We start from the raw sequence: 72,089 nt of genomic DNA on the forward strand, positions 1-72,089 counted from the left end.
TCAAGTCAGGACCTCCAGACAGTGGTCCATGTGTGATCTTTTGAACTTATTTTCTCCTCAGAGAGTCCCCAGAAGGTCTAAGAGCTACATGATGGCCTCATAGACTCTTTCTGATGTTAAAAAGTCAAGTTAGGACCTCCAGACTGTGGTCCATGTGGGAACTTTTGAACTTATTTTCTGCTCAGAGGGTCCCCAGAAGGTCTAAAAGCTACATGATGTCCTCATATACTCTTTCTGATGTTAAAAAGACAAGTCAGGACCTCCAGACAGTGGTCCATTTGGGACCTTTTGAACTTTTTTTCTCCTCAGAGGGTCCCCAGAAGGTCTAAAAGGTACACAATGTCCTCATAGACTCTTTATGATGTTAAAAAGTCAAGTCAGGTCCTCCAGAGAGTGGTCCATGTGGGACCCATTGAACTTTTTTTCAGCTCATAGGGTCCCCAGAAGGTCTAAAACCTACATGATGTCCTCATAGACTCTTTTTGATTTTAAAAAGTCAAGTCAGGTCCTCCAGACAGTGGTCCATGTGGCACCCATTGAACTTTTTTTCTGCTCAGAGGGTCCCCAGAAGGTCTAAAAGCTAAATGATGTCCTCACAGACTCTTTCTGATGTTAAAAAGTTGTCAGGTCTTCCAGACAGTAGTCCATATAGGACCTTTTGATCTTTTTTTCTCCTCAGAGGGTCCCCAGAAGGTCTAAAAGCTACAAGATGTCCTCATAGACTCTTTCTGATGTTAAAAAGTCGTCAAGTCCGCCAGACAAAGGTCCATGTGGGACCTTTTGTACTTTTTTTCTCCTCAGAGGGTCCCCAGAAGGTCTAAAAGCTAGATGATGTCCTCATAGACTCTTTCTGATGTTAAAAGGTCAAGTCAGGACCTCCAGACAGTAGTCCATGTGGGACCCTTTGAACTTTTATCTGCTCAGAGGGTTCACAGAAGGTCTAGAAGCTACATGATGTCCTCATAGACTCTTACTGATGTTAAAAAGTCGTAAGGTCCTCCAGACAGTTAGTCCATATGGGACCTTTTGATCTTTTTTTCTGCTCAGAGGGTCCCCAGAAGGTCTAAAAGCTACATGATGTCCTCATAGACTCTTTCTGATGTTAAAAAGTCAAGTAAGGTCCTCCAGACAGTAGTCCGTGTGGGACCCATTTAACATTTTTTTCTGCTCAGAGGGTCCCCAGAAGGTCTAAAAGCTACATGATGTCCTCATAGACTCTTTCTGATGTTAAAAAGTCAAGTATGGTCCTCCAGACAGTAGTCCATATGGGACCCTTTGAACTTTCTATCTGCTCAGAGGGTCCCCAGAAGGTCTAAAAGCTACATGATGTCCTCATAGACTCTTTCTGATGTTAAAAAGTCAAGTCAGGTCCTCGAGACAGTGGTGCATGTGGGACCCGTTGAACTTTTTTTCTGCTCAGAGGGTCCCCAAACGGTCTAAAAGCTACATGATGTCCTCGTAGACTTTTTCTGATGTTAAAAAGTCAAGTCAGGTCCTCCAGACAGTGGTCCATGTGGGACCTTTTGAACTTTTTTTCTCCTCAGAGGGTCCCCAGCAGTGTTGTATAAAGTACTAGAAAGCAATACTTGAGTAAAAGTACAAGTATCGTACTAGAAAAAGACTTTGGTAGAAGTGAAAGTTACCTTTTAGAATATTACTTAAGTAAAAGTCTTAAAGTATCTGATATATACTGTACTTAAGTATCAAAAGTAATTTTTTGATATTTAATGTACTTAAGTATTTGAAGTAAAAGTAAATTTTTTTTTTTGATATATATATATAAAAAAAGCAAGCGGTTAGAACTTTGATTGTGACATTTATTCTGGCTTTCTTACAGTAAAGCATATTCAGGGTTCCCATATCTTCTTAATCTCACTCATCAAATCAAAATCAGTCTTTTCCAGGACTTTTCAGGCACAATCTCTTAAGTTCAAAGAACAAACAGCATATTTTTAGAGCTGACAAAGAAAAAAACAAACATGAACTTGTATGAACTTCAGGTGATGAAAAATAAATAACTTATTTCTTTCAACAACAAAAAAAACCTGCTGGTAGGGAGAACATTTTGGTCATGTGGTATTGGCATTTGTAGGGCTCCATCACACGCACGCACGCATGCTCGCTCGCTCGCTCACTCACTCACACACACACACACACACACACACACACACAACCTATGTCCAGCAGCTACTAATACGCCAGTCATTAGTTGAAACTGAAAAGGTGTCTGTTCATCTTCAAAAGAAGCTGGTTTTCAAAGTTGCCAGAATTCAGTCTTACTTTTCTTGGACTGAAGACAAGTCCTGCGATGCTAAATAGCCTTTCACAGGCCGCTGAATTAGAATTATAAACACTCAGACTGCCACCCTTACTAGGCAATAACACTATTAACTGGTACAACCTGCCGTTGTTTGTGTATTGTAGCCTATACTGTACTTGTGTTATCGTTTAGCTCCCACTGCATGTACCTTAAGTTAGCTGCTTTACTAAGAAAGAAAAAAGCACTGTGACTTTGATCAACAATGCAAGCCTACATTCACAATTTATAACATTAGCCCAACATTATGCAATAACCACTGAGTTTTGAGTTCATTAACATAAAAGGAAATCTCAAGTTTGACTAAACATATTATGCTTTTGAAGACGTGAATAGCCTTTAACACTTTCTAACCTCCCACTGATTAACGTAGCAGTTTTCAAAAAATATTTCTCAATCTAACATTAGCCTACCTGAGGAAATATTCGGCCCGGCAGTTAACGTTATGATATACCAGTTACGTGTGTTTCAGTATTATGGACATATCTTTGAGAGTTCTCTGTTGAATTAAATTCAGGGGAAAATCAGTGGTGTAACGTTGACGTTAGTTAAACATGTGCGCCATATCAGCTAATTAGCAACGTTAACAAGCAGACGTTAGCCTGGCCATCACGTTAGCCAGATATCTCTGATACGGCTTATGATAACTAATGTTGAATCACATTGACATTGTGTCTTTACTGAATAACTATTAATTTAACCTACCTCGATGTGCTTCTTCAGATGGACGGGGAGTTTTTGAATGCCAAAATTTCAGTTTTCTTCGGTAGGCATAAGAGGCACTTCATCCGGTAGGAAGAATCTTTCGTTCCAATGTACAAAAACATTTCTTGCAAATACGGCCACGGGTGTATAACGTTATCTTCACCACTATCGTCGGGGTGGTCGTCTACGATAAGAACGGCAGGTCCTTCAGGTGCTTCCATGGCGGTATACACAGTTGTGCTTCCTCCTCTTTTGGAAATGGCAACAAACAAGCATTTCACGCTGAAAAACAGCGTGCGTAGCGTGCGTGATGCAATCTAGCTCAGTGATTCGCCAAACCTCCCTTATTGCAGTCGCACACATTTCTTCTGATTTTATTTTGTAGTAACGAGTAACGAAGATGCATTGTGGAAATATATCGGAGTAAAAGTATACATTTTATCTAGGAAATGTAGTGGAGTAAAAGTGAAAGTTGACATAAATTTAAATAGCGAAGTAAAGTACAGATACGTGAAATTTCTACTTAAGTACAGTAACGAAGTATTTGTACTCCGTTACATTACAACACTGGTCCCCAGACAGTCTAAAAGGTATATGATGTCCTCAAAGACTCTTTCTGATGTTAAAAAGTCAAGTCAGGACCTCCACACAGTGGTCCATGTGGGACCTTTTAAACTTTTTTTCTCCTCAGAGGGTCCCCAGATGGTCTAAAAGGTACATTATGTCCTCAAAGACTCTTTCTGATGTTAAAAAGTCAAGTCAGGACCTCCAGACAGTGGTCCATGTGGGTTTTATCTGCTCAGAGGGGCCACAAAAGGTCTAAAAGCTACATGCTGTCCTCATAGACTCTTACTGATGTTAAAAAGTCGTCAAGTCCTCCAGACAGTAGTCCATATGGGACCTTTTGATCTTATTTTCTCCTCAGAGGGTCCCCAGAAGGTCTAAAAGCTACATGATGTCCTCATAGACTCTTTCTGATGTTAAAAAGTCAAGTAAGGTCCTCCAGACAGTTATCCATATGGGACCCTTTGAACTTTTTCTGCTCAGAGGGTCCACAGAAGGTCTAAAAGCAACATGATGTCCTCATGGAATCTTTCTGATGTTAAAAAGTCAAGTCAGGTCCTCCAGACAGTGGTCCATGTGGGACCCATTAAACTTTTGTTCTCCTCAGAGGAGCCCCAGAAGGTCTAAAAGCTAGATGATGTCCCCATAGACTCTTTCTGATGTTAAAAAGTCAAGTCAGGTCCTCCAGACAGTGGTGCATGTGGGACCTGTTGAACTTTTTTTCTGCTCAGAGGGTCCCCAGACGGTCTAAAAGCTACATGATATCCTCATAGACTCTTTCTGATGTTAAAAAGTCAAGTCAGGTCCTCCAGACAGTGGTGCATGTGGGGCCCGTTGAACTTTTTTTCTGCTCAGAGGGTCCCCAGACGGTCTAAAAGCTAGATGATGTCCTCATAGACTCCTTCTGATGTTAAAAAGTCAAGTCAGGACCTCCAGACAGTGGTCCATGTGGGACCTTTTGTACTTTTTTTCTCCTCAGAGGGTCCCCAGAAGGTCTAGAACCTAGTGTCTCTCCTCGACGGCTCTCCCCTGGAGATACCGATCAGGAGAGATCTACTCTCTCAGGCGAGTGGATCGATCCTTCACCCCCGCCCAGAACTATGGAGGCTGTGGGCTTGGCCTCTGAGGGGGCCCAGCTCATAGATTCTGGTCTCTCGACTGAGGTCGTTGAGACCATCCTCCAATCCAGAGCTCCCGCCACGAGGAAGTTATGCCGCGAGGTGGAAACTTTTCACCTCTTGGTGTGGAGAGCGCCAGCAGGACCCAGTTAACTGCCCGGTTGGTACAGCGCTGGATTTCCTGCAGGACCATCTATCCACAGGGTTATCCCACTCCACACTGAAGGTGTACGTGGCGGCCTTAGCTGCTTACCACGCCCCTTCGAGGGGAGGTTCTCTCGGGAGACACCCACTTATATCTCGCTTCCTCCGTGGCGCCTTGAGGCTGAGGCCTGCAGTTCGCACGAGGGTACCAGCTTGGGATCTGGCCATCGTCTTAGAAGGTCTCTCCCTAGCTCCTTTCGAGCCCATCGAGGAAGTTTCGGAAAAGTTTCTTACGCTAAAGACTATCCTTCTTCTCGCTATCTCATCTCTAAAAAGAATTGGAGATATTCAAGCACTTTCGGTGGCTCCCTCGTGCCTGGAATTTGCTCCTGGTATGGTTAAGGCCTTTCTCTGTTCGAGACCAGGTTATGTTCCTATGGTGCCAACTACTTTTGTTAGACCTATAGTTCTGCACACTTTCTGTCCTCCGCCTTTTCTGACGTCAGACCAGAAGAGACTTAATTTGCTGTGCCCCGTTAGGGCTTTAGATGCTTATGTCCACAGAGCTGCCCTGTGGAGGAGATCGGAACAACTGTTTGTCTGTTTTGGGTCACCTAAGAAAGGGTGTCCGGCATCTAAGCAAAGGATGAGCAAGTGGGTGGTTGAGGCCATCTCGCTTGCTTACGGTTTGGCCCATCAGCCTTCACCTTTGGCTGTAAGGGCTCATTCCACCAGGAGTATAGCTGCCTCTACAGCTCTTCTTTCAGGAGCTTCTCTTCAGGGCGTTTGTGATGCGGCAGGCTGGTCCTCACCGCACACTTTCGTTAGATTTTATTCCCTTGATCTTAGCTCCACTCCCGGGGCTCAGGTTCTCTCGTCGGTTTTGGTCTCCTAATGACACACGACGGGGATTTGGTCGTATGGCGATGTGGGTATTGCGTTCCCACTGCGATTACACGCAGCGGTAGTCCCTGAAGGGGAACGTCCCGGGTTACGTATGTAACCCTAGTTCCCCGAAGGGACGGACGCTGCGTGTCCTGCCATTCTCCCGGCATCCCCTTGGGTCGCTTGCTTCAGTAACTTTAAGCTGGCGTATTGTGTGCTCAGGGGATATTTATAGCTTCCTGGTCGATGACGTCACTCGCTATGACGCTCCATCTCTCCATTGACTGATTTCATTCATGCTTCAGACGCGTTATGCTGAGGGCGTTCCCACTGCGATTACACGCAGCGTCCGTCCCTTCGGGGAACTAGGGTTACATACGTAACCCGGGACGTTCATAACATCAATCTTTGATTCAGGTGTTTGTGCAACCGTGCCCTGAAGATTTAACAAAAGTCTGGGTAGGCCTAAGTTTAAAAAAAAAGTAAGTAGGAATTAGGAAAGTATGTGAGAAGTGAGATCAAAATTACCTTGCTTGCTTCTTTCTGCTATTTCCCCTCAGTGCGAGAAAAAAATGCATCGCTTTATCAGATGGCGGCTCAATTTGGCAATTATTGGCTGGCGGCGGCTGAAATTCTAAATGGCGCAAATGGCGGCGCCTGGCGGCGGCTTCGGGATCTAGGCCAACCCCCCTTCTTTTCTTGGTTGGCAAAGCCGATTAATATTAATACGAGGTTTACCACCATTCCAAAGAAAGTGTTTCATCATATTATTGTAACTTATTTGTAATGGCTGTGGTATGCACATAGGTAACATCCCAGTATAATAATTGATAAGAGGAGCTATGACCATCTTCACTGTGTTTACTTTCCCCCATAATGTTAAAATTTAACTTACTCTAATTATCTAAGTTAGTCTTAATTTTGTTGAGCATTTTTCCCATATTGTCAGCCACAATATCATCAATATTTGAGTTCAATTCAATTCCAAGATATTTTGTTCCTTTATCCAACCACCTAAAATTGAAACCAGTTAATAAACTATGAGTGCAAGCTTGTGAGACTGGCATCGCCTCAGACTTATGCCAATTAATTTTGTACCCAGAGAACAACGAATAGTTATCTATAAATTCAAGTAAGAGTTAGTGGGGTCTTGACTTACCAAAATGTCATCTGCGTACAAAAACAATTTGTCGAAATTCTGTCGAAAGCTTTCTGGGCATCCAGAGATATAGCTAACACATGATTTACATTGTTTCTATTCATCCATAAGAGATGCAATAATCTTCTCATGTTATCTGACGCAGATCTGTTCTTGATAAAGCCTGCCTGGTCTTTATGATGCATGTAAAAGCCGACACAATGTCGACACAACTGACGACGAAGACTTAACAGAGCAGCCATCAAGTGTTAAACGGTATTCTAGGTTATTATGTGTGGAAGTTTTTTGTCCAATAATTAGAATCTCTGTTTTTTCAGAATTTAGTAGTAGGAAATTACTAGTCATCCAATTTTTGATATCAACTATGCAACCCAATAATTTTGTGAATTGGTGAGTTTCGTTAAGGTTTGGAAGAAATATAGAGCTGAGTATCATCAGCATAACAGTGAAATCTAATTCCATGTTTCCTAATGATATCTCCTAAAGGTAGCATGTACAGAGTGAACAGCAGCGGTCCTAGTACTGAGCCTTGTGGTACGCCATACTGAACTTGTGATCGATAAGACATCTCTTCATTTACTGCTACAAACTGATAGCGGTCAGATAAATATGATTTAAACCATGCTAATGCAATTCCACTAATGCCAACATAGTTTTCTAGTCTATTTAAGAGAATTTTGTGGTCAATGGTGTCAAATGCAGCACTAAGATCAAGTAACACTAATAGAGAGATACAACCACGATCGGATGATAAGAGCAAATCATTTGTGACTCTAATGAGAGCTGTCTCAGTGCTATGGTGCGGTCTAAATCCTGACTGGAAATCCTCGCAGATACCATTTCTTTCAAGAAAGGAACACAGTTGTGAGGATACTGCCTTTTCTAGTATCTTTGACAGAAAAGGTAGATTTGAGATCGGCCTGTAATTGACTAATTCTGTAGGATCAAGTTGCGTTTTTTTAAACAAGCGGTTTAATCATAGCCAGCTTAAAGGTTTTTGGTACGTATCCTAGAGACAAAGACGAATTAATGATATTAAGAAGAGGATCTATGACTTCTGGAAGCATCTCTTTCAGTAGTATAGTCGTTATAGGGTCTAACATACATGTTGTCGATTTAGATGAATTAACGAGTTTGCAAAATTCTTCCTCTCCTATGGCAACAAATGAATCAAATTTTACCTCAGGGAGACTATAATGCACTCCCTGATGTGATGCTGTAGTAGACAGTTGCATAGTTATAATTTTGTCCTTAATATTATCAATCTTATAAGTGAAGAAGTTCATAAAGTCATTACTGCTGTGTTTCTTGGAAACTTCTGGGCTTGAAGCTTTCTTTTTCGTTAGTGTAGCCCCTTTTTTTGTACAACTTACTACCTGCTGCATCCATCCTGTCCGAGTTTTGTCCGTGTTCTATCCGCCATCCAGCCTGGCTCAGGTCGGTCTTTATTTGTTCTCTATTAATCTTTGCTCTACACTCTGTCCAGCCCGCCTGCTGCAGACGATCGCCCAGAGCATTCATCTCTACTATCTGTAGTACGCTCATTCTCTCGAGGGGATCAGAGAACAGCGCCCGCCGGTTCCTGTTCACAGACTGTTTGCTGCTGTCTACTTTAAGGAGAGACTCTATTATTTTCGTTATTGGAGCGCCAGCATCTACGGCTACCTTTCTGTTGTTTATCTTGAAGGATTTTTCTGTTGGACTGAATTTATCTCTCGCTATTAAAGAGACTGTTATCTGCAAATCGCTTTTGGGTCTTACCTTTCCACATTACAGAATAATCTGGCCAAACATGGACCCAGCGAACACGAGCCCGATTCATACAGCCGTTGAACTGCAAGGAGCCATGCTTGGCAAACATGATGAGGAGATTACCGCTGCACGTCACGCGGTTCAGACACTGACTGCCCAACTCACTGATCTGTCTCTACAGGTGCAGCAGCTCAGATGGGATCCTCCGGTTCCTCCAAGGTCATCAGAAGCCCCAGAGCCCAGAGTAAATAACCCCCCATGTTATGCCGGTGAGCCCACTCAGTGTCGTTCGTTTCTCACGCAGTGTGAGGTTGTTTTCTCCCTTCAGCCGACTACTTACTCGAGGGAGCGAGCCCGGGTGGCTTACGTCATCTCCCTCTTGACCGGACGCGCTCGTGAGTGGGTAATTTACCACTTGTTTTGATTTATTCAAGGAAGAGATGATACGTGTGTTCGACCGTTCTGCTCATGGTGAGGAGGCGTCTCGCATCCTTTCATCTCTCCGCCAGGGAAGACGGACTGTTGTGGATTATTCTATTGAGTTCCGCACCCTGTCAGCCACCTGTGGATGGAATGAGCCAGCTCTTGTCGCACGTTTCTTAGAGGGGCTGAGTGCAAACGTCAAGGATGAGGTAATCGCCCGCGAACTCCCTACCCGTCTTAACCCTCTCATCGAGTTAGCCATCCGTGTAGAGAAGCGGTTTGATCTCCGCCGTCGCACCAGAGGATCGGATTCCTTCACTCAACCGGCTGTTTCGACTATCTCCGCTCATCTTTCCACCAACCCAGAGCCAGAACCTATGCAGCTTGGTGGTCTCCGCATTTCTGCCATGGAAAGGGAACGCCATGTCATCAATCGTCTTTGCATGTATTGCGGGGCGGCCAACCATTATGTTTCTACATGTCCGGTAAAAGCCAGCGCTTGCCAGTAGAGGAGGGATTACTGGCGAGCGCTACCTCTCTGATCTCTCCATCGAAGTCATGCACCATCATTCCTGTAATCCTGCACTGGTCTGACTCCTCCGTTTCTTGTAACGCTTTGATAGACTCTGGTGCTGAGGGGAACTTCCTTGACGAGACTTGGGCACTTAAACAAGGTATTCCTCTGAAGAGACGCGAGGAGGCCCTCTTTTTGCCCTAGATGGTAGTTCCCTTCCTGAGGTTCATCTGCAGTCCATTCCCTTATCTCTCACTGTGTCAGGCAACCATCACGAGTCTCTTTCTTTTTTAATTTTTCACTCCCCTTATTCCCCAGTTGTACTAGGACACCCCTGGCTAGTTAAACACAACCCTCACATTGACTTGTCCAATAATAATATCCTCTCATGGAACCTGTCTTGTCATGTCGAATGTCTATTGTCTGCTAATCCTCCTGTTTCCCCCGTCTCTGTGTTTCAGGAGGAGCCGGGTGATTTGACTGGGGTTCCGGAGGAGTATCACGATTTGCGGGCGGTCTTCAGTCGTTCCAGGGCCACTTCTCTCCCTCCTCACCGTCCCTATGATTGCAGTATTGATCTTCTTCCCGATACCAAGCCACCCCGCGGCAGGCTTTTTTCCTTGTCTGCTCCCGAGCGCGGCGCGCTAGAGAAATACCTTTCTGAGTCGCTTCGCGCTGGTACCATAGTTGCTTCCTCCTCCCCAGCCGGCGCAGGTTTTTTCTTTGTTAAAAAGAAAGACGGCTCTTTGCGCCCCTGTATTGACTATAGGGGTCTCAATGACATCACCGTTAAGAATCGCTATCCCTTGCCGCTGATGTCATCCGCCTTTGAGTTGTTGCAGGGGGCAAAGGTCTTCACTAAATTGGATCTGCGTAATGCATACCACCTTATTCGCATTAAACAGGGAGACGAATGGAAGACTGCGTTTAATACCCCGTTAGGTCACTTCGAATATCGGGTTCTTCCGTTCGGGCTGGTAAACGCTCCCGCTGTCTTCCAAGCCTTAATTAATGACGTCCTAAGAGATATGCTTATGTCTTCGTCTTTGTGTATCTTGACGACATTTTGATCTTCTCCCCCTCTCTCCAGGTTCACGTACAACACGTACGCCGAGTCCTTCAGCGCCTTTTAGAGAATCGTCTTTTTGTGAAGGCGGAGAAATGTACCTTTCACGCTCGATCAGTCACCTTTCTCGGCTCCGTTATTTCGGCAGAGGGCATTGGTATGGATCCCACTAAGGTGCAGGCGGTCACCGATTGGCCAGTTCCTGATTCTCGTGTGGCGCTTCAGCGTTTTCTTGGCTTTGCGAATTTATATCGCCGTTTCATACGTAACTTTAGTCAAGTAGCTGCGCCCCTTACTGCTCTCACTTCTGTCAAGTCGCGTTTTAAATGGTCAGAGTCTGCTCAAGAGGCTTTCGATCATTTAAAGTCACTATTTACATCCGCCCCCATTCTTGTGACACCAGAGATTACTAGACAATTTGTGGTCGAGGTCGATGCGTCTGAGGTAGGCGTCGGAGCCATTCTTTCCCAGCGCGTTGCTGCGGACGGCAAGATTCACCCTTGTGCTTTCTTTTCACACCGTCTCTCGCCCGCGGAACGCAACTATGATGTCGGTAATCGGGAACTACTCGCCATCCGTTTGGCTTTGGGAGAGTGGCGACAGTGGTTAGAGGGGTCCACCGTTCCATTTGTTGTCTGGACTGACCATAGAAACCTAGAATACATCCGCTCCGCTAAGCGTCTAAACGCCCGACAGGCGTGCTGGGCTTTGTTTTTTGGTCGTTTCGATTTCACGATTTCCTAACGGCCAGGTTCTAAGAACATAAAACCCGACTCTCTCTCTCGCCTCTTCGATTCCACAGACGTCCCCTCGACTCCCGAGGTGATCGTTTCGCCAAGTCGAGTTATTGGTGATGCTATCTGGGGAATCGAGAGACTAGTTAAGCGCGCTCTGTCCCGCTCCGTCGCTCCGCGTAACGTTCCTAAGAATCTTCTTTTTGTGCCTGTTGCTACTCGTATGGCAGTACTTCAGTGGGCTCACTCCTCTAAATTGACTGTCCACCCCGGCGTTAGGGGCACACTCTCTACCGTTCGTCAACGATTTTGGTGGACCACTCTCGAACGAGATGCTCGACGCTTCATTGCCTCGTGCACCGTTTGCGCACAGACTAAGTCTAGTAATTCTCCACCAGCTGGTCTCCTTAGACCTCTTCCTATTCCGTCTCGTCCGTGGTCTCATGTCGCTCTTGACTTTATTACTGGTCTTCCCTCGTCGGCCAATAATACCGTCATCCTGACCGTCGTGGATCGATTTTCTAAAGCCGCACACTTCATTCCTCTCGCTAAACTTCCCTCTGCCAAAGAAACAGCCCAGATAATGGTCACTCACGTGTTCAAGATTCACGGTCTCCCTTCAGACGTCGTTTCAGATAGGGGTCCTCAATTCACCTCTCAGTTCTGGAGGGAGTTTTGTCGTTTAATCGGTGCGTCCGTCAGCCTCTCTTCTGGTTTTCACCCCCAGACTAACGGTCAGGCTGAACGCACCAACCAGATCGTCGGTCGTCTTCTGCGTAGCTTAGTCTTCCGCAACCCCTCAACTTGGGCCGAGCAACTGCCCTGGGCCGAGTATGCCCATAATTCTCTGCCGACGTCCGCTACTGGCCTTTCTCCGTTCCACTGCTGCTTAGGGTATCAGCCTCCTCTGTTCTCCTCTCAGGACGCTGATTCTAATTTGCCGTCTGTAAAGGCTTTCATCCAACGTTGTAAGCGCACCTGGAGAAGGGTTAGATCAGCCCTCTGTCGTTCGAGGGTTCGCACTCAGAGAGCCGCAAACAAGCGTCGTGTCAGGAGCCCTAGATATATTTGTGGCCAGAGAGTGTGGCTTTCCACCTTCAATTTGCCTCTCCAGGCCACTTCCCGCAAGCTGGCTCCTCGTTTCATCGGACCTTATCAAATTTCTAAGGTCATCAGTCCTGTCGCCGTCAGATTGAAACTTCCCCCTAATCTTCGTCGTGTTCACCCCGTTTTTCATGTCTCTTGCATCAAACCAGTCGTGCGCGCCCCTCCTCGCACCCCCCCTCCTCTCCCGCTTCGTGTCGAAGGAGCCCCTATTTACACCGTTCGCAAGCTCCTTGATATGCGTCGTCGGGGTCGTGGACACCAATTCCTAGTGGACTGGGAGGGGTATGGCCCTGAGGAGAGAAGCTGGATTCCTTCCCGGGACGTCCTGGACCGCTCGCTCATTGATGATTTCCTCCGTGCCCGCCAGGCCCCTCCCTTGGGAGCGCCAGGGGGCGCTCGTTGAGGGGGGGGTACTGTCATGAGTCTGGTAGTCTCCTGTCTCCCTCTTCTGGTCACACACACCCATTACCTCACGCACCTTCAGTACTCTCAGCTGTTTCTAGTTATACCCTCATTACACTCACTCCTTCACACCTGTTCTCTCTTCTCCCTGATTGTTTGTGCTATTTCCTGCTCTCCCTTTTCCCTGTTTCTTTGCCAGATTATTACATTCTCTACACATGCAAGAGACAACTTACTACCTGCTGCATCCATCCTGTCCGAGTCTTGTCCGTGTTCTATCCGCCATCCAGCCTGGCTCAGGTCGGTCTTTATTTGTTCTCTATTAATCTCTGCTCTACACTCTGTCCAGCCCGCCTGCTGCAGACGATCGCCCAGAGCATTCATCTCTACTATCTGTAGTACGCTCATTCTCTCGAGGGGATCAGAGAACAGCGCCCGCCGGTTCCTGTTCACAGACTGTTTGCTGCTGTCTACTTTAAGGAGAGACTCTATTATTTTCGTTATTGGAGCGCCAGCATCTACGGCTACCTTTCTGTTGTTTATCTTGAAGGATTTTTCTGTTGGACTGAATTTATCTCTCGCTATTAAAGAGACTGTTATCTGCAAATCGCTTTTGGGTCTTACCTTTCCACATTACAGCATCTTTTCCATTATCTACATGTATATTAAAATCACCAATAATTAGGACTTTATCTGCAGTCATTAATAATTCTGATAGAAAGTCAGCAAATTCTTTGATAAAATCTTTATGGTGCCCTGGTGGCCTGTATACAGTTGCCAGCAGAATTCTCAAACTTGATTTATCATTTACATTATATATTTTTACATTAAGCACCAACCTTTCAAAAGAAGTATATTTAAAACTAGATTTTTTAGTGGTTTTGAAAATATTACTATAAATTACAGCAACACCTCCCCCTTTGCCTTACAGGCGAGGTTCATGTTTATAACAGTAATCATGGGGGGTGGACTCATTTAAAGTAATGTAATCGTCTGGTTTTAGTCAGGTTTCTGTCATACACAGCACATCTAGGTTATAATCTGAAATCATATCATTAAGTATGAGCGCTTTTGAAGTAAGGGATCGAATATTCAGCAACCCAAGCTTTATCGTTTGCTCATCTGTATTATATCTATTTTTTATTTGTTGAATATCAATTACATTTTTAACCTTAGATCGGTTTGGATGTTTTTTGGATTTCCAAATTCGGGGAACAGACACAGTCTCTATATGATGATATCTAGGTGAAAGAGGCTCTATGTGAAGGGATTTATCTGACCTTGGTGACGCGAGGCCGCTAGCAGACGGTCGGTTTAGCCAGTTTGTCTGCTTCCTGACCTGAGCCCCAGATTGTCATGTTTTGTCTCTAAGACTATGAGCCAAATTACTAGAGAGAAGAGCAGCACCATCCCAGGAGGGATGAATACCATCTCTTTTCAACAGGTCAGGTTTGCCCCTAAAACTTTTCCAATTGTCTATGAATTCTATATTATTTTGCGGACACCACTTAGACAGCCAGCCATTGAGTGATGACAATCTGCTAACTATCTCATCACTCCTTCGAACAGGAAGGGGGCCAGAGCAAATTACAGTGCCTGACATTGTACTTGCGAGTTCAAACACCTCTTTAATATTAATTTTGGTGATCTCCGACTGGCGGAGTCGAACATCATTAGTGCCGGCGTGAATAACAATCTTAGAGAATTTACGATTAGCATTAGCCAGCACTTTTAAATTTGCTTTGATGTCAGGCGCTCTGGCTCCCGGCAAACATGTGACTATGTTGGCTGGTGTCCCTATTTTCACGTTCCGTGTAACAGAATTGCCAATTACCAGGGCACAATCAACAGAATTCTCAGTGGGTGTTTCACTGAGTGGGGCAAATCGATTTGTTGTGGTAATCGGAACGGAAGAGTGGTTTTTTGATCCGCGACTAGTGCGATCCCTCACTGTCACCACTCATAATAATTCAGCCGGAACCGAATCATGTAAAGAGTTTACTATGCTAGGCGCATCCAAAATAGAATCTAAATGTCTCGGCATCCTTACTATCCTCAATTAAAGTTTGGATGCGTGTTTCTAATTCTGAAATCTTCTACGTCAGCTTGACTGTTTCCTTGCATTTATCACATATAAACCCTATATTGCCGACGGGGAAGGCTATGCTAAACATGTAACATGAAGTGCAGGTGACAATAACAGGACAAGACATAACTCACCGTGTTTAATTAAAGCTATGGTATACGATTTCAAAGATTGTGCATTATTAATATCCTCGTTTAGATGCTGGTTATGGTTATATAGTACAATCCTAACAATATGAATAGAAAAAAGATTTAAAAAAATCCATTAACTCTATTGGCTACACAGCTGCAGAGAAGTTGACCAATGTAAGCTGTCCGGCCGGACAGCTTACATTGGTCAACTGCTGTCATCCAATTACCAGCTCCACTTGAAACTCCGCCTGGCGCTCCAACGCACCCGCCCCCGCCCCCCTCCTGCGACATGAAATTGCACGCGTAAGCAGCTGACAGTCTATGGTAGCTAGCTAAGTAGCATATCAGCAATGGATAAAAAAAAAAGACAGCAGCAAGCGTCCCCTGCTTGCCCCTACAGTAAAGTTAGGACGAAAGAGAAAGTCATTAGAGGAACGAGCAGAGATAAAAAAAAAATGTGAAGAACACCGAACTTTGAGTAGGATAAATATAGGGTCCACCATTGACCGTTCGAGGAAGCTTTAGGAAGATCTGGGACTGAAGACCGACGTGTCATGATTCTGCCATCAGGTCTGTGAGTTCTAGTATTTTGGCAGGATCATGACAGACCCATGTTCTGTGTGCAAGCACATGGCCTTGTGTTTTGGTCATGTGCTTGTGTTGTCTCGTCTCGTTACCCCGCCCCCTTGTTATCCTGATTCTGTCATTAGTGTTTCACCCGTGTCACCTGTTATGTTTGATTTGTCTTCCTATTTTATCCCCTTGTGTTTGCTGTCTTGTGTCGGTTCATTGTTATACGTTGATCGTGAGTACACTGTGTACATCTAGTCATTGTCAGCATCTCTTGAAGTCTTGTTTGTTTTCTTGTTCATTTGTTTCCCAGTTTAGTCTAGTCAGTCTGGTATTCTGTGTTCCATCTGTTTTGCCCCCTCGTGGGTTTTGTTTTCCTGTTTTTGTCATTAAACCGTGTTTTATTTTATACTGTCTGCGTTTGGGTTTATCTCCACATCTCACCGTGACAGAATGAACCGACCCATTCTGAACCCAGCGGACAGTATGTCATCCCCACAACAACAACAATCAGCTGACCAGGAACTATGGTGGCAGTCAGCTATCAACGACAGCAAGTTGGGCAAGCTTCCTTTCCCCTCCCCAGGGAGAGAGGTCCCTGAGAGGATATGCTCAGGCCGTGGAGGCAAAGAGAAATTTTTTACCGGAGAGCCTGGTTAACCGTTACCTCATCGCGGGTCTCAAAGTTCCTCCACCTCTGGCGGAACGGGAGAGGCTGGCCCACCGCCCGTTCCGGGACATGGTGGACTGCTTGGTTCGTCGGGAGTCACAGGGTCCCATGGTGTCGTCACCTCCTGCCTGTCTGCCGGTGATCCCGGAGGATCTGAGGTTAGGCTTCGTGAGGCTTGGAGAACAGACTCGTCCCAGTTCGACTCCCGAGGCATCATCGGCTCCGCGAATCAGGAGGAGGAAGAGGAGGAGACCTGCGTCTGCCCAGCCAGAGCCAGTTCACGTCCCGTCTGTCCAGCTAGAGACTGTTCACGCCCCGTCTGTCCAGCTAGAGACTGTTCACGCCCCGTCTGCCTTCCTGAGCTGGGACTATCTGGAGCGTCTGGCTCGGATCTTAGAGAGGCCGGTGTTCGGTGTTTCGGAGCTGAACCCAGTGCCTGTTCCAGAGCCCGCTACGGCAAGCGCTGTTCCAGAGCCCGCTACGGCAAGCGCTGTTCCAGAGCCCGCTACGGCAAGCGCTGTTCCAGAGCCCGCTACGGCAAGCGCTGTTCCAGAGCCGGCTACGGCAAGCGCTGTTCCAGAGCCGGCTACGGCAAGCGCTGTTCCAGAGCCGGCTACGGCAAGCGCTGTTCCAGAGCCGGCTACGGCAAGCGCTGTTCCAGAGCCGGCTACGGCAAGCGCTGTTCCAGAGCCGGCTACGGCAAGCGCTGTTCCAGAGCCGGCTACGGCAAGCGCTGTTCCAGAGTCGGTCGCCGTGAGCACGGCACCCAGTCCTATCCCATCACCAACCATGTTCCCCGTCAGAAGTCCCCGGACTGTCTCCTCGTGTGTCCCTGTCTCTACTGCCCCCGGACTCCCGTTTGTTTCCCCCGTCATGGTTCAACCTAGGACTGTTTCTCCGTCTACTCACACCACTCCACCCAAGTCCGTTCGGGTCCCCCGTCCTAAGCCCACACCCTGTAGTTCCAAGATCACCGTCCCGCCCACCCACCCTGGATTCTCGCTCAAAGACTCTGTTGTCCCTCCGCCTCCCCTTCCTTGTTTATTTTTTCTGATGTTTCACCCCAACCCGGTCATTGTTCACGCTTGTATGCCCCTGTTATTATTTGTCATGTTTTGTTGGGTCTGGTCTATGTCTCTGTCAGTCTTGTCCCGCGTTTAATGTCTCCTTGGGGAGCGTCTGGTAGCCGCTCTTTAAGGAGGGGGTACTGTCATGATTCTGCCATCAGGTCTGTGAGTTCTAGTATTTTGGCAGGATCATGACAGACCCATGTTCTGTGTGCAAGCACATTGCCTTGTGTTTTGGTCATGTGCTTGTGTTGTCTCGTCTCGTTACCCCGCCCCCTTGTTATCCTGATTCTGTCATTAGTGTTTCACCCGTGTCACCTGTTATGTTTGATTTGTCTTCCTATTTTATCCCCTTGTGTTTGCTGTCTTGTGTCGGTTCATTGTTATACGTTGATCGTGAGTACACTGTGTACATCTAGTCATTGTCAGCATCTCTTGAAGTCTTGTTTGTTTTCTTGTTCATTTGTTTCCCAGTTTAGTCTAGTCAGTCTGGTATTCTGTGTTCCATCTGTTTTGCCCCCTCGTGTGTTTTGTTTTCCTGTTTTTGTCATTAAACCGTGTTTTATTTTATACTGTCTGCGTTTGGGTTTATCTCCACATCTCACCGTGACACGACGCTGACACGGCTGACTTTTTGTTGAGCAGGTAAACATTTATTTATACTTTTATGGTGTGACGTGTAACATATATAGCTTTTTATCAGTTTGACAACTTGCTCCTGCTGCCGGTCGCCATTGGAATGTTAGCCGATTAGCATCGCCTATCACGGGTCAAAGTAATTATATTTCTTGAAGTCCTTGAATATATGTAGCGGAGGGAAATATGCCGCCACTTTGTGGGGTGGCGAGTGAGCAACAGGATCTGTGTCCCCCCAACCAATGCTTTTGGTCTGGGTACAACTACTGAGTTGTAGGTTGTGCCTATCGTGCTGCAAGGTTGGTAATGCTCAAGAGGCGGCGAGGTGGGCTCCAGGATTTACTCAGAGCACGGCAGCTACCTGAAGTGTGTGTGTGTGTATATAGAAAACTCATGTTAATTCTAATTAACTACAAAACCCACCGTCCCCGGATCCAACAGGATAGGTCAGACGCCCCCACTCCTTAGTATAAATTAAATAACCGAAAAATTATAACAGTGTTATAACAAAAACAACATTTATTGTTGCTGCATGAATTTTAGTTCTCAGCTCTCCCTTGCCTTCACAGGAAGCATAAACAAACAGATTCAAATGCAGTAAAATCACAATGAAATAAAAATGTAGAAAACAAAAAAGAAAGAAATAGAATCAATAAATTTGTAATGGTTTCAGTTCAATCTCCAACACAGTCACCTAACTGAAACAGTTCACAGATTCATTCAGTTGGCTCAATGTTACAGATAAAGTTCACTTGGATGATCACTCTGATTCAGAGGTTCACTTAATAAAAGTTCACTCCAATTCGGTTCAAAAATATCCAAAAATCCAACTCAAGAATCCAGGAAAAAGAAAAGGAAAGTAAGCTCGGTCCACTTATGAGTTCACGTGTTCAAAAAGGACAGTTATACGTAAAAAAAACAGTCCATGAATCCCTTTGCAGGCAGATTCACTTATCACAGTTTCAGGTTAGGTAACTGTATGATTGAACAGTTCAGTTCCGATCACTCATAGACAACAATTTGGTATTTGCTTACCAGTTTTCAGTAGAAAAGGAAAAATAGTGTACTTCACCACTTTCAACTCGGGGATGAGATGCTGAATGATGTCCTGCGGAAGGCAGGGTAATGTCTCTTCACTCACTAAACCCTCTGCGATTGTCCTCGCGATCCTGGTGACAGCCGCTTAACTCGACGAGGCCGCAATCTCAGCTGATGGGGCGCAATGAGAAGACTAACAATACATAACTCTATCCGACGACACAGCAAATCTTCTTCACTCGATCAGTGACAGTTTTCACAGTTTCACGTTCGTTTGAGCAAAATGATACAAAAAAAAAAACTGTCTAAACAAAGAAAACGCGAGAGTGTTCAACTCCTTCGCGGCTGAAACTTTAGGAAACTAACTGACCCCGCTTGACACAAACACGGCAAGAGCTCGTTTTTCACTCGTTACACAAACTTATTCACGTCCACGAAGACTTGTAGACAACGTCACGCGGCTCTGATGAATATTTCGGATCTCGACGGAACTTTTTAACGAGATTAAACACCCGAGTTTAACATTCACTGTCAGCTCACCACTGCTCTCTCTTCTCTCCTCGTGCAACTCGTCATACTCCCAAATGGCGACGCCCATGTCAAAAATCAAAAGTCTTCACAATCACAATTTGTAGATCCCCTACATTTATTTCAGTAGGCCTAGCGGGTTTCTGTTCGTGCCGATCGAAATTTGAACAAGATGCGCTGTGTGCTGCAATAACAATTACTGAAAACCTTAGCAATACTAGTAGTATTATACTAATGGTGGTGGGGAGTTTAGAACAATTCATGTGTTGCTAATCTTGCGTTGACGTGAACTCAAACGTGACATTGAATTGTTGATGAAGCAACTAAGTTCAAGTGTCTAAAGGCAATTTTACATATGATGTGTGTCCGATGTTTACTACCGGTGATTTCCGGTGATCACAGCTTGACTGAGTGACGTTGTTCAATTCGTTTCCCGGTGGGAGGGAGCAGGTAGCACAGAGGGGAGGGGTGTGTGTGTGGAGGGGCGGGATGACTTTTTTAAAACTTCCCTAACGTCTCAGGCTTTCTCAACCGATTTTTAACATCGTATACTATAGCTTTAATCCACACCTCTAAATAGGCTTACTACCACTAAAACTATAACTGGTCATCACATCAGTACAACAGGCTTGTTAAAAGAAAGTTTACTGCACACAATGGCTGCCACATATTTCATTTATTTATTTACTCAAGCGCCCAAGGGCATAATCAGGTTCATCTGAACAATAGGCTTATTTCCATAGCAATGTAAGTATGAAATCTATACAGTAATTAGAACACTTGGATATAGTCAACATTTCAAAACCTTGGCGATTTTAGGGGATTATTAATCTTCAGAGTTTTACAAGTCCTCAAAAAGTAGGCTTGAGTTTATCCACTTAACCGCACATCCACAAAACATTTCAGAAACGCAAGATCAAGAAACTAGATCTAATATTATCGTATGGAATCAATGTTGATGCCGTTGAAATTCTACAGCAGAGCGATGACATCTCAGATCATTATCTAGTCTTGTGTATACTTCATTGAGCCAAGGCTGCAAAGTCGACTCCGTGTTACAAGTATGTTAGACCTATCACTTCTGCCACTAAAGATCGTTTTATTAATATTTTTCCTGACCAATTCACAAAATTAACGGAATGCATAGCTGATATATATAAAACTGGATGACTAGTAATTTTCTAGTACTTAATTCTGAAAAAACAGAGATTCTAATTATTGGACCAAAAACTCACATACTAACCTAAAATACTGTCTAACACTTGATGGCTGCTCTGTCAGGTCTTCGTCGTTGGTTAGGAACCTGGGTGTGCTCTTTGATACCAATCTTTCATTTCAAAGTCACGTGTCTAGTATTTGTAAAACGTCCTGGTTGCGTATGCAACCCACCGTTCCCTGAAGGAGGAAACGGAGGACGTAGGCGACTGAAATGGGATCCTGTCAGAGGGCCAATGTTCTTCGAGTACTATTGAACGAGCCAATGGAATTGGCGTGCGTGATTCACATCACACACTTTGCCCCCCCGCGATGAAGGTATAAATACGGAAGTGGATGCACGCACTAGTTGCTTTTTCGCTGAGGAGCTGAGCGTAACCCGGAGTCAGCGGTGGTCCAGCGGTAGTGGCAAGGGGACTACATCCTCCGTTCCCTCCTTCAGGGAATGATGGGTTGCATACGCAACCAGGACATTCCCTTTCAGGCGATAACGTCGGACGTAGTCTACGTCGACTGAAATGGGATCCCACTTTGAAAACGCCACTAAAGCTGCCATCTTCCACTGCCTAGACAAAAGCTTCCTGATGCCCCCGCAATTTGTAAGGCGAGGAAGGACAGGGCTTAGGCGAGGGAAGTCACAACTGTTCCTACAGGACCACTGGGAAAGCGTTGCCTGTACATTGGAAAGAAGGGACGCTGCGGAAGCCACATCCTACCTGAAGGGAGCTAATGTGGAGAATACAGATATGAACTGGGTGGATGACTGGGCAGTATGACATATGGAATGTCACTGGGGTGGCTCCAGCCTAAGACGGGGTGAGACTCACCGGACAGTGACGGCAGAGAGACTTTGCCGAGGGAAGACATGGGCTCGCCGTATCGTGGAAGAATACACATATGGGATCACCGTAGGGACCGCAACATATGGACCCAGCCTAACACAGGTTCCACACTGCTTATGAGTGGTAGGCTTAACACCAGACGTTCCGCACGTCCGACGTCGGAGGGGTGTGGAGGAACTCAACAGGGTTCAGTTTAAGGAAACCAACTGGAGTAGAAAGGCGCACGCATCGAGTCCATAGGAGGGGCATGGAGCAGCAAGCCAACACTTGAACCGGGCTCATGGTGAAACTGGCTTCATGAGAAAGGAGCCCACGGGAAGCAGCGGTTCAATCTAGGTGTCGCCCAGCCCCCAACTCTAGAAAATCTGTCAGCAAAGCACTCTGTCAACCCCCAGGCTGAGCACACACTCATTATAGAGGAGCTCAACACCTAAGTGGACATGAGCATCTCGGAATTTTTCACCGAAATGAAGGCAGCCACAATCAGTGGGCCAACTTTGCTTGGAAACAGCCTTCCCTCTCTGCTGATTCCTAACAGATAAGAGCTGGTCTGATAAAAGCTGGTCCTCTTTCCAGGGGTTGCTCGCAGAAGTGATGGTAACTACCACATGTTCCTGTGATAGCTACCTGAACCTCCGCATCCTACAGGGGTAGAACGCGGGTGCCATTGTGCCCCGTCCCTGAAAATGTGTTCAGGGGAAGTCAGGAAGGCTGTCGAGGGGAGCTAGGTCTGGTTGGACTAATAAGGGGAAACTATCAAGTCCTGCTCCACTCCTGACTTGGCAAAGTAGGTACAAGCGACAGGCGCACATCTTAATAGTCTTTCGGGGGATGATTGTGTCCTCACAGAATTGTACATACCCCGAGATAGCAAACACTGTGTCACTGATGTTGTCAGTCCCGTCGGTCACTACATTCCAATCTGTGCACCCCAGGCAAGTGGGGTGCAAGTGCCTCAGTCCAGCATTTAACCTCCGCCTTTTTTGTTTTCTCACGCCGTAGGCGGGACACATATGTAGGCATCAGTTTAATCATATTATGGTCCGAGTTCCCTAAACCAGGCAAGGCCTTAGAATAAAACTCGTCCTGGATGTTTCCATAACAATGGTCAAGGCAAGCTTTATTGCGCGTAGAGCAGGTGACATATTGTTGGTACGTTGGTAAATGTTGCTTTAAACTGCATGAATTAAAATCACCCAAAACAAAATTAGCTGCGTCGGGGGCCTCTTCCTCCGCTTTAGTTACAAGTTCATGAATCATAGTGGCAGCGGTCAGTGTGTCAGCGGAGTGCGCAATATACACAACAAACAGTCTGATTTGGTGTATCTCCCTAGGCAAGTGGTAAGGCCTTAGGGAAAGTGCTAATAGTTCAATGTCCTTCGCACAAATCTGATACTTCATCGTAATATTAACAGGGTTACAGTATGTATTGTTAATAAACACGCACACACCTCCACCTTTCATTTTCCCTGACTTCTGGTTACAGTCCATCCTCACCCGTGTGTGCCCTCTAGGTCGACCGATGAGTCAGGGTCCTAGTGGCTGCGTTTTGGACCAGCTGTAGTTTGTTTATTAAGCGTGCAAGGCAACCACCCATAAGAGCATTACAATAATCTAGCCTTGATGTCATGAACTTATGGACTAATTGTTCTGCATTTGTCATTGAGAGCATATGACATAATTTAGATATATTATTTAGATAGAAAAATACGGTTTTACAGATACTATTCACGTGACTTTCAAATGAAAGATTGCTATCAAAGAGCACACCCAGGTTCCTAACTGACGACGAGGACTTGACAAGTGTTAGACAGTATTCTAGGTTATTACGTGAGGAAGTTTTTTGTCCAATATTTAGAATCTCTGTTTTTTCAGAGTTAAGTAGTAGGAAATTACTAGTCATCCAATTTTTTATGTCTGTTGTCTGATGTCTGTTAGCGAGGCGCCATGCGCTAGAGCCCAAGAGGACGCCACGCTCCAGGTGGAGTGGGCAGTCACACCAAGGGGGCACGGTCGACCTTGCTGCTGGTATGCCAAAGCAATGGCGTCCACTATCCAGTGAGACAACCTTTGCTTGGAGAGAGCCTTTCCCTTCAGCTTCCCACCATAACAGACAAAGAGCTGGTCTGAGGTCCTGAAACACTGCGTCCTGTCTACATAGGCGCGGAGAGCACGTACTGGACAGAGCAGTGCCATGGCTGGGTCTGCCTCCTCCAGGGGCAACGCTTGCAGGTTCACCACCTGGTCCTGGAAGGGAGTGGTAGGAACCTTGGGCACATATCCAAGCCGGGGTCTCAGGATCACGTGAGAGTAGGCCGGCCCGAATTCCAGGCACGCTTCGTCAACAGAGAATGCGTGCAGGTCCCTTACCCTCTTGATGGAGGCCAATGCAACCAGGAGCGCTGTCTTCATTGACAGGAACTTAACCCTCTGGGGTCTGAGGTGTTTTTGGGCCCTGGAGGTGTTCTGACATGCTCTGACATTTGTGCTTATTTCTGTTGCTTATGACATTTTCAAGGCTAAAGTCTGATTACACTGTATTCAGCACAAACTCTGCTACAGTAATATGTCAGCAGCATGTATGTAAAAGTTTGTAGTTTTAAGATAATGACGTTTATGCGTGGTTTGTGAAAAAACAAAAACAATTGTCACTGAAATAAGGTCAAGAAACCGATACTGATTATTTCTACACAATACTTTAGACAATTGTATCACGTAGCCTAGAATATTTGCTCCAAAACTATGTGAAAATCATCCTGCATACTCATTCAGATAAAACAATGAACCGAATTAAAATTTGCAAGACATGTTTTGTGTGAGAAAGCTGTATGCGTGAACACACCCATGCTAAATTTGACTGAAAAGAGGAATAAAAAAACATTGATGCCTTAATTAAAAAAATGAGGAAAATTCCAACCTTTAGGGACACCAATTTTCTTTGTGAATGAATAATGTATCGCAAATAAATAAATGTTCTTCCTTAAAATACAGGGTGCATAAGTCAGGACACCCCTATGTTAAATTCCCATAGAGGCAGGCAGATTTTCATTTTTAAAAGCCAGTTATTTCATGGATCCAGGATACTATGCATCCTGATAAAGTTCCCTTGGCCTTTGGAATTAAAATATCCCCACAATCATCACATTCCCTTCACTATACCTAGAGATTGGCATTGTTTTATTTCAGTTAGCCTAATAGCTGGTTTGATTTGAGAGATGATCTTATGGAAAGTACCCCTTGCCGATCTCTAGGTATGGTGAAGGGTATGTGATGATGTGGGATATTTTAATTCCAGATAATAATAACAACAGACAATAGCATGCGATATGTTACTTCAAATGTTTCCATTCGTTACAAACACAGTATTTAACAATAAACATGCTTCTAAACATTATAATATTCACCATATTAGAGTAAACAGTGATACTGTCATGAAGATGGAAGGAGAACCCAGGCGCAGACAGCAGATGACACTCAAATGATTTATTTTGGACCAAAACAGAAAACAAAACCCACGAGGGGGTAAAACAGGACTGGAGCAGAGTATAACAAGACTAAGACACGATGACAAACAAAGACTCTGACTTGACAGGAAACAAACTCACAATACTGATTAAACAGGTCTTCAGACAATATACTCACAGGGATTAACACGCAAAGTTAGACAATGTACCGACACAGGACAGCAAACACAAGGGGATTAAATAGGGAGACACTAATGACAAAGACAGGTGAAGCTGACTAGACAAGGACAGGTGAAACTGACTAGACAATAATGACGAGACGAGGATAACAAGGGGGCGGGGTGACGTGACGAGACAACACAAGCACATGGCTCAAAACACAAGACCATGTGCTTGCACACAAAACATGATTCTGTCATGATCCTGCCTCAAGACTAGAGAAAATCAAGGACACGAGGGCAGAATCATGACAGAACCCCCACCTTAAGGAGCGGCTACCAGACGCTCCTCAAGGGGACATCAAACACGGGACATGACAGACTGAGACATCGACACAAACCAACAAAACATGACAAATAACAGTAATGGCAAACACGAAAACACAACAACCGGGTTAGGATGAAACATTAAAAATAAAAAACAAGGAAGAGGTGGTGGAGGAAACACAGAGTTCATGGGGGGTGGTCCAGGGTGAATGGGTGTGCTGGGGGTCTTAGGTCCACGGGATGAGGATGGGGAACGAGGAATCCGGGCTGGCTTGGAGGGGGACACACGAGGGGGGAACTTGGACAAAACAGTACGGGGTTTAGTGGCGACAGGGAAAACAGTCCGGGAACTAGTGGTGACAGGGACAAACGGGGAAACAGTCCGGGGACTAGTGGTAACAGGGACAAACGGGGAAACAGTCCCGGGGCTGGTGGAGACAGGGACGAACGGAGAAACAGTCCGGGGGCTGGTGGAGACAGGGACGAACGGAGAAACAGTCCGGGGGCTGGTGGAGACAGGGACGAACGGAGAAACAGTCCGGGAATTAGTGGAGACAGACTGGGATACTGCTTCAGTGGTAGCAGCAACATATTCAGAGACAGAGGGTGAGGAAATGGGACTCCTGACGGGGGATATAGCAGGCGAAGGGGCAGGACTGGGTGCAGCGATCACAGCGGCAGGCTCGGGGGCTGGAGACAAGACAGGACAAACAGGGTCTTGGAGGATTTTAGCTAGACAAGACAAATAATCAGAGAGGGTCTTGGCAGCAAGGAAGATGGGCATCTCCTGACGAGCAGAAACCGATTTCAGAACCTCTTTTGCGGCTAGATCGGCCGCAAGTCTCTCAGTAGATTCTGGGACGGCGCTAGCTGGAGCGGGCTCATGGACGGCGCTAGCTGGAGCGGGCTCATGGACGGCGCTAGCTGGAGCGGGCTCATGGACGGCGCTAGCTGGAGCGGGCTCATGGACGGCGCTAGCTGGAGCGGGCTCATGGACGGCGCTTGCTGGAGCGGGCTCATGGACGGCGCTTGCTGGAGCGGGCTCATGGACGGCGCTTGAAGTTGCGGGCTCATTGACGGCGCTTGAAGTTGCGGGCTCATTGACGGCGCTTGAAGTAGCGGGCTCATTGACGGCGCTTGAAGTAGCGGGCTCTGGGGCAGCAATCGCGGACTCAGGGGGAGACAGAGACGGAGGACAAGAGGCTCCCTTCCTCCTCTTCTTCCTTCTGGGTCGCGGAGCTGAGTCCGTAGCCAGGCTTGAGACCGGTAAGGGGGGCGAAGAGGGAGACGAAGCAGGTGCTGGCGACTCCACCGCAGGCAAGGGGGATTCCGTGGAGGACGACTCAGACGCTGACTCCCACGACAAACGTCTTCCACGCTTTCCACGGGGGCTGACGGACACGGGTGATGGATCGGGAGTCAGGGTGGAAGACGCTTGGTCCTCCTGTGTCACGACGGCTAACATGCGACCCTCAGGGATGACTGGAAGTGTGGCAGGAGGTGAAAAACCAGGGGGACCTGGCTGCTCCTTCCGAGACAAGTAGTCCACCATGTTGCGAAACGGACGGCGGACCAAACTCTCTCGTTCAGCAAGGGGAGGGAGGACTTTGAGACCCGCGACTAGGTAGCGGTTGACCAGGGTCTCCGGCAGGAAGAACCTCCTCTCCTCAACAACCTGGGCGTACCTCTTCAGGGTCAACTCACCCTGGGGAGGGAAAGGAAGCTTGCCATTGGAACTGTCAGAGATAGCCACGCGCCACCACAGTTCCGGGTCAGAAGGCTGAAGATCAGCGGAGAAGGACTGAACGTCTGCTGGGTTCTTTTCTGGTCGGTACATTCTGTCATGAAGATGGAAGGAGAACCCAGGCGCAGACAGCAGATGACACTCAAATGATTTATTTTGGACCAAAACAGAAAACAAAACCCACGAGGGGGTAAAACAGGACTGGAGCAGAGTATAACAAGACTAAGACACGATGACAAACAAAGACTCTGACTTGACAGGAAACAAACTCACAATACTGATTAAACAGGTCTTCAGACAATATACTCACAGGGATTAACACGCAAAGTTAGACAATGTACCGACAGAGGACAGCAAACACAAGGGGATTAAATAGGGAGACACTAATGCCAAAGACAGGTGAAGCTGACTAGACAAGGACAGACGCTGATGGCGTTCACATGCGCATTAAGAATTGATTCTATAGTTATGTGCGTTTGAATATATGTGCGCAGGTTTGTAATTCCTTACAAACCATGCCTAAACAAACTACTTGTCTATAAATTTTGATGCAGAATTTTTATTTTATCTTATCACTTTGGGTAGGTAGGCGAACCTAAATTCCACAACGCTTTATCTGTAGATTGGTATAGGGATCCTCCATAGGGAGAGGCTAGTTGGCACTTCAGCACTGCATTGTCATCAGGTCCAGGCGAAAGTCCTTCGTCAGATCTGGAAACGGCCTGGATCCAGCAGGCTGCGGGAAAACCTCGGGATAAACAAAGACACTAAAATTAGCGTAGATGCCATTCTTCTTATGATGTAACGAGTACATCAGGATTTGAGGGAAGTGTTCCCAGTTCCGGTTGACCTAATCTAAGCAGCCTAATATTGAATAATAGAAGTATATAGAGTGTTATGTGAATGCTCGGTCAAAGAGATGTGTTTTTAATCTAGCTTTGAACTGACAGACTGTGTCTGCTTCCCGGACAATGTTAGGAAGATTGTTCCAAAGTTTTGGTGCTAAATAGGAAAAGGATCTACCGCCAGCAGTCGATTTATATATTCTAGGTATTATCAACTGGCCGGAGTTTTGAGATCGCAATAGACGTGAAGGACTATAATGCGTTAAGAGCTCGCTCAAGTACTGGGGAGCTAAACCATTTAGTGCTTTGTAAGTAATCAGCAATATTTTAAAATTTATACGATGTTTAATTTGTTTATTAAGCGTGCAGGGCAACCACCCAGTAGAGCATTACAATAATCTAGCCTTGATGTCATGAACGCATGAACTAGTTGTTCCGCATTTGTCAATGAGAGCATATGACGTAATTTAGATATATTTTTAAGATGGAAAAATGCGGTTTCACAGACACTAGACACGTGACTTTCAAATGAAAGATTGGTATCAAAGCGCACACCCAGGTTCCTAACTGACGACGAAGACTTAACAGAGCAGCCATCAATTGTTAGACGGTATTCTAGGTTATTACGTGTGGAAGTTTTTTGTCCAATAATTTGAATCTCTGTTTTTTCAGAATTTAGTAGTAGGAAATTACTAGTCATCCAATTTTTAATATCAACTATGCATTCCGATAATTTTGTGAATTGGTGAGTTTCGTTAGGTTTGGAAGAAATATAGAGCTGAGTATCATCAGCATAACAGTGAAAGCTAATTCCATGTTTCCTAATGATATCTCCTAAAGGTAGCATGTACAGAGTGAACAGCAACGGTCCTAGTACTGAGCCTTGTGGTACGCCATACTGAACTTGTGATCGATAAGACATCTCTTCATTTACTGCTACAAACTGATAGCGGTCAGATAAATATGATTTAAACCATGCTAGTGCAATTCCACTAATCGAGCTGCGGTTGAGACGCGGTGGGAACGCTCTGCGTGATTACGTCTTGAAGCACGTGTAAAATCAGTCCAATGGAAGCCCGCTACGACATAGGTGACGTCATAGACCAGGAAACTATAAAGCAACCCTGAAATCAGACCGCGATTGCTTCTGCACCTTCAGCAAGCGCTCTCTGTATATCTGTCCTTGTCTATTTATTGTTGTCTGTCAAGCCCAATATTTCTATCATTATTATGGCGAGCAAGCAAGATTATAGACGGTGTGTTGTTCCCTGCCCTCGTTATATACGGGTGGGGACACACACATCAGCTTTGTGATGCTTGTTTGGGAGTGGAGCATTTTGGGGTTCGAAATCGGATCTGACAGCGTGGGTTGGGACGGGCCCCGCCCTATCTCAGCTTTCACCTGCAGATCCAGTGTGCTGCGATTTCCAGTTCTGAGGAATTGGTATCGTTAGTGTTTTGTTAAGAAAAAGTGAACAAAACAAATAAAAATATTAAGAAAAATGCAGATGTTTGATTTTTCAATAAATAGGCAGCTCATAACTCTGTTGAATAAAGAGGAGCTTTTAAAAGGAGGCTTTTCTAATGCTGTTGCTAGTTAAATATTTACTGGACAGCTGAACATTATGAGAGTGAAAATAAAAAGAGTTTATTAGATGAAATATATCTAAAAAACAGGAAAACTCTGTATCTCAGCCTCCTCGTAGGGGACTACTGGTTTTTCCCTATCTCCACACTGAGGTGTCGAGATCGTGGAATAAACCGGTTTCTATTTTATGTGTTTAATACCCAAACGTCTAACTAGAGTAATGTTATGGGTATTAAGTATCATGGTATGACAGTGCCTTGGATTATAGAGACGCTTGCAAGCTTTCTCTCTCCCGAGTCGGCGTCATCATTTTTAACCCCGACGTTACCCACCAGCCATCTTTAATAATAAATAAATTTTATTAGGCAGTACTGGTGGGTAAAGTATTTAAGGACATAGATGAATGTGAGGATGTCAGCATTGACTCTATTCGAGAATATATATATATATATATATATATATATATATATGTTTATATGTATACGTTTTTCTGATATAAAAATAAAGAAAAAGAAAGATAAAAATGTCTGTTCTTCTGGACGCTCCGCTTTCAAGAAAACTAAACCTTTCAGCGGCGTTCCAGAGGTTTCTTCCTCACCAATCTATGTTCCTGAAACTGGCATAGAGTACAAAGAAGAAGACCTGATGCCGAGGCTATCAGGCTTCTAAGGGTGGTCCCCTCCTGGGTAGGGACGGTTTTGAGAAATCGTTTCTCCTCGGCGCCCTCTGGGGTGCGACTCTCTGAGGAGGGTCGCAGCGCTGCCAGTTCGGTTGTTCCCTGCCGGTTCGCCGTTCAGGGCACCGAGGTGTCAGCGTCCCCATACGATCCTCCGAGGAGGGTCGTAGAGCAGTCAGTTCGGTCTCCCTGCCGGTTCGCCGTTTCAGGGTGCCGAGGTGCCTGCTTTTTCCTAGGATCCTCCGAGGAGGGTCGTAGGCACTAAGCTAGTTAGAGGTAGGCAAGATCTGAGGACTGTCGTCATCTCTAATAAAGCTTAGACAAGAAGTCCTGTCGAATGAAAAAAAAAAAAAAAAGAGGGACGGTGTTGAGAAATCGTTTCTCCTAACGGCGCCCTCTGGGGTGCGACTCTCTGAGGATGGTCGCAGCGCTGCCAGTTCGGTTGTTCCCTGCCCGGTTCGCCACTTCAGGGCGCCGAGGTGTCAGCGTCCCCGTTCAATCCTCTGAGGAGGGTTGTAGAATGGTCAGTTCGGTTGTTCCCTGCCGGTTAGCCGCTTCAGGGCACCGAAATGGTTGTTCAATCAAATCCAGAGGCCAGTCTCGAGAGACTGGTTCCCTTATCGGAATTTCTGGCAGCGTGGAAACTTCTGCCAAATATTTCTCTATGGGTCCTGCACATAATAGAAAAGGGTTACTGAATTCAGCTCGGTTCTCGTCCGCCCAGATTTCAAGGAGTCCTCCCCACGGTGGTGGACTCACAGCAGGCTCTGGTAATGGAGCAAGAAGTACTGACACTTCTTCGAAAGGGAGCTATAGAAAGGGTTTCTCCTCCCAGCAGAGAGTCAGGGTTTTACAGCCATTACTTCATTGTTCCAAAGAAGGATGGAGGGCTGCGTCCTATTCTAGACCTGCGCCAGTTAAACAGCAGGGTTCAGATACTCAAGTTCAGAATGCTTACACTCAAACAGATTGTATCACAGATTCAGTCCGAGGACTGGTTTGTCACAATAGACTTGAAGGACGCGTACTTCCATGTATCTATCCATCCTCATCACAGGAGGTTCCTGAGGTTCGCTTTCGGGGGCGAAGCATACCAATATCGGGTTCTTCCATTTGGCCTAGGTTTATCTCCCCGCACTTTTACAAAATGCGTGGATGCAGCTCTGGCTCCGTTGAGACTCTAGGGCATCCGCGTATTAAATTACATCGACGATTGGTTGATTTTAGCTCAGTCAGAGCAGGTGGCAGTTCAGCATCGAGATGCTGTTCTGTCCCACATAAAGAGTTTGGGGTTGCGGCTAAACACCAAAAAGAGTGTGCTCCTTCCTGCTCAGAGGACCACTTTTCTAGGTGTAATTTGGGATTCGACCACAATGCAGGCACGCCTGTCTCCTGCTCGTATTTATGCGATTCTCACAGCCGCAAAGAATGTGAAACTAGGCCAGTCACTCACTGTGAAACAGTTTCAGAGACTGTTGGGTCTCATGGCAGCTGCGTCCAACGTTATTACTTTTGGCCTTCTGTACATGAGACCCCTGCAGTGGTGGCTCAGGACCAAGGGGTTTTCTCCGAGGGGAAATCCGTTCCGCAAGATCAAGGTCACGCGGCTATGCCTTCGTGCCTTGGCCTTGTGGAAGAAACCTTGGTTCCTCGCCCAGGGCCCAGTGTTGGGGGCTCCTTGTCGACGCGTCACGCTTTGCGACGGATGCTTCCCTCACGGGATGGGGGGCGGTCATGAGTGGCCGCTCGGCGCAAGGTCTGTGGCAGGACCATCAATGTTCCTGGCACATAAATCGTTTAGAGTTGATGGCGGTATTTCTAGCACTCAAATATTTCCTGCCAGACCTGAGAGGCCATCACGTGTTGGTCCGCACAGACAACACTTCGGTGGTCTCCTATATCAACCATCAGGGGGGTCTGAGGTCACGTCACCTTTGCAAATTGGCCCATCAGATCCTCCTATGGGCCCAGGGTAAGTTACTGTCGCTCAAGGCGGTATATATTCCGGGGCGTCAGAATGTGGGAGCAGATATTCTGTCGAGACTGGGGCTGAGGCCCGGGGAGTGGAGACTTCACCCAGAAGTGGTGGAGTTCCTGTGGGAAAAGTTCGGTCGTGCTCAGGTAGACCTTTTCGCATCATCAGATTCAACCCATTGTCCCATGTGGTTCTCTCTAACGCACCCAGCTCCTCTCGGTCTGGATGCTATGGTGGCAGGTGTGGCCGAGGCTGCACCTGTACGCCTTTCCCCCGATATCTTTGCTTCCGGGGGTTCGCCGAGAAGGGGCTCTTCTGCTTCTAGTAGCCCCTTATTGGCCGACCCGAGTTTGGTTCTCGGACTTGGTGTCTCTTCTGGACGGCTCCCCCTTGGAGATCCCAATCAGGGTGGACCTCCTGTCTCAGGCCGGGGGCACGATATTTCAGCCTCGGCCGGAGTTGTGGAAACTGTGGGCCTGGCCTCTGAGGGGGCCAGGCTCAGGGAGACATGTCTTTCGACCGATGTTGTAGAAACCATTCTTCAATCCAGAGCTACTTCCACGAGAAGGCTCTATGCGCTAAAATGGAAACTTTTCACCACGTGGTGTGTTGAACGTCAGTTAGATCCTGTTAACTGCCCTGTTGGTTCAGTTCTTGATTTTCTGCAAGACCGTTTCTCGGCCAGGTTATCTCCTTCCACCCTAAAGGTTTTACGTGGCGGCTATATCTGCCTACCACACCCCTCTGGGGGGTACTTCTATTGGGAGAAACCCTCTAATTACTCACTTTCTCCGTGGTACATTGAGGTTGAGACCTGCACTGCACGCTAGAGCACCGGCTTGGGACTTGGCCATTGTACTCGAGGGTCTGGCTTTAGCTCCCTTCGAGCCCATCGAGGAGGTTTCTGAAAAGTTCCTCACTCTAAAGACTTTATTTCTCCTTGCTATCTCATCTATCAAGAGAATTGGTGATTTACATGCTTTGTCGGTTCCTCCTTCATGTCTGGAATTTGCACCTGGTATGGTGAAGGCATTTCTCTACCCCAGGTCGGGTTATATTCCTAAGGTCCCACTGAATGTTATGTCCAGTCTGGGCTTTAGATGCCTACGTTCACAGAGCTGCCCTGTGGGGTAAATCTGAGCAACTATTTGTTTGTTTTGGGTCACTCAAGAGAGGATGCCCTGCATCTAAGCAGGTTATGAGTAAATGGATAGTCGAGGCTATTTCATTGGCTTATGAAGCGGCCGGACAGCCTTCACCTATGGCTGTGCGGGCCCATTCTACTCGGAGTATGGCGGCCTCTATGGCCTTAATTTAGGGAGTTTAATGTAAAAAATTTCGGGGGTGTAATGCGGCAGGATGGTCCTCTCCGCATACATTTGTCAGGTTTTATGACCTTGACCTCTCCACTCCTGGGGCGATGTTGCTTGCTTCTTAGTGTGCGCAGGACCTCACACAGAACGGGCATTTGTCACTATGGCGTAGTGGGTATAGGGTTCCCACCGCGTCTCAAACGCAGCTCGAGTTCCCTTGAAAGGGAACGTCTCAGGTTACGTATGTAACCCTGGTTCCCTGATAGGGAACGAGACGCTGCGTTTGCCTGCCATACTTCCTGCATGCCCTGATCGACTTGCTTCAGGTTTTTCAGAAGCTATCGTGGTCTGATTTCAGGGTTGCTTTATAGTTTCCTGGTCTATGACGTCACCTATGTCGTAGCGGGCTTCCATTGGACTGATTTTACACGTGCTTCACGACGTAATCACGCAGAGCGTTCCCACCGCGTCTCAAACGCAGCGTCTCGTTCCCTATCAGGGAACCAGGGTTACATACGTAACCTGAGACGTTTTCTAGTCTATTTAATAGAATGTTGTGGTCAATGGTGTCAAATGCAGCACTAAGATCAAGTAACACTAATAGAGAGATACAACCACGATCGGATGATAAGAGCAAATCATTTGTGACTCTAATGAGAGCTGTCTCAGTGCTATGGTGCGGTCTAAATCCTGACTGGAAATCCTTGCAGATACCATTTCTTTTGAGAAAGGAACACAGTTGTGAGGATAATGAAAGCTTTAGCTTAAGTTCTGTCAGGAAGACTCAATCAGCGCGTCATGCATTACCTCATTCCTATCCAATCAGGTGTTAACATACACTTGTCTGAGTTCGCAGATGCTGACGCTGCCATTCATTTCGACACCTGTCGTTGCAGCACGGGTCGTGTCGTTGGTTTGATCTCACCGGCTCTGGCGGTGCGCGAGTGCGAGACACGCGTGCAGGAAACCAGCGCCAGACACGCGTGCAGGAAACCAGCACATGGGCTTAAATCTCATGATCTCCTTACATGGTTTTCAAGTTCAACTTTCAAGGCTTTTACGCTGGTTTCCAAGTTTTAGTAGGCGCTTGCAGCAGCCATTGTTAACTTACCCCCCTTTACTTTGACAAACTTCATTTAGGTAAGTATATTAACTTGGCTACTCAGCTGCTCACTTCATCAGCGGTAAAGTTCAAATTGGTGACGCAGCAGTTTTCTTAAACTGCTGATTCAGAGATTACAACGCAACATACTGTAACGCTTAAACAGTAGGACCGCATAGCTCGCTGAACTGTTGTAGCAAAGTGTAAGCAGATTCACGTAACTGTCACAGCTCAGTGGTAATTTATTTTTTAGTGTCGTTGACTCCACGCTCATAGGGTGTAACGTCTGTCAGAGTTTGATGTCTGCCCAGATGAAAAATAGGAAAGACAGTGCAAACGAACTGGTAGTTCCACGAGTCTTTTATAGTTGCTTTCTTTCAGTTAAGCACACTCTTCACATACATGCCGAAAGAGCGGCTGTTAACAGGGAAAAGAAAACACTCCGTAAAACGCTACTAATCAAAGTGGAAGTAAACAGATTATAATAAAACAGCAGTCAGCGATAGAGCGGTCATCTTCCTCTTAGCGCGAGCATTCACCTTCTCACTCTGCGTGCGCCCTCACATAAGAACAGCACGCATACAATAACGTACGCCATAGAAGAAGTCATCTTAAAGGCATATAAACATTAATATCATGAACACTATTTAACACTAGGTGGCCGTTACAAGGGCAGTTTGCTAAATACATCAACTGCGTTGCCGAACAGAATTAAACAAGTTTAAGAGCAAATTAAATATTAAATGGGATCTATATATTTTCAGCTCGTGCTCCTCATCTGCTCACTCAACATTGTGAGAGCGCCTTAGTTCCATCTTAAAGGAGCAGTAGCCTATACCTATCAACTTGTTTACGCCATTCTTAAATTCGTTATCGCTTCGGCATTTATGGAGACGTTTTTGCAAATCACTTTCCAATCACAAAGATCTCTACTCACACCTAGATGATTGCAGACTTCCTAAAAATAAATAAATAAATCGTAAAATGTGAAAAACATGTAAATGACCATATCTTAAAAGAAAGAAGCTGAGCTTAAGAGCAAGTTGGTCATTGGACGTTAATCATGCTTAGAAGATGGTAGCATACTTAGGGCTTAATGGGCATGTAGCAGGAGTATATAATTCGAAGGAAAGAAATTCTATATTTACAAGTGCTGATAATTCTCTATAACAATTTTACATTATATATATATATATATATATATATCGTATCATATCATCAATATATTTTAAATACTTAAGTTTTAAGTTCTTCAATAACAAAAACACGGTATAATCGCCATAACTCAAATTTTTCTGGTGACGAATCCAATTTTGTTATAGAAATAATTACGTTATATGTATTTGGTATTAAATGTACAGAGAAGGCAGACTAAGGATGCTCAGGTCAAAGGTCATTTACTTAGCCAAAACAAGCTTAACACAGTAGTATTAACAGGAGTTATAAGTTAGATTATAACATCTAAACCAATCACCAGAACAAATCACAGTCAAGGAGACTCAAGTGACATATTTACTCATCTGTACAATTTAAATGTTAATTTATTTCTATTCAAGGGACTCACCGGTTGCCATGGCCAGAGATTCTCAGCCGAAAAAAAAAAAAAAAAAAAACTTTCTTCCTACAAGAGCAACTCGAGAGTATGTCAGGTATATGCTGCGCAGCTGAGAAATGGATACTACGCTCAAAAGTCAACATTAGAATATCAGTGTGATTGAGGTAGTATCTTATCGCTATGCCATCACCTTACTTCAGGTAAGTATCGTACTAAGATTAATAAGATTAAGATTTAGCGGTTAGAAGATTTACCAAGCCAGCTCAGGCTTCGTTCATCCGCGCTTCACAAAAATTTAACCTATAGCGGCTGTTAACATCCTTTCGGGTTCGAAGAGATTGCAAAACGTATACGTTGTATGTGCTAACAAGCTTGGTCTAACAAAGTCTCTAATTGGATGATTAAGGTCGTTCACATTCTCTGGCCCTGCAATTCATCACCTACGGGCATTCGTGCTTTAGTCTTCAGGCTTCAGACAACCTTTGCCCTTTAGCAACCCATATTCATCACCCTGCCCTCTAACAGAGTTCAAATTAGTCTCTCTGCTCAATCCAGCTAGACCGTATATCACCGAAGGCTTGGCTCCCTACTCCTAAGAAACGTATTCTGCCTTATTTGTTTATAATGTTCGCTTTTCTTTTCAGATTCTTCTATTTCCATTCTGATCACGGCCGGTTGTTCCTTCGTCATCAACAAATACGAAACCAATGCGTGATTGGTCTCCGGTGCCCCTAGGGCGTGTGAAAGGTTTGGCTCGGAATACCCCACGGATGTTTTCGTATAACATGCTGGAATTGTCATTCGAGGGTGAGTAAAGCGCATAGTTTTTGTCTGTCCCTTTGGATGCAGTTGGGCTGCTGCTCCCGACACGGGTGCGGAATTTCAACAGCTTGTTCGCAGTTTCGATTACCTCTCACAGAAAAATTTCAAAACTATTAGCTTCATGTTCAAACCGAAGTCAGATGGAGAGACTCAAGAGGCGTCAACATGTAGCAACATTCCGAATGGTTAGCAACATTCCGAATGGTTAGCAACATTCCGAATGGTTAGTTGACAAATGTAGCTTATGCGTAGCTATTTTCTAGTCACTAGCTATCTTTAGCTATTCCGTCTCGATATTCTATAAATCATGCTCCATGGGCAGGATTCATGTAAATTTAGGGTTGTGATGCACTAACCTAGGAGGAATGTTGCGTGGTTCCTCTCAGCGCTGTTGTAGTCCTTAAAAGGAATTTCTAAATGAAATTCTCCCATTGCTCGAACTTTGAGTGTTGTAACTTTGCACATGTTGGTTATGCTTAAATGGCAACATTACACACTAAGAAAGTTAGGAAAGCAAATCCATCCAACCAACCTTTTATTACCTCCCGCCCGCAACAGTCTCTTTTCCTATTGTTATATTCAGATTGTAACCGGGTTGTTTACAGTGTTCATGACTCATGCATCCAGGGGATTCACTCCGACCTTACCCATGGCCTTTTCTGATTCGGTTTCTCGCCTAATTTCTTTACTCTTCTTAAGAACTCTAAGAATGACTCTCAAGGCTCAGGTATCACATTAACATTTTCTAAAATGGTGATTAAATGTGTCCCTTCTCATCTATGGAAAAAAAAAAAAAAAAATTATATTTATCCTAACTACTGGAGCACCTCTCTCTAAAGCCTGGTTTAGGACTCATTTAGTTTCTGCCCACAAAGCTGCTGTTTACCCCCCTCCCTTTATACCGGTCATTCGTTCCGGATCGGGGCAGCCACCACAGCAGCCGAACGAGGTGTGTCTACATCAGCCATCAAAATAATGGGAAGATGGTCTTCCTCAGCTTTCGAATCCTACATAAGAACTGATTCAAAAATTATCATCGAAGCCCAGCAAGCTCTCCATTAATAATCCAGGTAAATCCTCTCGCAACTACTGGTGGTGGTGGTACTACGAGCGCGGTGGTGGTACTATCCACTTGAGCGCAGTTCAATTTGCACCATCTGATAATGCCCCTCTGTACTCGTCTGCGTTTGTGTTTTGTCCCGCGGTGTCTACGCCCGTCTTCTGTCTTTATGTGATCCTCCTCGGCCACTAGTTTAGCTGTGGTCCGTGCAGGCTATCATAGCTTTGTCCTTACGGTCCATCGCGGCCTGGTCTGTCTGGTCTAGTGGCCTTGTTTCGTGAATATTGTCTTTCATGTGGCATTAGCGGCCGGTGTGGCTCCTAAGCGGTCTCGTCTCTGTGGTCTCCCATGGCCGTGTGGCCTATTGTGGCCTTGTCCTCTAAGGTCCATCGTGACCTAGTGACCTCTAGGGGTCCTGGTTTTATGTGGCTCTATGGCCGTGTCTACGATTAGCTCGTTATGTGTGGCATATTGAAGCCTGTCCTATATGTGGCCATCCATGGTCTGTGGTCCATCGCGACCTTCTGTGTGGCTTAGCAGCTCTTTCTTATAGGTTTGTCTTCATGTGGCATTAGCGGCCGGTGTGGCACCTAAGCGGTCTCATCTCTGTGGTCTCCCATGGCCGTGTGGCCTACCGTGGCCTTGTCCTCTAAGGTCCATCGTGGCCTAGTGACCTCTAGGGGTCCTGGTTTTATGTGGCCCTATGGCCGTGTCTACGATTAGCTCGTTATGTGTGGCATATTAAAGCCTGTCCTATATGTGGCCATCCGTGGTCCGTGGTCCATCGCGACCTTCTATGTGGCTTAGCAGCTCTGTCTATTAGGTTTGTCTTCATGTGGCATTAGCGGCCGGTGTGGCTCCTAAGCGGTCTCGTCTCTGTGGTCTCCCATGGCCGTGTGGCCTACCGTGGCCTTGTCCCCCAAGGTCCATCGCGGCCTAGTGACCTCTAGTTTCGTGTAGCCTAATGGCTGTGTCTATGATTAACTCGTTATGTGTGGGCTATTGAAGCCCGTCGTACATTTGGCTACCAGGGCCCGCGGTCAAGCTGACCTCGTGTTTATGTGGTCTATCATGGCCTGTGGTCAAGCTGACCTCGTGTTTATGTGGTCTATCATGGCCTGTGGTCAAGCTGACCTTGTGTTTATGTGGTCTATCATGGCCTGTGGTCAAGCTGACCTTGTGTTTATGTGGTCTATCACGGCCTGTGGTCAAGCTGACCTTGTGTTTATGTGGTCTATCATGGCCTGTGGTCAAGCTGACCTCGTGTTTATGTGGTCTATCATGGCCTGCGGTCAAGCTGATCTTGCGTTTGTGTGGTCTATCATGACCTGTGGTCAAGCTGACCTTGTGTTTATGTGGTCTATCATGGCCTGTGGTCAAGCTGACCCCGTGTTTATGTGGTCTTGCGTGATGGTCCATTGGGCCCGGTTCTATATAAATATATAAATAAATAATTTCGTAAATAAATATTCATCATCTTATCTGTATTCTTCTTTCTCCTTTCAGGAACTGCAGGATCCACGACTGGTGGGTATATTTATTTACAGTTCTTTGGGGGTGGGCTCCGTCCTCGTGGAATTATTCTTCCACTTCTCTTTGGGGGTCGGCTGCGCCCCCGCCTTCTTCTCAGGCGGGACATGCAGATTCGGCTAACCTCGCTTTGCTCGCTAAGGACGGGGCCTACGCCAAAGAACTTATAAATTTATGCTTGCTGAGCTGTCAATAAATGTATACAGCTTTTCAATTAATCTCCCGAGTCTTTCTGGTAGAACTGCCTTTTCTAATATCTTTGACAGAAAAGGTAGATTTGAGATCGGCCTGTAATTGACTAATTCTGTAGGGTCAAGTTGCGTTTTTTCAACAAGCGGTTTAATCATAGCCAGCTTAAAGGTTTTTGGTACGTATCCTAGAGACAAAGATGAATTAATGATGTTAAGAAGAGGATCTATGACTTCTGGAAGCATCTCTTTCAGTAGTTTAGTCGGTATAGGGTCTAACATACATGTTGTCGATTTAGATGAATTAACGAGTTTGCAAAATTCTTCCTCTCCTATGGCAACAAATGAATCAAATTTTACCTCGGGGAGACTATAATGCACTCCCTGATGTGATGCTGTAGTAGACGGTTGCATAGTTATAATTTTGTCCCTAATATTATCAATCTTATAAGTGAAGAAGTTCATAAAGTCATTACTGCTGTGTTTCCTGGAAACTTCTGGGCTTAAAGCTTTCTTTTTCGTTAGTGTAGCCACTTTTTCAAATAAATACCTTGGATTATGTTTATTTTCTTCTAATAGGGTTGAAAAATAAGCAGATCTAGCAGCTTTTAAAGCCTCTCTGTAAGCAATCGAGCTCTCCTTCCATGAAATCCAAAATACCTCTAGTTTTGTTTTCTTCCAGTTGCGCTCCATTTTTCTGGCTGCTCTCTTAAGGGCCCGGGTGTGCTCGTTGTACCACGGTGTTGGACTATTTTCTTTAATCTTCTTTAAGCGCAACGGAGCAACTGTATCTAAAGTGCTGGAAAGGAGAGAGTTAAAAGTTTCTGTTGCAATATCAAGTTCTTCTAAGCTATCTGGGATGCTGAGACGATGAAACTGATTAGGAAGATTATTGATAACGCAATCTTTAGTGGCAGAAGTGATAGGTCTAACATACTTGTAACACAGAGTTGGCTTTGCAGCCTTGGCTAAATGTAATTTACATGAGACTAGATAATGATCTGAGATGTCGTCGCTCTGCTGCAGAATTTCAACAGCATCAACATTGATTCCATGTGATAATATTAGATCTAGAGTATGATTACGACAATGAGTAGGTCCTGAGACGTGTTGTCTAACTCCAATAGAGTTAAGAATGTCTTTAAATGCCAATCCCATTGCATCTTTTCCATTATCTACATGTATATTAAAATCACCAACAATTAGGACTTTATCTGCAGTCAATACTAATTCTGATAGAAAGTCAGCAAATTCTTTGATAAAATCTTTATGGTGCCCTGGTGGCCTGTAGACAATTGCCAGCAGAATTCTCAAACTTGATTTATTGTTTACATTATATATTTTTACATTAAGCACCAACACTTCAAAATAAATATATTTTAAAATAGATTTTTTAGTGGTTTTGAAAATATTACTATAAATTACACCAACACCTCCCCCTTTGCCTTTCAGGCGAGGTTCATGTTTATAACAGTAATCATGAGGGGTGGACTCATTTAAAGTAATGTAATCGTCTGGTTTTAGCCAGGTTTCTGTCATACACAGCACATCTAGGTTATAATCTGAAATCATATCATTAACTATGAGTGCTTTTGAAGTAAGGGATCGAATATTCAGCAACCCAAGCTTTATCGTTTGCTCATCTGTATTACATCTATTTTTTATTTGTTGAATATCAATTACATTTTTAACCTTAGATCGGTTTGGAAGTTTTTTGGATTTCCAAATTCGGGGAACAGACACAGTCTCTATATGATGATATCTAGGTGAAAGAGGCTCTATGTGATGGGATTTATCTGACCTTGGTGACGCGAGGCCGCTAGCAGACGGTCGGTTTAGCCAGTTTGTCTGCTTCCTGACCTGAGCCCCAGATTGTCATGTTTTGTCTCTAAGACTATGAGCCAAATTACTAGAGAGAAGAGCAGCACCATTCCAGGAGGGATGACTACCATCTCTTTTCAACACGTCCGGTTTTCCCCAAAAACTTTTCCAATTGTCTATGAATTCTATATTATTTTGCGGACACCACTTAGACAGCCAGCCATTGAGTGATGACAATCTGCCAACTATCTCATCACTCCTTCGAACAGGAAGGGGGCCAGAGCAAATTACAGTGAGTAATGGGAGTAGGGAACGGAGTCGTTACGTCGGATGACGACGAATGGGCGTTTTGCCTAGAAACCCAATCATCTTCGTGTATTATAAAACGAGCCAATGGCGATGAAATGCCATGGGTCTGCGGAATTTGCATAGCGTATCTCCGCCCCACCACGTGGGTATAAAAGGAGAGACGCCGACATAGGCAGATCATGTCTTCGCTGAGGAGCCGAGACTGAACTCAGGTGTCTACCCAGCGGTACAGCGGAAGTGGCAGGGAGACGTAACGTCTCCATTCCCTGCTCAGGGAACGAGGGTTACATACGTAGACGTTCCCTTTCTTAGTCACTCCGAGTTACGTCGGATGACGACGAATGGGGGTCCCCGTGTAATCACGCCACCTTCACAGCTGTCTTCCAGTGCCCTGCGAAAGTCTGATCCCCCTGTCGTGATACTGGCACGGACGAAGGAGTCCTACTTAACAGCAGTGGCTCAGTGGTTCATGTAGGTTATCTACAAACCGAAAGGTTGGTGGTTCAATCCCCGGTTCCACCTGACCAAGTGTCGAGGTGTCCATGAGCAAGACACCTAACCCCAACTGCTCCCGACGAGCTGGGTGGCGCCTTGCATGGCTGACACCGCCGTCGGTGTATGAATGTGTGTATGAATGGGTGAATGTGAGGCAACTATGTAAAGCGCTTTGGTGGCCATTCGGTCTGTGAAAGCGTGTCGGCTTTTTTTTATCCTGCATTTATCCTGCAGATAAATGCAGTCCATTTACCATTTAACACAGGACTACCAAGGTACACTGGGAAGCATATCTCTGAGGAAATATGCCGCAGCATGCCTACCCGTAGGGAGGACTTAAGAATACACATATGGCCGGAGGACTACATATGGAGGAACGCTTGAGTGACCAGCCCGTGGGGTGGCAACTTTCAACTCCAGGAGAGGCAAGGTGGCTTGCCGAGGGAAAGACACATGCTCAAGGAGGCTTACAGTGGAAATACACATGTGGGGGTTACTCAGGGGAGGAACCATGCACACGGAGGCACCTAGCCGACGCACAGGCAATAGACACTGGCGCCAGCGTCAACAGTGCTGGAGGAACTCAGGGCTTCAGGGAGGAGGCTCACCTGAGGAAATTATCGCACGTATCCAGTCCATGGAGTGGAATGGCGAGCAAGCGAAGACACCTGAGCGGGTCCAGTACTAGCTGACTGGAGCGAGTACACGAGAGGACACAGGCTCCACTCGGAGATTATAAAATCTGGCGAATGTGTTGGGTGTCGCCCAGCCTGCAGCTCTACAGATGTCTGCCAGCGAGGCGCCATTCGCTAGAGCCCAAGAGGAAGCCACACTCCGGGTGGAGTGGGCTGTCACACCAAGGGGGCACGGTCGGCGTCCACTATCCAGTGGGACAACCTCTGCTTTGAGAGAGCCTTTCCCTTCAGTCTCCCACCATAACAGACAAAGAGCTGGTCTGAGGTCCTGAAACACTGCGTCCTGTCTACGTAAGCACGGAGAACGCGTACTGGACAGAGCAGTGCCAAGGCTGGGTCTGCCTCCTCCAGGGGCAGTGCTTGCAGGTTCACCACCTGGTCCCGGAAGGGAGTGGTGGGAACCTTGGGCACATATCCAGGCCGGGGTCTCAGGATCACGTGAGAGTGACCGGGCCCGAATTCCAGGCACGCTTCGTCAACGGAGAATGGCTGCAGGTCCCCTACCCTCTTGATGGAGGCCAATGCAACCAGGAGCGCTGTCTTCATAGACAGAAACTTAAGCTCAACTGATTGCAGAGGCTCGAAGGGAGCCCTCCGCAAGGCATTTAACACCACTGAGAGGTCCCAAGAGGGAACGAGAGGAGGGCGAGGAGGATTCAGTCTCCTCGCTCCTCTCAGGAACCTGACGATCAGGTCGTGCTTCCCCTTAGACCAGGGGTCCCCAAACTACGGCCCGCGGGCCGAATACGGCCCGCCCCCACATTTGGACCGGCCCTCTGAACAATGCCATGCAGAGAAATATTTTTACAATTTAATTTTAAAAATGTTTTAATCATATCATATTTGATAATACATATTGGCTTTCAAAATAAAATTTCCCTTAGTTATAATTATTAAAGTAGCCAAATTATTTGTTAGATTCACCCGGATTAACGTTCCATCATGATCGAGCGGGTGCACGCGATCCAGCAAGAAAATTTAAAGTGACAACAAAATGGCCAAACGGTTGGGAAAGAGAAAAGTTCATTCAGAATGCAGGGTATTTAACCAAAAGTGGACAAGTGATTATTTTTTTGTTCAATGCAAAGAAATGGCTGTTTGCCTCATCTGTCAAGAAACAGTCTCCGTGTTCAAAGAATACAATCTGCGCCGACACTATGAAACCCGCCACAGAGACAAGTATGCGAGTTTACAAGGCCAAATGAGAGCAGACAAAGTGTCGAAGCTAAAAAGTGGACTATCTGCTCAGCAAAATACGTTTGTACGGCAAACCCAGTTGAACCAGTCATCCATTCGAGCTAGCTTTCAGGTAGCTAAACTGATTGCAACCTGCGGTAGGCCATTCAGTGATGGTGAGTTCGTAAAGAAATGTATGAATGCTGTTGCGGAGGAGGTGTGCCCCGATAAGAAAGACGTCTTAAATGCGGTGAGTCTGTCCGCTAGTACAATCACCAGACGAATTGAAGAAATGGGGTATAATGTATATGCCCAGCTGAAGGAAGAAGTGAAAGAATTAGATTTTTTTGCATTAGCGCTGGATGAAAGTAATGACGTGCAGGACACGGCACAGCTGCTCATTTTTCTTCGCGGAGTTAGCTCAAACTTTGAAGTGTCCGAGGAGCTGGCAGCCCTAAAAAGTCTCAAAGGTACTACGACAGGGGAGGATATTTTTGGTAAAGTGTGCCAAACGATAGAAGAGTTGGATCTAGACTGGTCTAAGCTGGCCAGCATCACGACTGACGGAGCTCCTAGTATGGTTGGCGCGTCAAGGGGACTGATAGGACGCATGAATAAAGAAATGGAGGAAAGAGGTCTCATGCCACCTTTACAAGTACACTGTCTAATTCACCAGCAAGCACTGTGCTGCAAAGTTCTGAAGTGGGAATCGATTATGAAAGTGGTGGTGTCATGTATAAACTTCATCAGAGCAAACGGACTTAAACACAGGCAGTTCCAAGCCTTTCTGTCCGAGCTAGAGTCTTCTCACGAAGATGTGCTTTACCACACAGAAGTCCGATGGTTAAGCCGGGGCAGAGTTTTGAGGCGTTTTTACGAGCTGCTACCCGAAATCAATGTTTTTCTTCTGACAAAGGGAAAAACTGTCCCAGAACTGATCGACACAAAATGGAAATGTGAACTCGCCTTTTTAACAGATGTGACAGAAATGTTGAATGGCCTTAACGTGCAGCTCCAAGGCAAGGGGAAACTAATATGTGACATGTATTCCCACATAAAAGCATTTGAGGTGAAACTAACACTGCTTGTGGGACAAGTGCAAAAGCAAGACTTCACCCATCTCCCTGTTACCCAAAGCCTCTCAGCTGAGAAACCAGTGGTCCCATTCCCAGCTGAAAAGTCAGTGGAAGCGCTGGAAATGCTGAAGGCGGAGTTTGATGTGCGATTCCGTGAGCTACATGTCCACGCTAAAGAAATCCGCCTTTTTCAGAACCCTTTTGCTTCTGACATTGACGAAGCCCTGCCTTCTTATCAGTTTGAGTTGGCTGAGTTACAGAACTGTGATGTTCTGAAAGACGCGTTTAAGCCCAACAGTCTCATTGAATTCTATACTGCCCTCCCTAACGAGACCTACCCAAACATCAGAAAGAATGCAATGAAGATGTCCACACTTTTTGGCAGCACGTATATCTGTGAGCAAACCTTTTCACGCATGAAACTCATGAAAAATCCGATGAGATCAAGACTCACTGATGAACATTTGCATCAGTCTTTGAGACTGGCTGTGACAGGAATGGAACCTGACATTGGACTTCTCACCAGCCAGAAACAAGCCCATAGTTCACACTGATTAGCCTAATACGCATGAGTAAGTAAATAATTTGATTTCAATAGCAATGAATATGAAAAAATGTCATTACGATAGTAATAATGCTCTTTTAATAGGCTATATATCACTTGATATGTATGGTGCATAAATAATAAATTAATCTAGCATTAGGAGGCATAATACTGTAAATCCATTTAAAATCATAATAAAGTCTCCACAATAAATCACTCCGGCCCATGCCATTTTCTGTTAGACTACGGCCCTACATTATAGAAAGGAAAAATGATGTGGCCCTCATAGAAAAAAGTTTGGGGACCCCTGCCTTAGACTTACCTTCAACTGCTTCGTGATATGCGGCGATAGCGGCTACATACACATTCAGGGTGGAGGGAGACAGCCTTCGCTCCAGCCCATCTTGCAGGAAGGAAAGCACGACACTGATCGAGCATCTCCTGGGGTCTTCTCGGCGAGAAGAGCACCAGTTGACGAAGAGGTTCCACTTCAACGCATAGACATGTCTCGTGGACGATGCTCTAGTGGAAGTGATGGTAGCCGCCACCGCTGGTGGCTGGGTACTCAAACCTGCCTCGTCCTGTCCAGGAGCCACACGTGGAGCCTCCAAAGATTGGGTCGAGGGTGCCAGAGGGTGCCCCGTCTCTGAGAAAGGAGATCCTTCCTCAGAGGAATTGGCCAAGGAGGTGCTGTCGCGAGGAGTATCAGTTCGGAGAACCAGGTCCGGGTGGGCCTGTACGGCGCAACCAGAATGACCTGCTCCTCGTCCTCCTTGATCTTGCACAAGGTCTGTGCGAGAAGGCTCACTGGGGGAAACGCATATTTGCGTAGGCCCCGCGGCCAGCTGTGCGCCAGTGCATCCGTGCCGAGGGTGCCCTCGGACAGGGAGTAATACAGGGCGCAATGGGATGAGTCGTGGGAGGCAAACAGGTCTATCTGTGCGTCCCCGAACTGGTCCCAAATCAGCTGGACCGACTGGGGATGGAGTCGCCATTCGCCGGAGATGGGCCGAAACGTGACAGCTCGTCGGCTGCAAAGTTCTGATCTCCCGGAATGTAGATAGCACGAAGGGACCTCAGGTGCTTCTGACTCCATAAAAGGAGGTGGCGTGCGAGTTGCGACATACGGCGGGAGCGTAGACCACTCTGACGGTTGATGTACGCTACTGTCGCGGTATTGTCTGAACGGACTAGTAGGTGTTGACCCTTGAGCAACGTGTGAAAACGGTGCAGGGCAAGGCGTACTGCCGCCAACTTGAGGCAATTGACATGCAGAAGGCGCTGGGGTCCTGTCCAGGAGCCCGCGGCGGCATGTCCGTTGCACATGGCGCCCCAGCCCGTGGAAGAGGAATCTGTGGAGACAACAACATGCCTGGAAACTCGTTCTAGGGGAACTCTGGCCCGTAGAAAACTTAGGTTCCTCCACGGGGTGAAGGTCTGACGGCTGGTCGGAGTCACTGGAACTCGGAGCGTGCCATGATGCCATGCCCACCTCGGGACTCGATCGCGAAGCCACAGCTGGAGTGGTCTCATATGAAGCAATCCGAGTGGCGTTGCCGCGGCTGCAGATGCCATATGCCCCAGGAGCCTCTGAATCAATTTCAGTGGGACCGCACTCTTGCTATCGAACTGTCGAAGACAAGTCAGCAGTGAGTGTGCGCGCTCGCTCGTAAGCTGTGCGGACATGGCGACGAGTCGATCTCCATACCGAGAAGAGAGATCCTCTGCACGGGGCAGAGTTTGCTCTTGTCCCAGTTGACCCGAAGGCCCAGAAGCACAGAAGGGTCTGCTAGGTGCCGGAGCACTAAGTTTCAGTGTTTGCAAACCTGATCTCGAGAGTGCGCTAATATTAGCCTGTCGTCGAGGTAATTCAGCATGCGAACCCCGTGTTCGCATAGGGGAACAAGGGCTGCCTCGACGACCTTCGTAAAGACGCGAGGAGACAGAGCCAACCCGAATGGGAGAACCGCGTACTGGTATACCTGCCCCTCGAAAGCAAACCAGAGAAACGGTCTGTGTCGAGGTAAAATGCAACCTCCGCTCTCATGATAGGGGCATTGCCACCGACCATAGTGAAGCGAACTTCCATGAAGCGGGGAGGATCCCGTGCGAACTGAATCACGTAGCCGAGCCTGATAGTTCAGGCGACCCAGCGGGACAGGTTGGGAAGCTCTAACCAAGCTGCCAGGAACTGAACCAGCGTGATCATGCGAACTACTGACGTCCCGCCGGAGGGGCAGCGAAGCGGAGTGATCGGCCCAGGCGTGGGTGGCATAGCGGCCCGGTGCGGGGGCGCGGTCATGCTCCGCGTCCTGACAGAGGAGACCAGGGAAGGACCAGCGTTCCACGGGGGTCTGCTCTGCCAGGGATCTGGCGACAGAGGGGGACGAGAGTGGTGAGGTCCGCAGACGGCACGCACTGTCATCCGCGCCCTCTGGGACAGAGGGGGACGGGAGTGGCGAGGCCCGGGGGCGGCGCACACTGCGGTCCGAGAACTCTGTGACAGAGAAGGATGAGAGCGGGGAGGCCCGGGGGCGTCGCGCACTGTCAACCGGCTCTGTGTGCTCAGTGATAGGTGTATCGGTTCTTTCTTTAAACCCGATAGGGTACTGCCCACCCGTGGGTGAGCAGCGGGAGAACAAAAGATTCTCCCCCGGCCCTCCGCTGGGGGAAGGAGGGGGCCTGCAACCACCTCCTGGGGAAAAAACGACACCATCACTGAGCAGCCCATCTCAGGAGCACCGCTTAGCCTGGCGTTTAGCGGGGCGCAGGGCTGGAGAGGGCTGTGGCGCCTTCCTGCGGCCTGCTCCGCGACGCGGCCCGGGTGAAGGCTGCTGCTTGGGCCGTGCGGGAGGGGAGGGAGCCACAGGAGGGCGCCCTCGGCGGCGAGCAGGCTGAGGCGTCTGTACCGACGGCTGGGTGGAGGCAGCAACAGGCCGTCGGGGCAGAATATGTTTGATCGCCTCAGACTGCTTCTGTGCGGTTGAGAACAGCTGGGCAAAGGTTCAGCCAGGTTCAGCATATCAGCCAGGTTCAGCCACAGTGACGCTCCTGGACCACAGAGGTGGCCATCACCTGACCCAGGGAGCGTGATGCCACTTTCATCGCTCTGAGAGTGAGGTCAGTGGTGGCACGCAGCTCATCGAAGAGCCCTGGGTCAGTCCCTGCCTCGCGCATATCTCTGAGCAGCTGGGCCTGGTAGACCTGCAAGGTGCTCATCGCATGCAGAGCGGCGGCCGCCTGTCCTGCAGCTCTGTGAGATCTCACCACGAGGGTAGACGAAAATCTACAGGCCTTGGACGGGTGCTTAGGAATACCACGAGATGAAGCGCTCTGAGGACACAGTTGCATGGCAACAGAGCGTTCAACCGGGGGAATCCCAGTGTACCGCCCCATCGAGGGGGGGAAAGGCGGAGAAAGCTGACTAACGTACACGGGAGGTCAAGGGAGCCTTCCATGACTTCGCCAGCTCCTCATGCACTTCCGGGAAGAATGGTATTGGGGTTGGCTGTGGCTGTGAGGCAGCAGCCGCACCCAAAAACCAGTCATCCAACCGCGAGCGCTCAGGGCAGGGCGGAGGGTTCCACTCAAGCCCGATGCTCGCGGCGGCCCGGGAGAGCATGGCCGTCATCTCGGGATCTGATACGGGCAACGCTGGTACTCCAGAAGGAGGCAATGCAGCCGCATCATCACTTCCCGATGACTCTTGCCCGCCTTGTGATGCCGCGATCGACATCGAGTCCTCCTCTGGAGCGCCGAATGAAACACGCGGGGCATCAGTAGATGGACCCGGTAGAATCACCGCAGCACTCGCGGGTTGCAACACTGTAGAGGGGGGCGTGGTCCGAGGACGCATCGTCGGATTGTTCCACACCGTCACCCTCAAGTCACCCTGTCCACCAGCCGAAGTACCACCTCTCGTGGAGGGTGTAGATCGTGGTGTGGATGAGGAGACTCTCTCTCGAATGAGATCATTGAGTCTCGACCTTAGTGTTGCGATGGCCATGTTCCCACAGAAGGAACATGAGTCATCCACAAGCGCTGCTTTAGTGTGTTCTAAGCCCAAACACGCAAAGCAGCGATTGTGCCCATCAAAGGAAGACAGGAATCGACCGCAACCAGAAGAACACGGACGAGACATCTTTAAAAAGACGTGCCACGTGCAGCTCTTTTAGAGAGGAAAAACTCAGCGGTGCTGAGGTGACCAGGGAGAAGCACACAGACTGGCAGATCACTGCTCAGATCGCAGGCAATGTGAAACTCGCTGGGTACCGCCGTGTAAGGAACTCAGCTTTTTGGAAATATTAATAATCAATAATATCTTGTTATTATTAATTATAAATATTTGGGTCAGTTAATTGGATTAACTTGATGTGGCTGAATTAATATTACAATCAATTAATCAGTTCTTCCAACGAACTATTTTGATTATTAATTTATTCTAATAAAGGGTATCTTCCATGGCCACCGAAGAATAATTATTTCTTCGCCTGTACAGTACTTTGAGCCAGTAGCAAAAACCGTGATCGTAAAGTGACTTGTATTGCAAACAAAACAGAACCAAATACATATTATGTACAAGTTTTATTAACTAAATATAGATATTTATATGAATATAAATAAACTAAACAACATACACACATGAATACATAAATAGGTTAGTGATAGGATGAAATTGGAAACCGGAAGAGGGTCTATGAGAAGAACCATCAGAATTTCATTTTCACATTTCATTGAATTGAATACTTGCATTTGTAATGGGAACAATTCTTGAAGTTGTTGAAAATTGGAGTCGTTGATGGTTCCGGCAGTGTCAAGTGGAAGTTGGTTGAGCGTTCTCTTTGTTGGTTGGAGTCTTTGTTCCAAAACTCCTGAGATTGTCCTTGGTTCTTTGTGAGAGAGTCTTCCCTCTTTTCCATGAGGCCGGATCTGGTTGGAATCGAGGCCTGCTGGGCCCTGGGGCCCCCGTGGAGGGGGAGGGGGCTCCCCAGTCTCACCAGAACAGTGTTGCGGCTGGATGAAAAAACTAAGAGAGGGAGGTCACATGTGGACTGTCTCTAATAAGGCCTGGAGAAGATCCTCCCCTAAGGGTTGAACTCGACCAATCAGAAAGGGGACATGTCTGAGAGGGAAAGTGGCTCTTAGTTGATTTATGGTCTTTGTCCCCAGCATGCTTAGACTGTTCATTCAAGCTCAAATAGACATAACAAATTCACATTGCATTCTAAGAGAAGGTGATGTACATCAAAGTGTGTGTCATTAAATGAGGATTAATTTGCTAGGAAGCATGATACAGGTGAGGTTATATTGACCGTTGGGTGGTTGTTCAACCACATACACCCCAATCAAACATACCATGTTGTTATACCTAATAGTACACAAGACAGTAAATCATCACAGTTTCTGTGAGGCATGTTCCTTCATAGATCAGAGTAACACCGCAAAGTTTATTTAATTAAAGATGGTCTCTCTCTCTTAAGCATGTGGCGCATGTGGCCACATTCCTTTGAGGTCGTAAAGTCTGTTATCAGTCTTAAAGTGTTCTGTAACCGGACACCCGGCTGACAAAGTAACTTCATTTGTGAGGTTAGTTTTGGGGGAGAGTTTCATAGACCTTTATATTCATTAAATATAGTGAATATGAATAATTAGTGTGTGTCTGATTGGTCCAGACCCTACATCCCCCCCTTTCGACCGTTGTTGTCCCCCTCAAGGACAACCATGATCGAAGTTGAAAGTGCCGACAGATCAGACACACCTTTGTCATAGAAGGCTGGAAGGCCATGGTGGCCTCTGGTTGCTGGCGTCTTCTGGAGTGGTGGTCGTTCCACGGCGGTTGATGTGGACAGTAGCCCAGTACAGGTCTCTGCAGCAGGTGTTGGGGCAGAAGGTGCCTTGACTGGGTTTCACCTGTCATTCTGGAGTTAGGGTGAAATTGTGGTTCTTGAAGAAGGATGAGGTTTCCAGCTTTGATTCAGGTTTGGCCTCAGCAGGGCAGCGTGTGTCTTGGATCAGAGACTACAGACCAGCTGAGTTTGAGTAAAGTCATTCTGGAAGACAGTAAACAGCTGTTTCATGGAGTTCACTGTCTGGTTCAGCCGAACGCTGTGGGTGTTGAGAATTACCACAGTTCCCTTCGATGTCTTGCCGATGGACGGCAGGGAGGCACTCTGTGTTGTGAGTTGCCCTTTTAGCTGTGGGATTTCAGTTTGAATTTCAGCCACACGTTGTCTCAAGGTGGCTAGGTTCAGTGCGTTGACACTGGACATGCCAATGTTAACAGAGTTCCGTCGGCAGTGGCGGTTGTGTCCATCTGGCTCTGCTTGTGTGACATTTTTTTTTTTTCAAGTTGGTTGAGCATGTGTTCGACATTGGCCTCAGCGTGGGAGAGGGAGTGGAGTCGAACATACACTCTCTGGGTGTGGGTCCTGCAGTTGGTGATAAGGAGTCCCGGTTGTTCCTTCGGGACGCTGCCTGATACCGGACCTGGTGAGATGACCGACTGCGGCTGTCCTCTGGTTGGCTGGAGGCACAGGAAGACTAACCACAGCAGCATCCTGGAACAGACAAAGGGGAGAGGGAGAGAGAAAGGGAGGAAAGATCTCAGCGACTGTCGTCCTTTGTTGGCTAGGACAGTCTTTCCGCTTCGAGGACGCCGGAATGCCAATTGCTTCGGTGTTCTGGTGCTGCGGTGTGCAGCACATGCTGCGTCATGGGCATACACTGGCATGAACCCCCCTTTTGCACTGTGGCACCACAAGCTTTGGCGCAGCGATGTCATCAGGTGCATAACACAGAGTGTTGTCCTGTACACGCAGCGTGTGCTTGTTGATTTCAGTTGTCTGGGGCACCGGTTGTCGGTGGGTGCAGACGGCGTTCGTGGGTGGTTGGAGGGGTTAGAGGTGGTTTCTCATAGTGTCCATTGGTTTGTCATAGTCTTTGGTAAGCTGGAAGGTTGGGGTCAGGTTAAGCAGAGGCTCTGTGACATTTTGGCACACTTGTGGTGAGAGACTAATTCATGACCCTAAAAGTTCAGAACCACTGTTTAATGGGTTCGCTAGATATGTAGCATAAAGTTAGGTGTTTCATGTGTATCTAGCTAGTGATGTGTCTCTTGTATCTTTATCATCTTAGCTGTGGATGTTAGGAGGCTAAGACTTGTGTGGTTCCTAGAGTATTTCCTGGAAAGGGCATAGCCGAGATGAAATAAATGACTTAAGATGGTTCTTATGACTAAATTATTTCTCTGGACTTAAATGGTGGTTCACTGCGGCTTGACGAAGTGAAGGATAGGAGGAAAAGGGACAGCTTTCCTATTCAAATTATGCTTATTATCAATCCTCAGGACTATAGTTATGCCCTAGTAATTGTTGAAATTACTTGTGTCGCAGGGTCACAAAAATGAGTGCACTTGTTGAAAATAAACACAATCACAAATAAAGGTGTCTCTGTTTCCTTTCTGGGCCCAATGGGAAATAGAACCACATTCGAACAAGAGAGGAAATGGAATTAAATCATATAGATGACCGAATAGACAAGGGAATAGCTGACTGCTATTATTATCAAAGTGGAAATAAAAGAATAAAATAAAAAAATAAAGTAAGTAATCAAAACAGCGGTAATGATCTGAAATTGAGAATAATCAATAGCACTAGTGACTAACCTTTAGATTTGCCTGGACCAACACTCCCTAGTGGGTCACAGCTGTTGCGTGTTTAAGACCACACCGTGTGTGTCCCTCCAAAGGTTTAGTCAATATGCTGATGAAAATTCTCATAACTATAATAATTCTTCTCTAGCTACATAGCTTACATGTAATTAAACTTGGGTTTAATTGCCAGGGCATCTGCAAATTTAGCCTACAGCGCTCAGCAAGGACTATGCCTAAACTAGTGAAGGTGAAATTCAGCTGAGAAGAATTGAAAGTAAGGAAAGAGAAAAATTAGAAACCCTAAATGGGGTTAAAGAAAGTATTTTAGAATACTTTGCGCTGTATACATAAAAGCTGTAATTAAGGCTTCAAGTAAATGATGCTAACCGCTAACTGTAGAAGTTATTATGTAGCTTAGCCTAAGCTGGATGGATGCTAGGTTAGCTTAGCTTAGCCTAAGCTGGATGGACGCTAGGTTAAGTTAGCTTAGCCACCTAGGCTGGTTTGATTACAAAATGACGTCACGAGTTAGCACTTCCTGTGACAAGTCGTTGTCATGGGAACCAGTGCATGTCAGAACAATTCAACAGTACCTGAAGAATGTCTACACATTTTACTGAGTTATGCATGTTTAAACGGGTTAAAAGGGGGCGCCTATACTTTAAGTCTTTCAAGAACTTGATGTTACATTCAGTAAAATGCTAATGTGTTTTGGCATTTTAGCTAATTTTACTCATGGAACTCTTCTCTTTACTTTACACAACTTATTCTATTCGTTTACAAAGTAAGGAAATAGATTTGCTGTAAGTCAAAGCTTGTCTAAGCCTATATAGTTACGTCCCTCTCATGCATAAATGCTGACTTTTCAGCGAGTGAACAGTTTTGATCGCTAGGTAGCTCTCTGCTTGTGGATGCAGCTAAAAATTTAGGTGAATTACATCAATCTAACAATAATTTGTAAGGCCTTTACATTGTAGAAAGGGGAGCATCACCCAGGTCTACGTATATATAACACTGTCCTGAGCTTTCTTTTTCAGAAACAGGTTTAGCAATACTGCAATTTGGATTTCTTTGACCAAAGCAGGATAGATATCGGTACAGTTTACAAGCTGCTGAGATGAGATTCCTTTGTCAAACAGACTTACGCTTTAATGCTGAACTTACTGATACCAGTTGGAAATCTAAGACTCTTTCACTTACAGTAGAGATGTCAATTCCCGCTATCGTTTTATCTGCATTTAGACAAGCCAGCAACCAGTGATCAAAATGCGTATCGCATGTTGTGTTCCAGTTGGACCGCAATGGTCAAATGCACGCCTGTAGGTTAACAGTAGTTTAAAACTCAGGTGGTTTTCCTACACTATGGCGTCAAGGTATGCCCTATTTGGAGCTAGTGTTTCCTGTAACCCTTCATTGTCATGGAAACTAATGTAGCAGTGCCAATTCAACCAGCATGTAGCAAATGTTTGTTTCAAAAGAGTTGTGCATAGTCTGTTGGCAGGTGAGGCTTACACGTCCATTCAAGATTTTCTTTATATCAGTAAAATTCTACTTTTACTAATGCAGAGTCTTGCTGTTCTTTGAGCACACATTTTCATCTACTTTAAAAGTTTTATGTCCTATGTTGACCAGGGACTTTTTAGCAGAGTCTTGCATTGTTTTCATGCTGTGTGCCTTCTGGCTTTGCAGTTCAGAATCAATGGGGTCTTAGGAACCTTTTCTGGGGAGGACTTCTGTGTTAGAGGCCTTCTGCATCAGGTCACGCATCGTTGAGTGGGCATTGCGTGGGGGCAGGTGAAAATATGGTGACTAACTGGTTTTGGAGGAAAAGTTTCTTGAAGCTGGTGTCCTCCTCCGTCACAGGTTCGTTGTAAGTTCCACAGACAACTCGTTTGGAGTTGGTGGTGGTAGCACAGGGCCTTCTAGGTCTGTCCTGCTTGGTGTTTGGGCAGGGCCCAGCTGGGCTGGATGTGTCCAGATCAGATGGAGTCTGTCTCGGTGTGCCATACCGGTTGGAGACTGCAGGTGAAAATCAATGTCTCGTAGATTGGCAGGGATGTTTCTGACCTTTCACTTGAGATTGTTGAGTGTCACTTCATGTGCCATTTCAGGGTTTGTCTGATTTACCTTTTCCTCCTGCAGCTGCAGGGGCTCTCAGGGCACTGTCTGGTGAAGTGTTAAGCCGAGGGCTTTGGCTCCTCCCCCCTTTGTGCAGGGCTGGGGAAGCTTACGCTGCTAATGTGAAGGTCAGCAGGGTCCATCTTTCTTGTGTGGTCCATTTGCAGTGGGTTGGACTGTTGCAGCTCTCTTTGGACCACATGGAGTGCATCAATAATGTTACAGCATCGCTAAGTCAGTGTTCGGACTTCCGCTGCACATTGATGGCTTTAACTCTCTTTGAGTTTAACCATTTCTTTAAGTTCTTTGAGTGAAACAGTTCTTTACCCGTCGGTTTGCAGGTGCTCAGAGCTGTCGTCCGCCTGAAAACTGATGATCTCTTTCAGTTGCTCTGCTCTGTCAGGGTCCTTGCATCTGTCCTGTGCCTTCTCCCGTTGAGCAGGGTTCGTTCTCTGTGGAGTCCTGTGGCTGGCAGCGTTAGTTCATTTACCTCCTGTTTGAGGCCTGCGGGAGCATGGCCAAGGAGAAGATAATGCTGGTCAGCTCTTGGTGGCTCAGGCTGGGTGTCAGACGTCTGCTTTCATTGTTGCCTAACTGTTCCTTCCTCTGCCGTGGCAGGTCGTTGCCTGCTTCAGGCTGAAGGATGTCCATGACACTGCTCTGCCGGGTCTTCAGGTGGTCCTGGTGGCAGGGCTGGGTGTCTGAGGCCTACTGGAACACTTGTGGGAACACGAGAGAGAAATGGCAAAGGCAAATGCAAGTTTCTACAGAGGTGGTGAGCTATCTGTGTGGGAGAATGGCTATGTGGAGCAGCTAAAATTTAGTGTTGGTGAGCACACACAACAAAAAAAAAAGTTTTGAGTATCTTAGTTGACGTGCTTTAAGCAGCATCGACTGATGACTGGGCTCTTACATGTCATAACCTATTACTCGAAAATGCTGATGGTTCTTCTCACATGTTGTGCTACGAGAGTAACAGATAGAGCAAAACCAAAATAAAACAATGGGATGAAACCAGAAAAGAAGAGGAAGAAAGGAGTGTTTTACCTATTTAGGTTTAGCTAGGAGACATAGGTAAACAGGAGTCACTTATGGGTTATGCTGCTGTTAGACTAAGCTACCAGGGACACATCAGACATCTCAAGGTCCAAAAGAAGAAGAAGAAACAATGGGAAGTGTTTCCAGTTCTGTCTGGGGCCTACTGTGCGTTTGTGTTTAGCCGTACTTCATGTACTTAGCTTGGTGCTAAGGAGTGAGGATGGGTAAAACACAGACAGGAAGTAGGATATTAATGACCTGTGTAACTCGCTATGGAAACAACAGTCGCTAGATATTGTAATCCTATAGAGAGAGAGAAGATGAGGATAGTGACTAGTGATCTAAAATAAGGTAAAGGTCAAGTTAGAACGTCCTTATAGCTCTAAGAAAACTAAAAGGAAAGGGAAGCGTATCAAGTAATTTAATTAAATTTAAAATTTAGTTAAGCCCTTCTTTTTTTCTTTAGCTGAATATAAGAATTCAGGCTGGAACAAACGTAAATAACTAAATTGAAATAAAATAAAAAAAAATAAAAAAAATGTATGTAAACATTGTGTGTTCTCATAGCTCTGGTAACTAGAGGGGAACTTGACTAAGCAAATTGATTTAATTAAATTCCCAATTTAATTAAATTCAATTTAACTGAATAGGACTATTCAGGCTCAACAGGTGTAAATACACAAAATAAAATAGGGGTAGATTTAAGTAAAAATAAAAGAAACACAAATAAAAACCCAAAGTATCTGGGTTTCAATCTGAAAGTGAAACCAAGAGGAAGGGGTCGAGAGAGAGAAAGAGAGAGAGAAGAGGGTGGTTTAACCCTCTTATGAGACGTGGTTCGTGAAGCTCTGAAACCAGGGTGGATCATTCGTCTCAAATCATTCGGAGTGTATCACTGCTAAGGTCACGTGATTTTATTAAACTGGGCTTCGTTACGCGTCATAGCTGTTTCGAAATTGTTTTAAATTTCAACGGTTCGTGAACCATTGTGTATCTGGTCTCTATGTGATCTCGTATCACTTTATAGATTCGTACACATTTAATGACGCATTTGATAAAGGGTCTGATTGACTTTCAAGTCAAGCTTTCATAAAACGAGCCCTACGGTTTACTAAGATATTATGCCTTGAAAGACACCTCATATTAAACGATATTAGGTAGCTCGTGGATTGCCATTACCTGATTACACCTTTTGATAAAACCTTTGCGATTGGTTTGTAAAAGGTGTTCCGTTGATTTGAGTTTCCGCTACACTTCCACTGTTTTGACCAGCAGGGGTCGCCAGCGAGGGCGCTTCAAACAAAGAGTCATTTGTGACTCAGTTGACTCCTTTGATTCAAAGCCTCGAAGAGCTTTGACTCTCATTACTCGTGTTCAAATCACTCAGTTCAAATCACGCAAAATCTATAGTCTTTGGTTTAAGGTTACACTTTACGCTCTAACGTGTCTAAGTTTTTAGGCGGTGCTAAAACTATCACTCGAGGTAGAGGGTTTTACTTGTAAGTCATGCGTGTAAGTTAGGATTGAGGGAGCTATTGGCTACAACCGTCGCTTGTTTACACGAGGGTCTGTGAGATTGGTGCTGTTGTCAGAAAAACTAGATAGGAACGCCTGCTCGCGTTCCGGACGCAATGCCAACCAACAACACAGATCGTTCGGAGCAGCGATCGAGCTGTGCTGACAGTTTGCACTGAGTCTCTCGCTTAGACACGACGTTGCGTGTGAGTGACTCTTTTTAACAAATCAAAACAGCACCGTTCTTTCACAGACAATGGCAAATTACTAGTTAGCTAAGCTAGAATTTATACCACTAATTCGACGCGATTGTTTCATATGAGCGCTTCAGCGGTTTAATATGAATACAATGACGTAACGCATAATAAGGCCTTAATCGGTGATTGAGGGACATCGCTCAGATCACATTCAAAAATGCTGAAAATGGAGATTTCTTCGTCCATATCAGGTTAATTAGTTCTGGTACCATTTATGCGCGCGGCTAATCTGAGATTTCTTCGTCAGAGAAGGCTTATGCTCGATTTATATCTGAAATTAGGCTTTCTTCGCTAATATCAGGAGTTTCTTATCGTACGATTTAAATATGCATTATAGCATTTGTGAACTTTCTGCCATTCGTAGGAAGGCATATTCAAGCTATAGTTTTGCTGATTTACTCAGAAACTTGTACGTGCATGTATGAGATGTTAATAAAACTTATGGGACAACATATGATTGATTACTGTCTGCTTGCATACAATGTTTAATACGATGCCTTAAAATTCTCCACCATTTATGTAAGGAACTCAGCTTTTTGGAAATATTAATAATCAATAATATCTTGTTATTATTAATTATAAATATTTGGGTCAGTTAATTGGATTAACTTGATGTGGCTGAATTAATATTACAATCAATTAATCAGTTCTTCCAACGAACTATTTTGATTATTAATTTATTCTAATAAAGGGTATCTTCCATGGCCACCGAAGAATAATTATTTCTTCGCCTGTACAGTACTTTGAGCCAGTAGCAAAAAACGTGATCGTAAAGTGACTTGTATTGCAAACAAAACAGAACCAAATACATATTATGTACAAGTTTTATTAACTAAATATAGATATTTATATGAATATAAATAAACTAAACAACATACACACATGAATACATAAATAGGTTAGTGATAGGATGAAATTGGAAACCGGAAGAGGGTCTATGAGAAGAACCATCAGAATTTCATTTTCACATTTCATTGAATTGAATACTTGCATTTGTAATGGGAACAATTTTTGAAGTTGTTGAAAATTGGAGTCGTTGATGGTTCCGGCAGTGTCAAGTGGAAGTTGGTTGAGCGTTCTCTTTGTTGGTTGGAGTCTTTGTTCCAAAACTCCTGAGATTGTCCTTGGTTCTTTGTGAGAGAGTCTTCTCTCTTTTCCATGAGGCCGGATCTGGTTGGAATCGAGGCCTGCTGGGCCCTGGGGCCCCCGTGGAGGGGGAGGGGGCTCCCCAGTCTCACCAGAACAGTGTTGCGGCTGGATGAAAAAACTAAGAGAGGGAGGTCACATGTGGACTGTCTCTAATAAGGCCTGGAGAAGATCCTCCCCTAAGGGTTGAACTCGACCAATCAGAAAGGGGACATGTCTGAGAGGGAAAGTGGCTCTTAGTTGATTTATGGTCTTTGTCCCCAGCATGCTTAGACTGTTCATTCAAGCTCAAATAGACATAACAAATTCACATTGCATTCTAAGAGAAGGTGATGTACATCAAAGTGTGTGTCATTAAATGAGGATTAATTTGCTAGGAAGCATGATACAGGTGAGGTTATATTGACCGTTGGGTGGTTGTTCAACCACATACACCCCAATCAAACATACCATGTTGTTATACCTAATAGTACACGAGACAGTAAATCATCACAGTTTCTGTGAGGCATGTTCCTTCATAGATCAGAGTAACACCGCAAAGTTTATTTAATTAAAGATGGTCTCTCTCTCTTAAGCATGTGGCGCATGTGGCCACATTCCTTTGAGGTTGTAAAGTCTGTTATCAGTCTTAAAGTGTTCTGTAACCGGACACCCGGCTGACAAAGTAACTTCATTTGTGAGGTTAGTTTTGGGGGAGAGTTTCATAGACCTTTATATTCATTAAATATAGTGAATATGAATAATTAGTGTGTGTCTGATTGGTCCAGACCCTACAGCCGTCACACCAACACCGGAGAGTTCGCTCGTCTCGAAGAAGATGATGTCACAGAAACTCAGGATTTGGCTTGTGGATTGAAGCTCTTGGCTCCGAAGTGAAAACATGATCTGCCTTTGCCGGCGTCTCTCCTTTTATACCCCCGCGGTGGGGCGGAGATACGCTATGCAAATTCCGCAGACCGATGGCATTTCATCGCCATTGGCTCGTTTTATAATACATGAAGATGATTGGCTTTCTAGGCGAAACCCCCATTCGTCGTCATCCGACGTAACTCGGAGTGACTATGAAAGGGAACTTCTGCTTCTCTGGCACCTTCCCCATGATGATAATCTGTCCCCTCTTGACCAATCCTGTCAACTCCAGTGATGCGGTTGTCTAGGCAGACCTCGATGGATGAAGGCGTTCTCCTTGGTTCCACACTGCTTCCTGTGAGACACCTGAAAATCTTCTTAAATGTCCACTTCAGGATTGAGCACTTATGAACTTAAAAACGTGAGGAAATACATACGAACGCATAATGCAACAAAACAAAAACAAAACAATAGATGGGTTCATGTCAGCAAGTGCGATTGGTACATCTGGTCGCAATATTTCTAAAAGGTCCTGAATGGTAAGGTGGTCTCATTTTAAATATCCAATTCTCCATTACCACTGTGATGAAGTTAAATGGTAGTGGAATATAAATATTCTTGGTCTGAATCATTTTAAGGAGGTCAGTGTAATCTATACAATCAAATAGATTCTATGCATCAATAAATCATGTAATAACAATAATAATAATCCATCAAAAATTATGAATCAATACACATATATTTCACTATGTTTGTTCAGGAATTTTCCAATGCAAGCCACCTATGTAGATCGAAGAAGTGACTCAGAACATGCTTATTCATACAAGGATGTAGATAGTTCATTTCCTTGCAACAGTTGTGAGTGAATGTGAGTGGGAGAGAGAGAGAGATATAGAGAGAGTGTGTGTGAGAGTGTGTGTTCTGGCTAAGTCACAGTCGATGAAAGGGTTAAATTGTAAATTTTGTGTGTGTGTGTTTGCTGGCTAAATCACAGTGGATGACAGGGTTAAATTGTAAATTTTGTAGTTGATTGAAGCGCCCACACTTCAGATCTATCTGGGGGTTTTTCTTTTTATGATGTTACTGTTATTAGCGGTATGTTGAGAAATCAGGGGCCCTCAGACTTTCAAACCACCCTAACAACAATCAGAAAGTTTTAACATTTTGAAACTAAATAGCAGGTCTGTCTCTGCTTATAATTTGCATCATCGATTTGTGATTGTGGCCATTCATATATATTACAGTGGTTTTGTGTGAGTGTTGTGAATAGCAGGGCCGGCCCGAGGCATAAGCGAACTAAGCGGCTGCTTGGGGCCCCCTGAATGTACAGACTTGTACATTCTGTCATGTACAATCCAACAAAGTCTGTTACAATAATAATAATAAAAATGATTTTGAGGACAGTTACACTGTATTGAGACAGTTGAGAAATAATAATATTTGTACAGTTTCAACAATAATTGTCATTGTTGAACCCTTGCTCTTATTATGTTTCTGATTTCTCAGTTTTGTCATTATTTTAGCTAATAATTTGTTTTGAGGCAGTTTGTTTTAAGAAGTTTCAAAGAGTTAGTAAAAGAGTAAAGTAAAAGTTTAAACTTTTTATTTAAGTAGGCATCTATTTTTTATGAAGTATTTAGTTTGTATTAATACATAACCTCACTGTATTCATTTATAATGTATCATTATTGCGTGACATTTGTGTCAATAATCATCAAGCAGAGGTGACTTCGCGTAGTGGGAGGGGCCCCCCAAATCAAATTCTGCTTAGGCTCAGACCGGCTCTGGTGAATAGTGTATGCTATGTCTATCGGAATACTGTAGCGTCTCTGTTAGACTGTCATCATCGGATCAGATTTACCATCCAATATGTGTGAAGCTATCCGGATTTGTTAGTGTGAAGATGTGCAAATAGGTCTTTACTGAGGTGACACTTTTGGACTCTGTCATCTTTATCTTCTTACGATGTGTTGTGTTCAGCCTAGATAGACTTGATCTATTCCATATGATGATGATGTGAGGGTGTAGTGATGGAGGAGTGTGTTCAGTGTTCGTGTCTAGGAGATGGGTGGAATCTAACCTATAATAATTGTGTTGTAAATTTAGTTCCAGTTCTATACTGGGAGGCCATGCTTATATAGTGATGTGCTATTGTGAGATGTTAATGGCCTCTTGAAGTGTCTTTTCACCCATCTCCCGAGTCTCAGGTTATGTTCTAACAATCCCGCTGTCCTGGCTCTGATGCAGGTTGGGTCCGGGTCATCCTGGCATCCGTTCTTCAAGGAATTGCAGTAATACACCTGAGACAGAAACAAATGCAGAGAGAATCACAGTTAATTCTGATGTTTTCAACAGTTTCAAATTCAGACATGTGGAATTCTTTTCCTTTTTCCATTATCATGTCCATTGCAATTTTAATTCCAGTTGTCACATGAAACCGAGTTTCATTGATCAGGTCTGAAGTGAACTATTGCTGTTGTTTCAGTGCAGTGTGTGACACCTAAAAGCTGCTTCTGCAGTGGAGCCTTCACAGTCTGCTGTGTCATGAGCATTAGAGGTCCCGAGATCCCAGTTCTGCTGGGGAAATTTTCTGGATTAACCAGAGTTCCCTTTCGAGAGGTCTCTCCTATTGCGTAAGTAGCTTACGCTATGGGAAAACTCCTTTTCTCGAGAATATTGAAGTCTTTATGTAAAACGCATTGCAGCTGCACAGCTGACAGCAATGAACGAAGGCAGCTCGGTCATTGGCTGTGCTGCGGCAACTTGCTCGAACCAATGACGGGGCGACTCTGAATGCGCGACCAATGAGCGCGCTTCGCGCCCGCGCGCGTCAGAGCCCGCCAAGATGGGCGTGGCCAAGAGCTATATATTGGGCGCCCCGTCATGAGAGTTCTTTAGATTTAATCTCCTTCAGCGAACACCTTCTTCGCTGGATCCTCCGGATTATTGAAGCTTCGCCGTCGAAAAGCATACCAGCGGGATTTGCTACGAGGACGTCGGCACCTTCAGCCGCCTTCTAACGCGATCCTACTGAGCCATCCGGCGTACTGCTCACGCAAGTATTTACATCTGTTCGCTCTGCGACACTTGTAAAAGAGCAAATTTTCCAAGGCGTTGTTTCAAATGCCTTCCTGCGCGTCGTGCAGAGACCTTCTCCCGGACGGGGATCGTCACATCATCTGCGCTCGCTGCCTGGGCCGGGACCACGCAGAAGCTGCTTTGACCAAGGGCGGATGCCCCGAATGTGACGACCTGGGTCTCTCCGCACTGCGGGCTCGCCTCGCCGCTTTCGCCGTGAGCGAGCCCATCGCCGCCATCCCTCTGTTCGAGCCGCGCACTAAGAAAAAGCGCCGCTCACAGAGGCTTCCTGAACCTGAGCTCAGTGACGTCACGCCGAGCCAGTCTCCGCGTGCTTCACCGCCGCTCTTGCCTTCCCCACCGCCGGTTCAGTTCACCCAGCCGGACCCACACCCCTCTAGCAGAGCGGTGGGCCTTGTGACTTTCGGCGCGTCCGAGGACGACGGGGGAATGGATGACAGCTTGTCAATCGACGCTGCATCGGACGACTGGCCGGGCTCCACTCTCGACCCCGCCCCGTCGACGCTAGCTAGCGCGAGCGGGGGCTCCACCATGGATAGCGAGATTATCCGCGTTCTCTCTAAGGCCGTGGAAGACCTCGGGCTCGATTGGTCTTCTCCCGAAGAACCAACCCGGAGCCGACTGGATGAGTGGTTTCTGCAGGGGCGCCAGCAGGCCCCTCGGCAAAGGCCTTCTCCCTTCTTCCCGGAAGTTCACGACGAACTCACCAAGTCGTGGAAAGCCCCCCACTCTGCGCGCCTAAAGCCTTCTTTTTCTTCCTCGCTCTCCTCTGTGGACGGCGCGAAGGAAAGAGGCTACGAGGGAACACCGCCCCTCGAGGAGGCCGTGGCCAATCATCTCTGCCCGCCCTCCACCACCGGATGGAAAGCCAAAGCTTCCCACCCCTCGAAGCCCTGCCGCACTACTTCAGCTCTCGCCGGTCGCGCCTACGCCGCCGCCGGCCAAGCTGCATCAGCGCTTCACTCTATGGCGGTACTTCAAGTGTTCCAAGCCAAGCTTCTCCGCTCTATGGACGAGTCTGGCCCCGAACCCGAAGCCTTTAAGGACCTACGCAGCGCGACTGACATAGCCCTGCGAGCCACGAAGGCCACCGCCCAGTCTATCGGCCGTGCCATGGCTAATTTGACTGTTCTCGAGCGCCATCTGTGGTTGACTCTGACTGAGATGAAGGACGCGGATAAGGCGCCATTTCTCGACGCGCCTATCTCCACCAGCGGGCTGTTTGGACCGGCGGTTAAGGGTTTCGCCGAACGCTTCACTGAGGCCCAGAATGCTTCACAAGCTATGCGGCATTTCCTGCCCAAGCGCTCCAGCTCATCGCAGAGCAGACAGAGGCCGCCGCAGCCGCAGCGGGCTAGAACAGCCCCCACCGCCTCTCAGCCCGCGCCTCAGGCTGACGCTCGACGCCGCTCGCGCTCTCACAACCGCAAGCCGCCTTCTGAGCGACGGGGTCCTCGGCCCAAGATTGTGCTGAACCCCGAGCCTCGAAAGCCGTCCTAGCCACAAGAATGAAAAGAGAGAGTGCGTGTCTCGCAAAAGCCGGACCACTCTCTCTGCAAAAGCTCAAGCATTACCCAGTCCCCTTACAGGCGGCTGGATATGTTCATACAGCAGTCAATGGGCCAGTCACAGAGCTCGCTCACCTGCAAACAAACGCCGTTTTTACGGCGACGCACAGAAAACACAAAAAGAGTCTTTTTCTGCCTGTGTCACTAAGGGTTCACATGTCCACAAGGTGTGCATTCCCAGATACTGTCAAAACAGTGCCAAATTCATTCCCAGCTCAAGCTGCGCACCCCATGAATGTAGATCACGTGCCTACGGTCATGTACGCACCACTACACACAAGCACTGTTCACACAGTTATAAATTCATCCCCAGTAAAAGCGGGAAACATTATAAAAGTGACGCGTGTGCCTACCACTGTTTATGCACCCCCACTTATAAACACTGTCCTTACAGTGTCAAACACAACCCCAGCCCAGGCTGCGAGTTTTACAGACACAGCGCGCGCTGCTGTAATCACACACGCGCCCATTCACTCAGCTGCTCAGCGCGCGCCCGCGCCTCTGAGAGCTATGAGCTCAGGCGATTCGCTGGCCGGGTCCCTGCGTCACAGCGGCCCGCCCCTAGCCTGTATTCAGCCCATATCTGTACACGCAGCGGCATGGGAAAATATTCCAGATATGCCGAAATGGGTATTGAATATAGTAAAGCACGGATACTCGCTCCAGTTCGCTCGCAGACCACCACGTTTTACGACTGTGGTCGAGACGAAAGTGAGAAAAGAGTGCTCACATGTTCTACGCACCGAGGTGCGCAAACTAATAGAAAAGGGTGCTGTGGAAACTGTTCCCCCCTCTCTGAGCGAGGCAGGTTTTTACAGCCGCTATTTTCTCGTCCCGAAAAAGGATGGCGGTCTCCGCCCCATCCTAGATCTCAGACACCTGAACAAAGCACTAATGATTCGCTCGTTCAGAATGTTAACAACCAAGCATATCCTCGCGCAAGTACGCCCAGGAGATTGGTTTCTCTCAGTGGATCTGAAAGATGCTTACTTTCACATTCCAATAGCGCCTCATCACAGGCCGTTTCTGAGATTCGCTTTCGAGGGACAGTCGTACCAGTACACAGTACTTCCGTTCGGCCTGTCCCTGGCTCCCCGTACATTCACGAAATGTATGGATGCAGCACTTTCCCCCCTAAGGCGAAGGGGAGTGCGAATACTGAATTATCTCGACGATTGGCTGATTCTAGCACAATCAGAGAGTCAGTTAATAACACACAGATCTTGGATTATCAGCCATTTAGAATGCCTGGGTCTAAGAATCAATTTTGCAAAAAGCATACTATCTCCCAGCCAGAGGATTTCTTTCCTGGGAATAGTTCTAGACTCGATGCAAATGACAGCGCGTCTCTCATCAGAGCGCGCGCTCACCATCCGGCGCCTTGCAACATCATTCAGGGCGGGCGCGCTCGCCCCCGTCAAGCGGTTTCAGAGGATGCTCGGTCTCATGGCCTCAGCATCGGCCGTACTCCAGCTAGGATTGTTGCATATGCGCCCTCTCCAACGCTGGCTCAAGAGCCGCGTCCCTACTCACGCGTGGCGTTCGGGCCACCTTTTAATCAGAGCGAACCACGGCTGTATAAAAGCCCTGACGCACTGGAAAGCCGCCGACTGGTACCAGTCAGGCGTGAGTCTGGGTGTGAACACAAGGAGAAAGATGATAACGACAGATGCCTCCAAAATAGGTTGGGGGGCCCTTTACGAGGGCAGGCCTGTCTCCGGCTTTTGGTCAAACCCGGAGAAGCGCCTACACATAAACTGTCTGGAAATGAAAGCGGTCGCTTTGGCTCTCAGAGCCCTGCTCCCACAGCTGAGAAACGAACACGTCTTGGTCCGAACGGACAACATGACGGTAGTATCGTACATAAATCGCCAGGGTGGGCTCAGGTCGAGCTCCATGCATTCAATGGCCAGGAGACTCATTTTATGGTCCCAGCACAACTTGCGCTCGCTGAGAGCAGCGCATGTGCCAGGTGCCCTGAACCAGGGGGCGGACATGCTATCCAGAGACAAAATTCTCCCAGGAGAATGGGCTCTCAACCCGCTGACGATTCACTGGTTATGGAAAACCTTTGGCAAAGCGGAGATCGACCTCTTCGCCGCCAAGGAGAACGCGCACTGCCCTCTTTTCGTCACGAAAAGCATGGATGCGCTCGCCCAGAGCTGGCCGAGCCGTCCCTTATATGCCTTTCCCCCGATCGCGATGCTACCGCAGGTCATCAGTCGGGTCAGAGAGGAGAAAGACGCAGTGCTGCTGATAGCCCCACTCTGGAAGAACCAAACATGGTTTCCAGATCTGATGCAAATGCAATCTGCACCACGGCCGATTCCACTGAGGCCAGACCTCCTCAGTCAGGCCAACGGGATGATATTTCATCCCCGCCCCGATCTGTGGGCCCTTCATGCATGGCCCCTCAACGGGTTCCCAGGAACCTCACGAGCGGAGCACTAAAAACCATCGCTGAGGCGCGGGCGCCCTCCACGAGACGCTTATATGCCCAGAAATGGAAAGTGTTCAGTGTCTGGTGTAATGCCAAGGGCCTGAACCCTGAAACATGCGAGATTACGAACGTACTCGCTTTTCTACAAGGGCTTCTGGAGGCGGGCCGCGCCCCCTCCACGCTCAAAGTATATGTGGCGGCCATCACAGCATCACACGACCCTGTAATGGAACGTCCATTGGGAAGAAACGACCTAATTATTCGTTTCCTAAGGGGCGCTAGGAGGATGAACCCTTCACGCCCCCCCTCAGTGCCGATCTGGGACCTAGCTACTGTCCTAGACGCTCTTAAAGGGCCTCCGTTCGAACCACTCCGAACCGTGCACCTTGAACAGCTCTCGCTCAAGACTGCGCTCTTGCTGGCACTCGCCTCGGTCAAGAGAGTGGGCGACCTGCACGCGCTTTCGACAAGCGCTGCCTGCCTAGAATTCGGACCTAACGACTGCAGGGTCGTCCTTAGACCGAAACATGGGTATATTCCTAAAGTGCTCACCACTCCCTTCAGAGCACAGGTTATCTCCCTAACTGCGCTATCGTCCCCAGCAGACGAACACGACGCTAATCTACTCTGCCCCGTTAGGGCTCTCAGAGTGTATTTGGAGCGTTCTGCCCTATTCAGACAGACAGAACAACTGTTTGTATGCTTTGGCGGCCGTACGAAAGGTTCCGCCGTTTCAAAGCAGAGAATCTCTCACTGGATAGTTGAAGCTATAGCGCTGGCTTATGAAGCTAAGGGACTTCAATGCCCCTGGGGAGTCAAAACACACTCCACCAGGAGTGTGGCTTCTTCCTGGGCATGGTCGAGCGGGATACCGATCGAGGATATTTGTGCGGCGGCAGGCTGGGCCTCACCGTCCACATTTATCAGGTTCTACAACCTACAGGTCCCGACACTGCATTCCAATGTACTATCAGCATGATGCTAGTTGAACTACGAGTTCGTATCTAGATTATGTATGTGCTTGTGTCACACTGAGCGCCTTCTAGCCGCTCTGTATTCTTTCCCACATATAAAGCTCGCCTCTGCCGGCTAGTTGGATGATAACTTTGCTTTTTTAGCTCAGGCACCTGCCTCTGGCTATCATAAGGCGAAGTTCAGCACGCACGGCGTTTTGCATGGTGTTCCCATAGCGTAAGCTACTTACGCAATAGGAGAGACCTCTCGAAAGGGAACGACTCGGTTACTAACGTAACCTCGGTTCCCTGAGAGGAGGGAACGAGTATTGCGTAAGCTGCCGTGCTTGTGCTTGGTTAGTTCGCTTCAGTCGTTTTAACCTAAAGAACTCTCATGACGGGGCGCCCAATATATAGCTCTTGGCCACGCCCATCTTGGCGGGCTCTGACGCGCGCGGGCGCGAAGCGCGCTCATTGGTCGCGCATTCAGAGTCGCCCCGTCATTGGTTCGAGCAAGTTGCCGCAGCACAGCCAATGACCGAGCTGCCTTCGTTCATTGCTGTCAGCTGTGCAGCTGCAATGCGTTTTACATAAAGACTTCAATATTCTCGAGAAAAGGAGTTTTCCCATAGCGTAAGCTACTTACGCAATACTCGTTCCCTCCTCTCAGGGAACCGAGGTTACGTTAGTAACCGAGTCGTTTTTCTCACTCATATTGTTATGAGATTAAATGGGTCGATGCCCATGGCTTTACTTCAAAGTTGATCTCTTTACAGTCAGATCTGTGGGCAGAAATTAGTTCACCTGTTTCGGTGTTGCCTGCTTAGCATTTGCTTTTTTGTGGTGTCGTTCACACGTGTGCAGATCTCTTGTGACATGCAAAAGGCTGTGATGTTTCGGTTTACATCCTCCTTGTAGATTTACTTCTCTGATCAGATTCAATTTTAAGTTGGTGCGTCCCAGTTAAGGATGATTTGGTTTGCTATTACCTGTGCCTCACTTCTGGTCGTGGTTTTGTAAAGGCAAAAATAAAAGCACATCCCCTCCCCTTTTGGCACTGGGTAGCAGGCCAATGAAATCGAATTGTAAGGATTAATGTCACACTTCTCCAATCAATGCCCTGCTTGGCGATTACAATATAATGTATATTATAATTTTAGTTATAATACAATTATATTATATTAAAAGTAATATAAATAAAATTATATTGTTTCTGGTCTCTAAAGAGTCTCTGGAACAACTTAGTTGTCAAAGTGTCAAAGTTGTACTGGTCAGTGCATTGTATGTACAAAAACGGCCAGGCTGATATCCAGTGAGGAATTCTGTTGTTGTTAACACTCAATGAACCGCGAGCACATACTAAACACATGGTCAAATCTCTGCCCATTCTCATGTCAATACATTTGAATATGAAAAGGTTTCTTGGCTCAGGGCTGATAAGCACATTCGCTGTTTCTGATGTAGATTTCAAATGCCTGTTCGTTTAATTTTAGTCTTTTTAAAGACTACATGAAGGCAAAGTGGCCATTTTAACGTTTGATTATTCTATTTACTCAATTTTATATTTCCCCGTTTTTAGATTAGGAAACTATGTCGCTTAGAGGTCCTCACGTTTTCTGTCATAACGTTGGTCTCACGATCACAATCAGATCAGTTTCATCACAGAACAGAGGTAATCAGGGCCGGCGCTAGCCATTTGGGTGCCCAAAGCACAAATGCTTGGTGGTGCCCCCCCACCCCCACACCCACACCCACACACATCCAGATACACAAAGACAAACTTGTTGATCATGTCTCTCAGCACGTCGTTGACGAGTGCCTGGAAGAAGGCTGGGGCTGAAGACCGCCCTCAGATCGCGGCTCAGGAACTCTGGAAAGATCGATCGGCTCCTCCTGCAACACAGGGACAGAGGAGACAGGAGACAAGGCAGACACAAGACAATGGGCATGGCAATGTGGACTCCATGATAAGATAGTGCTCTCAGACCAGTTTATGTGATGATTGTGAGTGGTTAACCAGGGGTGACCAAGGATCAGGGGTGAGTGACAAACAAAAAACACTATTTCTTCTCGGTGATTACCAGAGGTGATAAGCTCTAAAGGACCAGAGGTCTGTGAAATAGTGGTCAGTACCCTGCCATCTAAGGCAAGAGCAGTAAGAATAGGAGAGAGAGACTGAAAAGAAATGCCTCTTTTTGAGGCCCAAGAAAAATCAATAACATTCCCTTCGGCCCCCGAATCAATGAGGGCAGAGAGTTGGTGGACAGCACCTTTATGAATGACTGAGGCTGGAAGCATGGAGCGAGAACCAGTGGATGGAGTGGTGGAAGTAGCGCTCACCAGTATCCCCACGTTTACTGGCGAGCGTTGGCTTTTGCCGGGCAGGAAGAAATTTAGTCCCTTGGACAGACGTTTCTGTTTCTCCTCTGCAGACAAATGGTACCTGCCCAACTGCATAGCTTCCGAAGCAGATGGATGATCTGGAGCAGCTGACATGGAGGAGGTAGGTGTGAGGTCGACTAATTATGGGGATGGAGGGAACCGAACTCTCCTACGAAGATCCCGATATACCTCTTCCATTATGTTGTCCTCCAGCGCCTCCGTAAACCTGGCCACCAGTGCTGCTTCATTCCACATAGTTGAGGCCGCGGAACTCGATGGCGAAGTCCGCCACTGAACGTCTCCCCTGATGCAGAGCTGCCAACAGCCACGATGCCTCCTTACTGAGCGCTGAGCGGTCAAATATCTTGACAAATTCTAGCTTGAAGCTGAAAAAGTCCTCGCAGCACGCTGCCTCTGCAGCCCAGACGGAAGTGGCCCATTCCCGGGCCCGACCGGCGAGAAGAGAGATGACAAACACCAGCCTGGCAGTGTCTGAGGCATACCTGAGGGGTTGCAGTATAAACTGGCATTCACGCACAACCCTTCATCCGAAATACGATATATAAACAAAGTAAGTTTGTAATCTTTAATTATACAGTTGATGAGCACTGCATTCGCTCTGGGAAACAAGTTATTATGATTTAACGAGATACCATAGAGATGTGCCTGTATTCCCGATTGTGTATTCATGCCTGTAACACTCTAGTTCATATGTTTGTATACATAACTTTATTATTGTCCGCACTAGAGTTACATTTGCCTTATTATTACATATTATGTTATTGTTTGAAGCGAAGTTCGCTGTATTTTTTTTTTTCTATATTTAATGGGAGAATTGTTGTAAACAATTTGTTACGCGCATGCGCTCTCATAACCTCGACAGAGCGGCGCCATGCAGGCTTAGAAGGTGTCAGATTACAGCTGTACGTGGCATATA

General features: G+C 46.6%; 1 protein-coding gene across 1 annotated transcript; it reads left to right on the forward strand.

Annotated features, from left to right (window-relative positions):
• The first annotated feature begins 44,712 nt into the window (after positions 1-44,712).
• On the forward strand, positions 44,713-46,146 carry LOC143707157 (general transcription factor II-I repeat domain-containing protein 2-like). Its single transcript, XM_077199908.1, has one exon. The coding sequence runs from the start codon at positions 44,713-44,715 to the stop codon at positions 46,144-46,146; it is 1,434 nt and encodes a 477-aa protein (XP_077056023.1).
• Positions 46,147-72,089: the final 25,943 nt, after the last annotated feature.

The sequence above is a fragment of the Siphateles boraxobius genome, unplaced genomic scaffold (genome assembly GCF_051911475.1).
Source record: "Siphateles boraxobius isolate OS27281-9 unplaced genomic scaffold, OSU_SipBor_1 41, whole genome shotgun sequence".
Lineage (NCBI taxonomy): Eukaryota > Metazoa > Chordata > Actinopteri > Cypriniformes > Leuciscidae > Siphateles > Siphateles boraxobius.

What these genes read in the sequence shown, in the direction of transcription:
- LOC143707157 (XM_077199908.1), top strand. Translation starts at nt 44,713, where the DNA reads ATGAATGCTGTTGCGGAGGAGGTGTGCCCCGATAAGAAAGACGTCTTA.